Source organism: Bemisia tabaci, unplaced genomic scaffold (assembly GCF_918797505.1).
Source record: "Bemisia tabaci unplaced genomic scaffold, PGI_BMITA_v3".
Classification (NCBI taxonomy): Eukaryota; Metazoa; Arthropoda; class Insecta; order Hemiptera; family Aleyrodidae; genus Bemisia; species Bemisia tabaci.
This window is the reverse complement of record NW_027311758.1, coordinates 34233-106321: the sequence shown is the minus strand read 5'-3', so window position 1 is coordinate 106321 and position 72089 is coordinate 34233. Positions and strand designations below refer to the sequence as shown.

Sequence of the window (72089 nt, the reverse complement as noted above, 5' to 3'; positions counted from 1 at the left end):
CTCCAAAACTGAAAACACAGCAACCCTGCTAATGTATTTGCTCCCTATCTTTGCATAGAGAGTTTGTTTTGATGTAGAGGTGGACTCTTAGGGTAGGGCGGGATATCCCCTCCATTTTGGCCTCATTTTGAGAGCTTTTTTTGCGCTTGGGAGTTGATTTCAGAGAAAACCAGTGGCACCATTGTGTTTCTCGCGAACTTTTACATAAGAAACAGCAGTCAAATCGCAAATCCCTCACACATGCAACATCTCCATTGCAGGGAGGGGGGGGGGGGGGGGGGTGGGATTTTTGAAACATGCTCTTGCACATTCTCAATTTTACACTATCATGGAAATACGAGATATGAGACTAAATGACTGAAAAATATTGCGCTGTTCAAGGAGTATAATTGATTTAATGAGAAAGGGAAGTTAATTAATGAATACTATTAAGTGTTGCGAGTAAGACAGGAAGAAATAGAGTGCTTAAATGAAACAATTGAAACCTTCCATTTAAGACAAACATTTTTGACTAGATTTCTCCTTTGAGCTTGCAGATGTCTTAGGATTGATTTGGCTTTCGTTAAATAGTAATGAAAGTATGTCAATTAGACGTACATAGGTTTCTCTCCGGACAGGGGCTGTGAATTTATTCACTAAACATAAAGTTGCCGCTGCAGCAAATACAATATTGTAAAGAAAAACAATTTTAAAGTTACCTAACCATTCAATTTGACCAAAATCACCTAACAGGTCAAAATTTGTGATACCGAGGATTCTTGATAAGAGAGGTAAGGCAGAGCTGAGAATTACTAATAATGCACAGTTAGAAATGATGTGAGTTAGTGGAGTCTCTTTATTTTTTGGACGTACCTTCGTTAGTATGGGTAAAGAATATAGTCCAACGAAGGATGTTAAAATTAAAAAAAATATAAGAATGATTTCTACAGTTGCACCAATAGGGCCGAGTTTTGAAAGGGAACTAATGCCTAGTGTGAACTGCCTTGTACTAAGTGGTAAAGCTTTAATACCTATGAGTAATTCAAGGGTATTTTGAATAACTAATAAAACAGTCATAACAGTTAAAGCCAGCAATGATACCATTGCTATTGGATAAAGCAAATTTCTTTGCCAAAAAGCAGTTTGCTTTTTCATTTCTAGGACGGTTCGAGTTTTTTGGGCTACCTCTAATTTTTCTAATAGACCAGCTTGCAAAGCACCATTTTGAAGGTGTAAGACATTATCGCTGTTTGTGGCAGAAAACATTGGAGGGACTGATAAGTACGTCTTCCCTGTTTTTGTTGCTTGAATCAACTGCCTTTGAACTGTTTCCTCGTTCATTTTTGCAACTTCATACTTTTCATCTAAATCACTAAGAAACTGTGGTTTAATCAATACTCTTCCAACCAAAGAAAAAAGCCTTACAAACCCTAATGGTGTGCTAAGTAATAGCATTAAGACTCCAACAAATGAAATGCACGAGTACAGAAAAGGCAAATAGTAACTCCATAAATTTAGGAGTGTTTGAAAGCTTGAATTACTCCCATCAATCCAAGCGGATATTACATACATAAAGCCAAGAACAACAACACCCAACAGAAGTAATACTGTAAATGTCTCATAAACTCGTGACCAAACTCCCTGAAAAAATAAAGAGGAAAAAACAAGAATTAGCATAAATGGTTCAGTGAAATACATGGATTGTTCCAAATGTAGTGCAACAATTGCAATTACCAGTGTGAATGGACAATCTTTTGACATCTCATTCGGACAAGTAACAAGAAATAGTTCTGAAAATTTAAAAATGCCTCTTCAAGCTCATTTCTTTGAAAAAATTTTGAGATGAAGTCTTTCCAGGCAATGCCCCCGCCCCCTTTTTTTTGCAATTCTTCCTGACATTTTCGGGATATTTTACAAGGGGAAAAAGGTGGTTCCTTCATTGACAAGGATAATGCACATATGACTCGAGCCTAACGACCAACCATTAACTGTGCTTAGCATTGTCAAATATTCCAGACCCTCCAAAGGCAATTTGCCTGAGAGAGTCTGACCCCCCAAAATAATAAATTCAAGCGCACAGTTCATAACTTGTTAATTTTTGAGGAAATGGGATTAATTTAATGTCAATTGATCAGAGATAATGTAAGCTTTAAAATGGGACCAAGATCAGCTCAGTGCTCAGTGGCTATTGAAGTTGTGGAACCACAGCATTAGTCTGAGAACTTCTTGTTGAAATCGTAGATGTTGATGTAATTTTCACATCAACAGATTCTTATCTATGTTAACAAAAAATTTGTTTAGTGCTTTCCTTGCTGAAGATGCGCACCTCTCAATGATTCTTGGTGATTCGGTGGTGGTTGATCAGTCATAAATGTAACAGCTCAAGTGGTGATTGGAATATATATGTTGAATGCAAACCAGGTGTTTCTTATTCAACCCCAGTATTTTCATGCAATTTTAAAGCTTTAAGGACACTCAACTTACAGTAAAATAAAACTAGATTCCTTATAATGTATGATCTTCGAAAAAACTAGTACTAGATTACTGACAGTGCTTATCTCATCACTGCTGGCAATATAACAATTCCGCTGCCTGATTGACATTGACAGAGATAGTGCTGGCCAACAGATTTTTTAAAGTTAGGAGCCCAGTAATCTAGGACACTCTTTTTTATACAGGGTTATCCAAAAGTCACCTACCACCCCTGTAACTTTTTTCCTAATTGAGATAGAAGTTTGAAACTTTGGGAACGAATCTTTCATTGGATTTTTGAAAATTTTAAAAACTTTTATCCCGTATTGGGGACTGATGTCACAGGTTTAGCAATCCTGCGGACCCCAGCTGGTAGCCCCTGCCTCAAAGGGGGCTTGGAGTTGGTCACCGGCTTTTAGGCGTAGGAATCACCCAAGGGAAGGGCAGACAGGGCTCTTAGCTGCAGTGAAGGCAACCGGTCTAGGAGAGGCAACTCCGAAATCAAACCCTGGTCCTCCAGGTTGGGGGTTGAGTCATCGGGCTAACTCCCCGATACTCGGAAAAAGAAAAACTGTTAAAAGACCCAACAATTGCCTCGGTACAAACGGAAATAAACGGATTTATCGGAAAAAATTACGAAAAAGGATGATGGTTTTTGGAACTTGGAATATACAAGGAATTTCTACAAAAATGACGGAAGTGGTATCGGAGATAAGGAGTCACGGATTTGATGTCGCAGTATTAACGGAAACAAAGAAAAAAGGACAAGGCTCTGTAAGTGTGAATGACTACGATTTGTTTTATAGTGGCGTCGAAAAAGATCAGCGAGCGCAGCAGGGTGTTGCAATTCTTACTCGCAAGAGCCTGCGGAAGTGCATTACTACATGGGAAGCTGTTAACCCCCGAATGATAAAGATGAATATGACAGTGTTTGGTCATAAAATCACCATTTTGGGAGTTTATGGAGTCAACGATGATTCTACTGTCGCAGTGAAGGACCAATTTTTTGAAGAATTGAACGAGGAGATTGGCAAGATTGGATCCAGGAGGGAAATCATTGTGTTGGGAGACCTGAATGGGAGAGTAGGACGACAAGTTAAAAGTAAGATCGTCGGCCCTTTCGGAGAGGCGACAATAAATGATAACAGAGCTCGTATCATCGACGTATGTGAGCAAAGGGAGATGAAGGTGCTCAATGGGTTCTACCAACACAAAGATATTCATAAATATACTTGGGTCCAGTCCACTCGCAGGTTAAAGTCAATCATTGATTATGTGGTGGTCAGGCAAGACACGGAGATGAAGATTCAGCAAGTTAGAGTGTGGAGAGGTCTTTCCTGCGGCAGTGATCATTACTTCCTCGGGGCGAAAATAGCTTTTCCAGTTAAAGGGAGCCAGGAGAGCAGGCAAGCACAAAAGCAGGTTCACCAACAGAAAGATCATGTCAAGCTTGTAAGTTATAATATTGACAGCTTGCAGCATCCAAGTGTAAGGGCATTGTACGGAAAGCGCTCGGATGAGAAGTTGGGCGAATCAAGGCACGGTGATACCAAACAGCAGTATCAGTTCCTTAAGGATTGCATTCATTCGGCAGCAATGGAGGCTCTTGGTATTGCTGATGATAGAAAAGTTAGTGAAAAACCTTACTGGTGGGATGAAGAAATTGAGAAGGAGATTCAAGAGAAGCGGAAAAAGTACCATCAGTTCCTTTCTTCTAAAAAAGCAGAAGACAAACAGGCGTATAGAGAAGCTCAGACGCAGGTGCGAAGGCTCATCACCAAGAAAAAGAACGAATCTTGGGAGAGGAGCTGTAATCGAATAGACTCGTGCATAGGAGGGAGGAAAAGTACTGAGAGCTGGAAGTTGCTGAAAGGACTGCGAAGAGACATGAAGTGGGACTTAATATCTCCGATATCCATTGATAAACTGGAGGGTTATTTTAAAAATTTACTGACAGAAAGGCGACCTGAATTTCAAGATGGAGGTGTAAGCTTGGGGTAAACTAATGATAATAATAACTTGGAGATTCACATGAAGGACGTGGTAAAGGCCGTACGAGAGCTGAAGAACAATAAAGCTCCGGGTCCAGGAAATATTCCTGCAGAGTTGATCAAGTGTGGAACCTGCAAGCTGTTTCAGCGTTTGAGAGATCTGATGCAAGATTGCTTGGCAGGTGGCAAGGTACCGATCGAATGGAAAGAGTCTTGGGTGTCACCTATATACAAGAAGAAGGGTCGAAAGGATGAGTGCGATAATTATAGAGGACTGTCAGTCACATGTACCCTAAGCAAGGTATACGGAAAAATTCTGAAAGCTAAAATCGAAGATGAGTGGCAAGAACATGAAGCGGAAGAGCAAGCAGGTTTCAGAGCCGGTCGGTCAACAATTGATCACTTATTTACCATCATCCACGTGATCGAGAAAAAGAAAGGATTAGGCCAAGAATTACATCTAGTGTTTGTGGATCTCCAGAAAGCTTACGATAGTGTGCCATTGATGAAACTTTGGGAAGCCTTGAACAAGAGGGGTTTTAGAGGGGGACTAATTAGTGCAATAAAAGAATTTTATGATGGGGCGTTTTCTGGGGTTAAATCTCATGGGGAGTTATCGTTGGGGTTTTTAATTACGAAGGGACTCAAACAAGGATGTTGTTTGTCACCAACCTTATTTAAAGTGTACCTGGAAGAAGTTTTAAAAGAATGGAAAAGATGCTGTTCAGGAATGGGCGTCCCGCTACGAGAAAATGGCACCCTTTATACTCTGTGCTTTGCTGATGATCAGGTGGTAATAGCTCAGGACGAAGAAGATGCGAATTACATGACGCACAAGTTAGTGGAAGTATACCGTAAGTGGGGGATGGAAGTTAATGTGGTAAAGACGGAGAAGTTGGTTATCGGTGGTGATCAGCAAAGCATTGAACTGGAGGATGGTCGGAAAATTCAGGACTGTGAAGAGTATAAATATCTGGGAGTATGGTTAACGAAGGATGGAAATTTAGATCGAGCCATTAAAGATCGGAATGTGCAAGGCAGGGAAGCTATCGCGATGCTAAATGGGGTTCTCTGGGACCAGAGCATCTCCAAGGAGACCAAAAGAAAAATTTACAACGTCATCGTGAAGAGTATCGTAACTTACGGGAGTGAGGTCTGGCAACTCAAGAAAAGAACTGAAGATATGCTTAGGGCAACCGAGATGGACTTTTGGCGAAGGTCTGCTGGGATATCGAGAAGAGAGCGTATCCGCGATGAGAAGGTACGCGAGATAATGGGTGTGGAGAAGGACATTGTGCACGATATCAGGTCCAAGCGGTTGGTCTGGTATGGACATGTGCGAAGGATGGCAGATGATCGGTTGCCTAAGCAGGTCTTCGATTGGGTTCCTCCCGGAAGGCGACGGCGTGGACGTCCTGTGAAAGGTTGGCGACAAGGGGTGAAGGAGGAGATCAGAAGGTGCCAATTGCCTGATGATCTCTCGGAGGATAGGGGGCAATGGCGATTGGGCGTCGCAGAGCGCGAGGCGGCGCTATAAAAGCGGCTTTATGTATGTATGTATGTATGTATGTAAAAACTTTAAAATGGCGGCGAAAAAATGACGGAAAATCCATATCACGGCTGTTTACCGATGGATTTGCACAAAAGTCAATACTCTGGTGGTTTTTGGCTCGAAAAAAATTAATCTTTCATTAGATTTTTGAAACATTGAATATCGTCAAAATGGTGGCGGAAAAATAACGGAAAATCCGCATCCACCATCGCCATTCGCATTTTTGCCGCCGTTTTAAAGTATTTAAAAATTTCAAAAATCCAATGAAAGATTCGTTCTTCTCGTGCTGAAATACCCCCGGATACCAAGTTTCATACAAATCCGACGATAGGCAGCCTAAATATCCACTTTCCGCTCTAAGCCGCCATTTTAACCGCCGCCATTTTGACAAGGACTGACATTTCCGGAAAACCAATCCCAGAATCGTTTGTCTCGTCCCGAAAAACCTTGGGATTCTGAGTTTCAGACCAATCCGTCGATAAAAAACGGAGATGCCAAATTTCCGCCATTTTGAACTTCGACCAGCCGCCATTTTGTCAAAAATCAACACTTTGACATGCGGTTTGCGCCAAAAATTTTCTTTTTTTATTATCTTTCGAATGAAGTATCACAAAAGGGGGGTTGCCATTTGAAAAAAAAGTTAGCCCCCGCCCCCCTTAAGGGGGGCCGCCTCCCAAAATTTTGGGGGGACCAAAAAGTTGCTACCTTAAACCGAGGAGCATTCCCAAAGTTTCAAACTTCTATCTCAATTAGAAAAAAAGTTACAGAGGTGGTAGGTGACTTTTGGATAACCCTGTATGTAGATAATATAAAGTAAGCTTGAAGAGTCATATTGTCATGTTATGGAGCCTAAATTGTGACAAACTTGATTCCTTCCCTCCCTCCCTCCCTGTTCACAACAGGACCAGTAAATTGAGGTGACGTCCATTTGGCGACTTGTCATTGAGTGAAATGGGAGGGCGATAGTGAGCATATTATTTGCACCCACCGACATCACTAGGTACACTTAAAAATTATTTAAGATGATCTTTCGCTTTCCACTATATTTCAAGAAGTACAAAAGATTTTAAGTAAAAGGGGAGCTCTGCCCCCACACCGCCTCGCGGTCCACCCCCTTGAAGTGTTTTGCACCTCAAGTCTTATGTGTAACACGATAATCTTATGATTTGGTATTGTAGGCTACCTATGATATGTGTATAGTATAGTGTGAATTTTTTTTGCGATATTCACTATTTTTGAGTTATTTGGAGACAAAATTGTACCCAGTGACGTTATATGGCTGTTAAGATTGTACATAGCACTTTCTGTTTTTTTCTAAAGCTGGTTGTGGTGACTGCCACATTGAAGGATAGAGATTTTTTTAAGAATCTCAGTCCTAAAGTGCTCAGAAATTGGGGCATGGGCAAATGTTTATGTCATACAATATAATATATTATACAATATAATATATTATACTATTAGTGTAATACAGTTAATAAAAAAATGGTCCCTGGATCGAATCATGAGCTTGGGTGATTTGGCTTGTAATTTGGAAAGAAAAATTAGGGTCTCCCAAAATTTTAGGAGATCTCAAAAGTAGTTCCTTTTGGCCCAGGAGCACTCCCTAATTTTTAAGTTTCTAAATACAACAATGGAAGAGTAAACAGGGGGAAATGGTCTTTTATGAAACACTGTATGGTGCAAATATTCAACCACATGTAGAGCACTGTAAGAACTACAGAAGTCAAAGGAGGAACTCCGGCCAATTTTGGCAATACAAAGGTCGAAGGAATGTTCCCAATCAATTTAAAAGATAAAAGGGGTAAGTGCAGATTGGGTCCAATCTTGCTCGTAGCAAATGCCTTTGAAACTAGCCTCATTTGATCACTAAACAATGACCTATGAGCATCCATCCCACAGTATCAAGCAGCCCCCTCCCCCCAAAAAATTTTTTTGGAAGACACCGGGGGGGGGGGGGGGATGTTATACGAATTGTCCTTTTAAAAAAAATATCATTATGCTGTCATTGTCTTATGTTGTCTACAGCAACTTAGATTTTAAAAAGAAGTATAAATCCTTGCAACAAAAGTTTTCGTTGAGAGTCATTGAATTCAGTGTTTCTATATTCCGACTTGAGGAGCATTCTTACTAACCACCCCCCTACCAACCTATTATGAGAAACATTAGAGCTACTCTGAGGTACACTTACTTTCCGCTGGCCAGCAAATCCCTCCGATTCAGTGAAGAGGTAAGCAAAGGGTAAAAATATAAAGAGAGAGAGGTTTGATGAGAGGAAAACGACATTCCATAGACCTGAAATTTAAATCACAAAGAATTATAAATGTATCACAATCATTTTCATTGTCAAGGAGATAAATAATCGATAGACTAAATTAGCTAAAAAAGAGAAACAAATCTTTGCTTTTTTTTTGGGGGGGGGGGGGGGCATTTACCTACGTTTCTTAGGATAAAATAAAGTTAAAAAGTTAAATTTGCAATGAAAAAAAATCGTCTCAGGCTTTAATCAGATGGTGCAAAAAATGCTGATGTCCATTTTTCCTAACTTTGAAGGAACTGGAAAAACTACTAGCTTTTCCATCACAAGATTGAATGCTAAATGAGAGATAATTACTCTGATAGTAAACTGTAGAAAAGGGTTTGTACTGGTCCTCTCCTTGCCAAAACTGAGTAAGGAAAATCATATCTTGGAGGAGACTTATTAGTAAAACATAGAAAAAAACAAGCCCCCCTAGATTTTCTGAAAAAATAATTCATACAGAGATGAAACTAAATCTACTCAGGTATGAACACATAGTTAGAAATATGAATTATGATGAGGAAGGAAACTTTAGTTCTGATACTTGAAACAAATAATTTCGAAATATTGAATAATATAAAAGAATAAATATGACATTATTTAAAATTGAGAACCGACAATGAAATAAACAAGTCATGAAACTATTGAATAAAATAGAACAGAAAAAATTTACCTTGAATAAGGGAGTGATTCAACCATTTCACATAGTAACTGTTGGGGTACAAAAGGAGTACTTCATTGCTGGCAATGGAAAATGGGAGCAGCAATGCAGCACAAATTGCAACAGAGAGGCTGAAAGTACAAAGTGCAAGACTGCAACAGAAATACAACGCTAAAAAATACATTACCGACTCATTCACAAAAATATATTATGAACCGGGGACAAAAAGAGAAATAACACTCAATATATTTAACGTAAACAACTAGATAAGTAGGTACCATCACTTTCAACCCAGCATCTAGTCCTTAAGTATTTTACCTTTGATCCTTAAATTCTATTTTGTTCAGATATTTTTTCTTATTCTCGTTTAATTTTGTTATTTCATTTGCATTTTCTTTTCTCCTGACATCCTACTCTATTTTTTGAACCCTATTTCACCTTCTACTACATATAAGGATCCGATGATGATAGTAGGGTGAAAATGGCAACTTGACCAGGTAAAAAATCCAACAGCGTTGCAGGATGGTGCAGAAAAATACGAATTAAATGACAGTGTTGTATGATGATTATTGTTCAATATGGCAACGCTGTAAAGAAGTAAGTATTGCATGTTGCCCCTTCAATATGCGGGTTATTCAATGGTGTAATGTAGCCCCTTCAATATGCTGGATAAGCAATGGCGTATTCTTCAAGATAGCGGTTACAGCGTTGCCGGACGGTGCACTTAAAGAAATGATTTAATTATTGGTGAAATTTTGCAACATCGAATTTTACAGTGTTGCCAGATGCTGCAAGAAATTAGTCAATTTTTCGATACAATGTTGTCAGATTGTGCAAAAAAATTCGGATTTTCGGACTTGTAAACATTTTCGGTTTCGAAAGACCGTATGTCTCCTACAGTATGGGCCTGGTATCGGAGACTGGAGAGTGGGGTCTGATTCGGGAAATTGAAAAATTTTCGGAAAATTACCCTCCTCCGATCCGCCGCGGACGGATGCGATTCTTTTCCATTATCGAAGATCGGAAAAACTGTACGGACCGAATTTCGATACGACTTTTTGTTTTCGAGATTTCGGACTTGTAAAATTTTCGGCTTCGAAAGACCGTATCTTACAGTATGGGTCTGGTATCGGAGACTGGAGAGTAGGGTCTGATTCGGGAATTTCCATTTTCAGTAGTGTGCGCTTGGAGATGCGTATGGGAACCTTGTGTTTTGCGATGTGCGACTGGGATTGGATATTGCAATATTCAGTTTGATGAATTAAACATTTTTATTATTCTACAATTTGGTACAATAAACAGAAAAATCATATAAAGAAAAGAAAGCTATACAAGTTAAAATAATCCATGCTGATACATCCCAGTATCACCCGTTGGACATACATCGGGCACAGAGACAGCGTTCTGAATAATTTTGCGCGCTCTAAGTTGTAAGGGAATAAGATGAGTGACTTATATCTTCATTGTGAGAAAATGGAACACCTCGACCGCTCGACTGTAACTCATAAAAATGGGTACGAGCCCAACTTAAAAACGTGCAATCATCTTCAAACTTGCACGAGGTGACCCCTCAGGTGTTGTCTGATAAGTAAACCAAGAATTCTCCGACATTTTTACTTGTGGAGCGAATGGCAGCGGTCGGCTTCATGTTGACCATTCTGCGAGTTTAAATGAAAGAACTCCGTACTCCATCTCATAAAATTGGGTACGAGCCCAACTTAAAAACGTGCAATCATCAGTTTGATTCATCAAACTGAATATTGCAATATCCAATCCCAGTCGCACATCGCAAAACACAAGGTTCCCATACGCATCTCCAAGCGCACACTACTGAAAATGGAAATTCCCGAATCAGACCCTACTCTCCAGTCTCCGATACCAGATCCATACTGTAAGATACGGTCTTTTGAAGCCGAAAATTTTACAAGTCCGAAATCTCGAAAACAAAAAGTCGTATCGAAATTCGGTCCGTACAGTTTTCCGATCTTCGATAATGGAAAAGAATCGCATCCGTCCGCGGCGGATCGGAGGACGGTAATTTTCCGAAAAATTTTTAATTTCCGTCTCAGACCCTACTCTTCAGTCTCCGATACCAGACCCTTGCTGTAAGATACGGTCTTTCAACTTTGAAAATTTTTACAAGTCTGAAAATTGGAATTTTATTTGCACAATCTGACAACATTGTATCGAAAAATTAACTAACTTCTTGAACCATCTGGCAACACTGTAAAATGCGATGTTGCAAAATTTCACCCCTTAATAAATAATTTATTTACGTGCACCGTCCGGCAACGCTGTAACCGCCATCTTGAAGAATACACAATTGCATATCCAGCATATTGAAGGGGCTACATTACACCATTGAATAACCCGCATATTGAAGGGGCAACATGCAATACTTTCTTCTTTACAGCGTTGCCATATTGAACAATAATCATCATACAACACTGTAATTTAATTCGTACTTTTCTGCACCATCCTGCAACGCTGTTGTATTTTTTACCTGGTCAAGTCGCCATTTTCACCCTACTGATGATGGCGTGAAGTCATCAAAGTGGCCATCAATAATTTGAAAGTTTGATTAAAAATTGAATATTATAAATTTAAAAAAGTAAATAAAAATTTGGCTCAAGTCAGGGCCTGCTAAACTAAATTAGCTATTATTCAGAGTTAAACCGTTTCATTAATATGGTGTTTTCTTCATATTCACATATTCCGCCACTAGAGCGCAGCATGCGATTGCCCAGCCGTTAGGGCAACTTATCGTAGCAGCAACCCTGAATATACTGTAACGTCGTCCTAGAACCTGTCACGCAGTCAGCATTGTCATCTCACACAAACATCATAACTAACAATATTCGCGAATTTTTAAGATGTGTGAATTAAAAGCGAAGGAAAAAGTTGTGGACCAATTGACTGTGGCGATTGACTGACTTCAATGAGGGTTATTCAAAATCGGTGATTTCGCCCCCCACGTGGATTTTGTCCAGAGTTGGATATGTTGTTCTCCATCACAAGACACGCCTTCTTCCGGCAATGGTAGGTTCAAAAACAATTTTCCCCGCGCGCTACAGCGCTGCAAAGTTGAAAACGTGACAATTCCGTAGGTGGCATTAAATTTCAGCTATGAAGCCGCGGTTTAGACGAAAATTTTCTGAAGGATGAGCACTTTAAAGATATGTTTAAGTATGCTTTTAATATTTTAGTAATATTATCATGCATTGTTGCAAATTTTTTATTTTAAATTGATCAATATTCATAAATCCGCAAATATCTGGAAAGAGCTCCATTTTTATTTGAATAAAAAGTTGTCTAATCAATAGTTCGTTTGATTTCTCATCCATCGATATATTATACCTTGCATGGAAATTTTTTGCTCGCTAGGTATGACCATTTATGTAAACGGCTTTTTGAGGCGACGATGCTTGTTGACTCCAGGCAGATAGGAACTTTAGCCTAAAAAACACCGAGGACCAATAGTTCAAAGGTTTCCTGTGTAATTTCAGACTCTGGATTTGAATTTTAACTTTTTTTTAACCTCAGCGGCTGGGTCGGTTAGGGGTTGCCCTGACGACCCTTCACCGGCTTATGGCCGTTACCGTACCGGTATTCAAGAGAACGCCTTTCATGGGGTGCTACTTCGGCACTCCTCCTGTTGGAAACATATGTAGGAATGTGTTGGGTATAGTTCTATTGTTCATTTTGGACGCCTCTCTCGCCCTATATCACATTTTTTGCAGAACGGTTACAAACCATTGGGGTACAAACCATTAGGATTCATGGAGTTTAAACACTTCCATGCAATGCTGAATCAGAAAGTTGACATCTTGCACATTTTTTTAGCACCTGGAAAATGCTGATTGAAAACGGCCGTTCCTACTTTCCCATTTCTTTTTTTTCCAAGTGGGTGATTTCACGTGGAAAATACAATCCAAACATGGGTGCCTGATTCGCAAACCCTTAAAATTTAACCATTAGTACTCTTAGTATATTTGCATAGAGTAGTCTACAGGGTTATCCAGAAGTCTGGGACCCTCCTTATAACTTTTGAACAAAAAATGCTAGAGATTTGAAATTTGGGGAATATTCCTAGGTCAAAGGGAACTACTTTTTGGCGTACCCAAAATTTTGGGGGGCGCCCCCTCCTGAGGGGGGGCGGACCCTAACTTTTTTTTTTCAAATGGGAACCCCTATCTTGTGATACATCATTCGAAAGGGCTTAAAAAAAGAAAACTTTTGACGCAAACAGATTGTCGATACCTCCATTTTTAACAAAATGGCGGCCAAAAAATGGCGGCTCATTCAAAAGTCTGGGCCTCCGCTCATAACTCATGAACAAAAAATGCTAGGGATTCGAAATTTGGGGAATATTCCTAGGTGAAAGGGAACTACTTTTTGGCGTACCCAAAATTTCGGGGGGCGGCCCCCCTGAGGGGGGGGGCGGACCCTAACCCTTTTTTTTCAAATAGGAACCCCTATCTTGTGATACATCATTCGAAAGGGCTTGAAAAAAGAAAACTTTTGGCGCAAACCAATTGTCGATACCTCAATTTTTAACAAAATGGCGGCCAAAAAATGGCGGAAATGCGGATTTTGGTTATTTACCGTCGTTGGGAACTTATTTTCCCGCCATTTTTCGGCCGCCATCTTGGAAAAGCTCGGGTATTTTGCAAATCCAATATCGTATTTGTTTTTTTCGTGCCCGAAAACCTGTGGAAACCAAGTTTCAAGCGAATCCGACGGTAAATAACCAAAAAACGCATTTCCGCCATTTTTTGGCCGCCATTTTGTTAAAAATTGAGGTATCGACAATTGGTTTGCGCCAAAAGTTTTCTTTTTTCAAGCCCTTTCGAATGATGTATCACAAGATAGGGGTTCTATTTGAAAAAAAAGGGTTAGGGTCCGCCCCCCCCCCCTCAGGGGGGCCGCCCCCCGAAATTTTGGGTACGCCAAAAAGTAGTTCCCTTTCACCTAGGAATATTCCCCAAATTTCGAATCCCTAGCATTTTTTGTTCATGAGTTATGAGCGGAGGCCCAGACTTTTGAATGAGCCGCCATTTTTTGGCCGCCGTTTTGTTAAAAATGGAGGTATCGACAATCGGTTTGCGCCAAAAGTTTTCTTTTTTTAAGCCCTTTCGAATGATGTATCACAAGATAGGGGTTCCCATTTGAAAAAAAAAAGTTAGGGTCCGCCCCCCCTCAGGGCGGGCGCCCCCCAAAATTTTGGGTACGCCAAAAAGTAGTTCCCTTTGACCTAGGAATATTCCCAAATTTCAAATCTCTATCATTTTTTAGTCAAAAGTTATAAGGGGGGTCCCAGACTTCTGGATAACCCTGTATACAACCAACTTCATCCAAATTACCTAGAAAAATTTTCTATCGTTTTGAGGTCAAATAAAGCATGTCTGATGTCTGATGAAAGAGTCTGAGTTAAAGAGAAAAACTTCGATTATGAGAAGTTCAACGCAATTCGAGTTTTCTAAAGTCAAGATGCTATTGCAGGCCTTCACAAACAGCTTGAGTTGGTTTAACCACATAAAAAAGATACAACATTGGATGATCTTTGAAAGAGGTTCAGTAAATTTTCATTGTCCGACCGACTCCTCCATCTGCTCTGATGAAAAATAGTCAAGAAGTTTGATTTTCCGGCTTTTTCAAGCAATTTTGAGTGAAAATTGACATTTGAACCCACAAGACGCCAGATAGCCATCAATTTTCTTTCATATCCTTTTTAGGTTATGCTTCAGGATCATTTTTTTTAAAAAAAAAAAAAAAATTGGATATCCCCTGCGACTTTTTCTCTACTCTTATTTTACTGAACCTAGTTTTTACCACAAAAATGAAGCTTAAAAAATATATTTATTTGACCGGTGCTCTACTCACTTACAGTCTGAGTCTATGAAACATTTTTTCTTATATTATGCATACTCTCAGTGACCTGTGTACGAATTTTCATCCAGATATCTTTAGAACTCATTGTACAGAGATTTTTCGAAGGACAGGCACAGCCGTTACAATGATTCCAGAAATGCATTTTTTAAAAAATCATCAAAACTTTGATAATTTTTTTCTCGATACCTATAGGGTATTTTGGGCTAAAACTTAGGACTTTCTCTTACTTTGACCTAAAGAACTAGTGAAAAAAAAAATCATGCAAATCTGAGACGGGTGGTGAACTTTTGTCCTCTTTTTTGTTGATTTGACATGGAATGACCCTGCATAACTCTGCTAAAAGGGGATAAATGCTGGTAGCAGTAAGTGCTAGCAGTATTTTCTGGTGAGTGCCTGTATTCAATCTATTTCCCCCTGTCTTGTAAATTTTGATAGACATATTTTCCACTTTTAGGGGAAGAGATACATTAAGAGGTAACTTTATTTATAATAAATCCTTAGTCACCAATATTCAATGCAAAAAAAATTTTCCAGCTTTTTATAGGAATCTCATGGTGCTAAGCAAAGCATGTGCAGAAAAACAAAATTAAAAACTGATGTAACCACCAAAAAATCCCTTAAAAAGGGTTTAAAAACCGTCAACCCTATGAGATCTTGTCACAAAATAAGTATGTACCTAAAAAGATTTAAAAAGAGAGGAGGGGGAAGACATAGTAATCTCTCGAAAAGTACAAAAGGAGAAAAGAAGAGTAGCTCTCACTCTGTTTACCGTTTCAAACCTCACAATGTCTGATATCATTTGAGGTCGAGATTTTTTTAAGTGCTTGTACGCCCCTGAACTACAACGAGCGAAATGGTAATTATTTCTTCTGGGAGTCCCCTTCAGTTACTCTCTGACGCAACCAGCTTACCTTTGAAGCAAATTTTGTTGCCTGAGTCACTAACGTACGGGAACATTATTCGATTTGTTTCTTACGAGAAGGTGCTGCGCGATAAAACAAGCAGTTCTCCTAACAATGGCTTTTCAGTCTCAAACCTCAAATTATTCAATATCTTTTGAAGTCAAGATTTTTTACCATCTCCTGATCTCATTTTCATTTACCTTTCGAATTTTAGTAAAAAAAAAAATCCACATACATCAATGCACTTCACTCAATTTTTTTCTTATTGCTTCCCTTCATTTCAGGTATCCGCAACTCGTCTGTCCTGTGCTCATTGAGCGCAGTACGCAAAGTATATGCGCACAGAAGATTTCACAAATGGCTGTCTTCCTTATCATGATATAAATAAGTCCCTCTATTTATCGTCGAACATAATGTCCTTGGGTTCTTCACAACTAAAGCGATCAATAGTAGTTCTATAAATTATGGCTGGAAATTTTACTAGAAATGAAGGACTTATTCAATGATATTTTCCGATCCCTCAAGACTTTGTACTTGACTTCACGGTTCTCTTTGGTGGTACACCCCAGTCGTTCCAGATCCGCAAAACTACTTATTAAACTGACATATCAAAATCTCTGGACACATTTTGTCAACTAAAGATGTTGAATTCATTACAGCATGCATATTTTAGAGAAGACACTGAAGTCAAAATTACTTAAAATATTCGGCAAACGCATCTTAGTGACAAATTTGCTTAAATTCGATCTAATGATGAGAGAAATTTTTGAAATTCCTGGCATGCAGTAAAGTGATACAAAAAAGGAGATAAGCGACTGAGAATGGAGATGTTGAATGTGTGAGGGATTTGCGATTTGACAATTGAATATTATGTAAAAGTTCGCGAGAAACACGGTGGTGCTACTGGTTTTCTCTGAAGTCAACTCCCAGGCTCAAAAAAAGCTCTCATGTTGAGGTCAAAATGGAGGGGATATCCCACGCTATCCTGAGAGTCCACCTCTGCATCAAGACAAACTCTCAATGCAAAGATAGGGAGCAAATACATTGGCTGCCACTTTATTTGGGGACTCTTGAACTGAAATCACAGCGACCATGTCAATGTATTTGCTCCCTATCTTTGTATGGATAGTTTGTCTTGATGTAGAGGTGGACTCTCAGGATAGCGTGGGATATCCCCTCCGTTTTGGCCTCAACTTGAGAGCTTTTTTTGAGCTTGGGAGTTGATTTCAGAGAAAACCAGTGGCACCATCGTGTTTCTCGCGAACTTCTAGATAAGAATCAACAGTCAAATCGCAAATTCCTCACACATGCAACATCTCCATTGCACGCATGGCGGCGTCAATAATCAAAGAGGAAATCATTTACAAAACAAACACTTCCAATTATTACTACCCTGATTCCTGTTGTATAACGTAAGGAATTGAAGAAAAACTTCTAGACTTACTATATTTTTAACTCTTCTGCAAGCTTTTTTTTTTTTTTTTGCTCCATTACAAAATTCTGCCTGCATCTACCTGATTTTTTTAATTTTGAAAGAGAATGCCAGAATCTGGGGAATGAAGGGAAATAATCAGAGAAAAATTGAGTGAAGTGCATAAATGTATGCGAGTGGAATTTCTTTTTTACTATAATGCGAAAGTTAAGTGAAAATGAGATTAGGAGATGGTAAAAAATCTTGACTCCAAAAGATATCGAATATTTTGAGGTTTGAGACTGAAAAGCCAGTGTTAGGAGAACTGCTTGTTTTATCGCACAGCACCTCCTCGTAGGAAACAAATCCAATATTGTTCCCTTACATTAGTGACTCGGGCAACTAGACTTACTTCAGTATGGGCACTTGAAAAATCTTGACCTCAAACAATATCAGACATTTTGAGGTTTGAAACGGTAAACTGAGTGAGAGCTACTTTTCTTTTCTCCTTTTGTAATTTTCGAGAGATTACTATTTCTTCTTCATCCTCTTTTTTCAAATCTTTATGGATAAACACTAATTTCGTGGCAAGATCTCATAGGGTTAACGGGTTTTTTACCCTTTTTGAGAGTTTTTTGGTGGTTAAATAATACAGGTGGACAGAACTAAAGTAATGAGACATTTATACGGGTGAAAATTAAACACTTACAATTCATCAGCAACCTTTGTCTTATGCTAAGAATTAGCAATTTAGGTTCAGATTAATTTTTTTAAAACTCTTAAATATTAAGATCTATTTAAGCAAGGAGTTTACCTTATTTTATAAACGACGGCTTCATCCTCATCACAAGAGAAATAATCGTCTCTGTCTCGTCTACGGAAACGGCCAATCACAGCAAAACTACATACATATAGAAGGAGATACAGGAGCAAGAATATCTGAAACACAATTGATACAAAACCTAAGCAGGTATGGACGATAAAAAATTAAAATAAACAGTGAGGCATGATGATGAAAATAATCGAACTAGCACAAGGTCGACTACAAGTCTACTTTATAACAATAAAGTATTTTACAAAAATTATCTGTAAAGCAAGGTGCATGTTTTTCTATCAAGGTTTTATATTTCTTTCCATTGGAAAGATATACATCAAGTTGATTGAATAAAAAAGGTACATGCTAGGTGTTGGACATATTCTTTAATTTAGAATACGCGCAAATTCCTCAACATTGGTAAAGGTGTCAGCAGGAAAACCCTATTAAGGTGAAACAACCTTCCATTCCTAAATGTCCACCTTCCAGAGAATAGGCAAATCACATTGAAGCTGAAGTTAGCTGTGGTGTGTCAGGATACGGCTCTTACATTTGAAATTTGAAGATCCCTGATCATGGGAGCGTCAGCTGATGATGGTGGCCCGGGTAGGGTAGCCACCGAAAACTCAACTAATATTCTTTCATTTTATTGGTTTGTTTTAGCAATGATTTGCACTGCTTTCTGAGAGCGGCAAAATTCAGCAAACGACAAAACCACTAAAAGTTAGGTTGGAGCTGAATCAGAATGGCGTAAGCAATGTTGTTCAATGGCACATAATAATAACAAAATTTACATGTTCTCATTACTTTTTATCATACATTTGACAATCATTTGACAGATATCTACACTGAACGTGTATCGGCTCGTAAGTTGTCTTCTGTCCTCTCGTCTCAACGGTTAAGGCATATCGGTCATCAAACTGGCGCCAGACCAAACTGTACCAAGCGTTTCGACATTGCACATATGTTTCATCAGTGGATAATGAACAAAACAATCAAAACAAGTACAATGACCACTACAATAAAAAGGGCCGAGGCAAGACGAACAAGTAATTACATGGTTGCAAAGATGAGAAATACAACTATTGGTGAAATTACAAAATATTACAGGAAAACAGTCTAGCATGCCAGAGTACAAGTGAACAAAAAGAAAAATTTTCATAACCTCAAACAAAGGTCAACAAATAAAACTGAACCGTACATGCACCGCATTCTGTAGTTAAATTCTGTTGTGAAATTAAGCTGAACCTATCAGGATAGGATCATAGATGGCGCTCAGGCACTACGTGTCAGTTCCAGAGTTCACCGCCGTGCAATTTTTTTAATTTTAATAGCCTCATGAAACAGTCTGGCCTGCGTGTTTTTCTCCTTGACCAAAATTCTGGGATCTTTAAAATTCAAACTATGTCCAAATTTCTGACAGTGTTTTTTTAAGCGCTGTTTGTCCTTTTTTATCATACATATGTGATTTTATCCGTTCTTTGAGATACCTTTCACTCTGACCCACTTAAGAGCCTCACAATCATTGCACTGCAGTTGATAAACTGTTTGATACTTTTTCATCAGGGTCTTTACTCTTCAGTCTAGTGAACAATGATTTGTTGTTAAACCGGTTTTCATAAACAGCTTGAAAACCTGCAGCTCTGAAATCTCGATTTAACTTTTCAGAGAGACCAGGCACATACGGCATTTTTACAATCTTGCTGACATCAAACTTATTTTTAACTGACATAACCTTTTGACAGAACTTCGACCTTTGACTCAACTTTCTGACCAAATTAATCGGATACGCGTTTTCGACTAATAGTCGTTCAGCTTTTTGAATGCTTTTATTTATGTAGATCTTATCAGTTAATTTAATTACCCGATGGAACAAATTTTTGGCCACTTTTAATTTTTGGTGATACGGTACATCTATGATCCTATCCTGATAGGTTCAGCTTAGTTTCACAACTTAGTAGTGCTTCCCCTACTTCGCTACAGAATGCGGTGCATGTACAGTTCAGTTTTATTTGTTGACCTTTGTTTAAGGTTATGAAAATTTTCCTTTTTGCTCACTTGTACTCTGGCACGCTGGACTGTTTTCCTGTAATATTTTGTAATATCACCAATAGTTGTATTTCTCATCTTTGCAACCATGTAATTGCTTGTTCCTCTTGCCTCGGCCCTTTTTATTGTAGTGGTCATTGTACATGTTTTGATTGTTTTGTTCATTATCCACTGATGAAACATATGTGCAATGTTGAAACGTTTGGTACGTAATTTTCCATTTTTTTAACAATAAAGTCTTGAGATTTTTTTAAAAAATGCCCTGGTTTTATTGCCGTAGTACAATTCCATTTGGCTTATTTGCTCTTAATGATTGTTATGCGCGTATATATATATATATTACTTTATATATATAAAAATACTATATATATATATATATAACTTTATACATATATAATACTTTTTATGACCTACATTTTTCGAGTCGGGGCTTCAGGATCGATACTCTTGGAGCGAAAATTCCCGAAAATTACGAGGTCGTACCGTTTGCAATAGGTAGATATTTCTTCGAAATCTACCTAAAAATGGATCAACTTAAAAATGGGTGACCATGGGCAGCTAAAAAAAAATGTGTTAACCCTAACTCTCTTGTTTAGAATGAGGACAAAATCAGAGGAGCTAACTTCATGGACCCCTCTTGTTAGATCAGGAATTTGAGGGGGAAACATCTTACAATATGCTTACTTTTAATACTTTTAATGCATCTTACTTTTAATGCTGTCAATATACCACCTGCGATTTTTTTGCGGAAATGTCAACTAGAAGGCTTACTGATTGAGGAACAACAACAGACCGCGGCGCAATCTGCAGTTGGCTCGTTTTTCAGAAAATACGATTTTCAATTTATTGTCGGGTGTTTCGGGTTAGGGCGCTGAAACAGTCAAGTTGGGCTGTAATTGTGGCCTGTAAATGTATCTCCAATATATTTATAATCAATCAAGTGTCAGTAGATAGCTATTTGTGCATACTGCCCCTTATTCAAATCCTTAAATCAACGATTTTCGGGTTTTCTGGCGTTTTTCACTGCATTCTTTGCTACATTGATGAAAAAATTGAAATGAACTGTAGGTGGAGCCTGAAAATGTTACTTAACGCACCTTTAAATACTTGAAATGTCAAAAAGCACCTACTCCTCCACCCTCCCGCCCCCCCACACCACTCTCCTTCCCATCCACAACCACCCTATGATATGCATTAAATATCGTTAGTCCCGGCACTTTCTCGGTACTGCTGAAACTACTAAGACAGACTATTTCCAAACATACTTTTAAATCGGTACTTGTCATATACTTGTGAAGAATTCAAATTTTTAAAATGATCAAAGTCATGGTATGAAAATTTCTAAAGCATGATAATTAATAACCAGTTTTGATTGGTATTACAGGAAAAAAGAAACATTTCATTTGAAACAAATAGATTAAACAAAAAGTATGTAGCCATCATTCTCCATTACTAATGTCATCTCCTTCATAAGGCTTGTTAAGGCTTAGTGAGGATTTCCAAAGCTCTTTCTCAATACGTAAATAATCTGCAGAGCCGGATTTAGGTTTTTGCCGCCTGGTGCTAAAAAAATTTTGCCGTGTCCCCCCCCCCCCCCTCGATATACGGTGACATAATATTCTTTAATTTTATTGGTCTGTTCAACGCTTTCATAGGGCGGCAAAATTCAAACAAGTCAATTAGATTTAAAAATTGCAAATCGGCACATCAAATGAGTCATAATTATACGTTGAAAATGGCGGTTTTTTGCAATATCTAGGGATATTTTAGCAAATCCGGGGATTTAGGGACTTTTAGCGAAATTTAGGGTTTTTTTTCCCCCGGCTGGGGATTTTATATCGGATCAATAATATGATATATTAATCTTGATCGATTTAATATATTATAGATTCACGCTCTGCCGATGCGCACGAAATATAAGTTTCGGAAACACGGCAAGAGCGCAATCCGATTCTGCGATGGTGAGAAGGATGCGTATTTGTGCAGGAAAGTGTTGCAAACAAATATTTAGGGAGGGCAAATAATGATTCTTCAAGGAACGAGGATTTGTGACACGTAAAAGGCCAACATAAAACATAAACTCCTCTTTTTCTATATATAAAAAAAAATTCCGAAATTTGCCGCCCCGAAAAATTTGCCGCCCGGTGCCATGGTGCCATGGTACCATGGCCCCCCCCCCCCCCCCATAAATACGGCTCTGATAATCTGTCTCAGTACTTACAGCACCACCAGGAATCTACCTATGAAAAACAAGATTCATAGGTGCTGGTTGTGGCTGCAGGGTAAGTGTATAACAAATAGAAGTACCTACTTTTGGAAATAGTCTATCTCAGTAGTTTCAACACTACAGAGAAAGCACCCAGAAGAACGATAATTCATGCGGTAGGTTTGGATGGGAAGGAGGGTAGTGGTGGGGGAGGGTGGTGGTGGGGGAGGGGTGTGAAAAAGTAGGTGCCTGTTGACATTTCAAATGCATAAAGATAAGTCGAGTAAACTTTCCAAGCTCTACCCACAGTTCATTTCAATTTATTCAAAAATTTAGCCAAGAATGTTATAACAAATGCCAAAAAAGCCAGAAAACCCAAAGATCATTGATTCATTTGAATTGGGGCAGTTAGCACAAATAGCTATCTACTGACATTTGATTGACTAAAAATGAATTAGATATACATTTGCAGGCCACAAATACAGCGTGACTTGACTTTTACATCTCCTTAGCCCGAAATACCCGCCAAAAAGGTGAAAAATCTCATTTTCTGCAGAACAGCCAAACTGTGTTATTCTTCAATCAGTAGGAGTTCTAGCTGCCATTTCCACAAAAACTTGCGGGTGGTATGCTGACCGTATTAGAAGTGTTTAACCCACCCTGTGCCCCATACTATTTTAAATAAATGGAACTTTAGTTTTAGATGCCATGAGTGCCCGATAGGGATTCTCTGTTATATCGAAAGCTAAATTGTCAAAGTATTTGATTTCGTTGGGTTCTATTGATTCCAAACACAACCAAACAATTGCCAGCAACCTCCCAAGATTGTTGAGCGTTTGATGGAAACAATGGGCATACATGTTGCATTCCCGTGATAATTCCAGAGATGAGTCAGTTAAGCTCGGGAGGGATTTGCCTGCAAAAATGCGGATCTTACAGTTTTCGGTATGAGAAGAACGATGCGCACGTTAAAATTTCACGAAAAATTGTCTCCGCGGAGATGTAATGCTTCCTTTATACCGGGTGTTTCAGACCACCCGTACCAGGCCTTTTTCTCGGTTGTTTTGGGTCGTACGAAGTCGGGGACCGCGCGAGTGAATAGGGAATTGAACCCAAGGAATCCGAATTTCGTGGTCCCGAACCCCCCCATCACCCCTAGGGAGGTAAAGGGGGGGTCACGATGCTAAAAGTCACGGTTCCCGACCGAATTTTGGATTAATCGCATCAGAATTGAAAAGCACGGAAAATTTCACGTGAAATTGACCCCTAAAAATCCATAATCGGCCCATCCCAGGCCCAAAAATGATCCCCTAAAGAGGGGGACAGTACCCCCTCCATAATTTTTCTTTGGTCTCAAAATTGACGTAGATTCTCCAGAAAAATATGGTTTCCCAGGTAATCGACCCCAAGAAATCCAAATTTCATGGTCCCGAAGCTCCTCTAGCCCCTTGGGAGGTAAACGGAGGGCCCAATTTTAAGAATCGGGGCTCCTTTCCGAATTGCAAATTGATTGCATCCAAATTGAGGAGCAGAACACTTTTACATCTTACGTGACCCCCAAGAGTTTTAATTGACCCCCCTGAACGGCAGAAAGTAACCTCTGAGGAGGGTGGTTTCGCCCCCTCCAAAAATTTCTCGAGATTCCTCTTTGGTCGCAAAATTGACGTCGATTCTCTAGAAAAAGACGGTTTTCCAGGTAATCGACCCTGAGGACTCTGAATTTTATGGTCCCTAAGCTCCGCTACCCGCCCTTTTGGGCAGAAACCGTCTTTTTCTGGAGAATCGACGTCAATTTTGCGACCAAAGAGGAATCTCGAGAAATTTTTGGAGGGGGCGAAGCCCCCCTGCTCAGAGGTTACTTTCTGCCGTTCAGGGGGGTCAATTAAAACTCTTGGGGGTCACGTAAAATGTAAAAGTGTTCTGCTCCTCAATTAGGATGCAATCAATTTGCGATTCGGAAAGGAGCCCCGATTCTTAAAATTGGGCCCCCCGTTTACCCCCCAAGGGGAGCTAGAGGAGCTTCGGGACCATGAAATTTGGATTTCTCGGGATCGATTACCTGGGAGACCATCTTTCTCTGGAGAATCTGCGTCAATTTTGAGACCAAAGAGAAATTATGGAGGGGGGTGTGACGGTAATATTTTCCGTCACTTAAGTTCCGAATACGTAATCACCTAGGAAATTTTGTTTTATTTTAAACCGTGCCCAGATTTAATCACATGTAAAAAATTTCGATGGCTACAACGGTAGCAGGCGATTGCGACAGTAGCGCACTCAGTAGGGACGGTGAAGTAGCGGAATACCGTAGTACACCGGTCGGCCGCCGCGCGCCACTCGAGCGCTCTCGCGGAGCGATCCGGACCCGACTACCCAGCTGTTTAGCGTGTGCACGGCGTCTCAGTCGTTCAGACTCCTGAAAAAAAGTCGGCTTTTTTATTATTTTTGCTTTATTAATTAATTGGTTTCAGCAAATTTACTCAAGAAAGTCGCAAAGCTAATTTAGGCAAATCATTTGATGTAAGAATGAATTTATTTGATTGTATATTTAACTTTTTGAAGTCGAATGAAGTTGGTCGATGTGTACGGAAGGTAGATGAAATGAATTTGATGGGGTCCCGACCGGTACCTCGCTCCACTTGTCCGATTTTTCGGATCCTTTCATTTGCGAAGCTGTGCACGTAATGAATTGCACGCTCGCAAATGAGAGCCTAGCTTCTCATCGCATTTATTCACTTGTGTGACGCACCTATTTATGGGTAGCTCCTATGGTGAATAAATGCATGAGCATGAGTCTTTTACTTAGTAATCTCTTTTTGAAATGTATTAAAACCAATTTTATTCTTACTCGGAAGCAGATTTAATTTAATTTAATCATGGAAAATAAATCTCTCATAATTGATCAATTTCCAAGTGTGCACGTGTTGAGTAGCACCTGGGACTTTGGTTATTATTGGAATTTATTTTGAAAATATTTATTTTTGAATCCTAAATTGACCATTCAAGATTGAGTGCACGTGGTGAGTCGCACCGATTGTCTGGGAAATTTGAGATCAAATAAATAAAATAAATTTTAAATTTGAAAGTCTGAGAATTTCGTCCATTTAGTTGAATTTAATTTTTTGTACATTCAAAAATAAATCTCTCGTAATGGATCAATTTCCAAGTGTGCACGTGTTGAGTAGCACCTGGGATTTTGGTTGTTATTGGAATTTATTTTGAAAATATTTATTTCGTATCCTAAATCTACCATTCAAGATTGAGTGCACGTGGTGAGTAGCACCGGTTGTTTGGGAGATTTAAGGTAAAATAAATAATCGAAGAGTAATTCATTCGAAAGTTCGAAAACCTTTTTTGTCCCTTTTCCGTTCCTTTCAAAGTACCTATTTTAAAAAGTCAATCCGATCAACAACATTCACCTTCAATCGTCCTAATTTTGATCTCGTCTTTAATTTTATATTTTTTTCTTTGTCTTGAAAATTTTTTAAGTTTGTAATTGTGTTCAAAAAGTAGTTTCTTTTCTTGTCAATAAAAATTGACTCTAGTACGTTCAAATTTGCTCTCATTATTCCTTCCTGCCAATCCTGTCCTCACCTCAGGAAAATCAATTTTTGATTACGCACTTTGAGTGTGTTGGCGCCCGAACCCAGGCGTCCCGACGAGCATCTGGCACCCAAAATTTGCGGCTTGATCTGCTGAAGCTCGATCCTTTCCGGAAGGCTTGCTTTCTGCTTACGATCAGGATCGTACGAGTTATCGCTTTTCCTCGCCACAGGGGTACTGTCCCCCTCTTTAGGGGATCATTTTTGGGCCTGGGATGGGCCGATTATGGATTTAAAGGGGTCAATTTCACGTGAAATTTTCCGTGCTTTTTAATTCTGATGTGATTAATCCAAAATTCGGTCGGGAACCGTGACTTTTAGCATCGTGAACCCCCCTTTACCCCCCAAGGGGTCATGGGGGGGGGGGGGGTTTCGGGACCACGAAATTCGGATTCCTTGGGGTCAATTCCCTATTCAACTCCGCGGTCCCCCACTTCGTGCGACCCAAAACAACCGAGAAAAAGGCCTGGTACGGGTGGTCTGAAACACCCTGTAGGGGTCCCTGAAAACATGTTTGAACCGACCGCTGTGTATCGTTGAATCTACGCGTCATAGATGCGAAGATGGCGGCCACGAAGCCAACCTGCATACTACTGCCACGCTGCCGTTGTTGACATCACAATTTCTCGTTTGAGATTAAGTAAGTTCTGTGTGAATGTTTCATATCCTACATAAATCTGTATCGCATTCTGATTGGAAAGCTCAGAGAATTAAGAACAATGGGTATGAATCTCAAACAAAGTACATAACCTACATAACCTCCAATTGACCAACAAAAACACACCACCAACGCGATGCTGCCGTGTATTCTTCCACTACGTATTCCGCCACCATATTGATCGTGACGTGTACATTCGAAACCTACGAGCGCGGTTCAAACGCTGTTTTAGGCCACCCTAATTTTGGGCACTTTCAAATAAACTTTTCTCCAGTTTGCAGTCATCAAAACGAATTAGGAAAAAAACTGGAAGCTTCAGTCACTCGCTACTTGCGAATGACACATTTAAAAAAAATGATTTAACTGACTTATTCTAATGTATTATTTTAGAGGAAGAGCATTGTTTTAAATACCTACGTGTCATTTCTGACAATAAACTTTCACAGTCTAGTCATATAGATTATGTTCAAGGTACACTCTACTACAGGTATAGACAAATGGAATTTTATAAAGTCATCGAAACGCGTCGATTTGGCAGCGTCCAATGGTACGACTGCGACGCCATATTGAAACTTATTTATTTTCTGTTCTGAGAGTGGGTCTCGTCAATTTCGTGTTATTTTTTTGTGTTCTTACTTAAGTTTTTAGTTATTTTGAGTTTTATCATTTTTTTAAATTCATTTGATAGCTTATTGAAGCTGCCAGATCTGCCAGAATCTCATTTTAAACTGCGCGGCATAGACGGTATGACTTGCGACGTCACTCGATGGCCTATATTCTCAGCGCTGCCACTTCGGCACCCCGTTTGTCCATACCTGTAGTAGAGTGTACCTGGATTATGTTTAAAAAAGCTCAAACCAACCAAGTTTGAATTTTTCATCTCAAACACTTTGGATCCGTCTGGATCGCTCAGGATTTCGTTGCAGATCCACCCTGTTCGGGAATAATGAAAAGCTCTCAATAGCATCTAGAGGATCAGAATGTTTCATGAAAACAAAAACTAAAGAACAAACTTACAATGTACTCGCGGACAGTGTTGTGGAAGATCTGTTCTCTCAGGTCAGCTTCACTTTCCATGTTCAACCCAGATTTTGAATAGAGCGAGTGCTGCCTCCAAGTCCGACAATAAGAAACTGAGTTTTTGATGAGAAAATATGCATTTTATAGGTTGAAATGTGCAGTTGATCAGGCTTATAGCCGAAGATCCAAATTAAGCTGCACCCTGAAAGTAAACTAGGATAACATCCAACAAAGATTCGAATGCAAATCTTCCTGTAGAATTACTTATCGTACTTTTCTAGGCAGGATATGATCTCTGAGGTTCACTCAAGCAAAATTAGCGATGAAATGAAAAGAAGGGATGCCCTTTTTTATAGATCACTCAAATTCAACTAAAGGACTGTGATACATTGGTGTGCACAAAAAAAACAAACAAAAACAAATGGCCAGAGAATAATAATGATGCTTCGCAATTAGAGTAGGGAGAGTATCGACAGATCGGATGGCGGAACGGCAAGGGAACGGAGGAATCCATCGTTGGAATTCGGCGATTGACCCCGAAACCGCACCAATTCGGTGCTCATTCACGTTGACCCTCGTAGAGTCCCTTTATACCCAGAGTTACGACAACTCACTTTTGGTTGGGCTGAAAGTGGCCTAAAAACAATCCCATACTATGGCGGCCGTTAGGTCCAAAATTCCCGAATATATTAATTTTTGTGAGAATATATTTTTTTTCCGAATATATATTTTTTTCCCGATATATATGTATTTTTTTGAGAATATATATTTTTTTCCTTGAGAATAAATAATTGGTTTGAGAATTTATTTTTTCTCAGAATATATAATTTCTCGAAAAAAAAAAAAAAAAATATTCTCAAAAAAATACATATATATCGGAAATAAAATATATTCTCAAAACTGAACTCAACGGTGGCATCGATGAGCCACAGTGTTGCCAAACCATACCGAAGAGGAATGCGGATCGTGTCAAAACTATTTTTCCGGATCACCCAGTGAGGTGACCACCATCCAGCGATGAGGAAAAATATTGGAGGTTAGGACGAGTTAGTCAAAAACATCGGCCTTTCGGCATAGAATAATAAGGCTACGCCTATAGAAAGGACACTCTCGCAGATTTCGTGACGAAGAAGAAGAACAGGGACCTGGAGCTCTTGAGCTGGAGCTAGAGTCCCTTTATACCCAGAGTTAAGACAACTCACTTTTGGTTCGGCTGAAAGTGGCCTAAAAAAAAATCCAATTCTGATTGGTTCTCGCTTATGGAGGCCGAAACGAGTGCACCAAGATGGCGGTACCTCGAATGCACAGATTAGTCCAGATCGCTAACATCGGCGGAAGAGCGTGAGTAGCTTTGTGAGCGCCATTGGCGGGAAAATCCATGGGCATTTAAAACTAGGAACCAAAACTGAAATTTTGGCTATTTTCAGCAGATTTTCGGCGGGAGAATACTTCTTTTTCAGATTTTTGTGGGATGAAACGTTCCGAAGAATTCAAGAATTAGTTTCTCAGTAGAATTTATGTGGTTCAATATTTCCAGATTAAATAATTAAGGTGGAAATAAATAAAGAAGGAGAATTAATTAAAATACGAGTAAACAAGGCTAAAAATTATTGAAACACTTAAAGGCAGGACGTTTCGAGCTGCTACCAGCTCATTTTCAGCTGCAAAAACACATAAAAACAAGTAAAAAATTGAGTGGCGACCTGACCTCAGCCGTTAGGTATCACGTAACCACTCATAATAGACCGTATTCGATAACGGTTCGATGTATCGTTTGGTTCAAAACAATAGAACATAACCTCAAACCTAACTGTAAGGATTTTAATTGGAAAAGCTGAAAATGAGAAATTTCCTGACAATTTCACTTTGCATTGGCATTTGGTACTCAAAAGAATAAAAAATCTGTTTCAAAAGATCCGTTCTCTCAGATTTCTGAATTTACTTTTGAGGCTATGTTTATGTTTTGAACCAATCGATATCGATACAATCTCACCCGTTTGATGTATCGAATACGATCTATAACGGCTGGGGTCAGGTCGCCACTCAATTTTTTACTTGTTTTTATGTGTTTTTGCAGCTGAAAATGAGCTGGTAGCAGCTCGAAACGTCCTGCCTTTAAGTGTTTCAATAATTTTTAGCCTTGTTTACCCGTATTTTAATTAATTCTCCTTCTTTATTCGTATAATCGGGCTATGTTTTTGTGCTTTATCGGTGGAAATAAACAAATCAGAGTTCATCAGTATACTGAGTAGATAACATTATTGAAAAAATTTGCAGATTATAATATATCATATTTTTGAAGTTTAAAGCCTTAGAAAGCGAAAATTAAAGCAAAATCCTGCCAAAATGAGACTTTTGGTTCCTAGTTTTGAATTCCCGCCAGGCCCCCATGAGAGCAGTTAATTGCTACCAACTGTTGTAAGAATATTGAAACAGAATACTTAGCATAACAGTACTTGATAAAATCTTATTTGATCAAAAACCATTATTACACATTACTATTTATACTTTTTTCAAGCTTTATAATCAGATTCAATAGGAAATTTCTCTCGATCCGGTCAAGTTCTTTCACTACTGGTAGTGCCATCAATTTTCTAAAGTTGCCTAACCTGTAGCAAAATTACTCACGCTTCTGAAGCATTGGCTAGATTGGATGTTAGCGATCTGGACTAATCTTAGAGTCCCTTTATACCCAGAGTTAAGACAACTCACTTTTGGTTGAGCTGAAAGTGGCCTAAAAAAAAAATCCAATTCTGATTGGTTCTCGCTCATGGAGGCCGAAACGAGTGCACCAAGATGGCGGTACCTCGAATGTGAACAAGAATAATGAAAATATTACCTAATTGTGGTTTATCAAGAGTGAATTGTTATTTCCATAGGTCTAAAATGAAAATAGATTAAGAAATTATTCACAAACCAATCTAATTTTCGTTTTAATTGATCAATTTGTTGATGTTGTTGTTTTTGTGTGACAGACATCGCAGGATTCCTGATCCTTATCCCTCAATATCGTTCGTTTAGGTGCACTCGTTTCGGCCTCCATGGCCAGCCAAGGCCAAGATCCATCCATATAGGTCAGTCATTGCGCAGATTTCCCCGCTCGGGGTAAGCCCCTTTCCATTGGCTCGTGACGTCAGCATTACTGCCGCGAAAACCAGAAAAGTCGGAAACAATGCTTTTCTTATGGGAGAGAGCAAATTTTTCTTAATGAATCATTTAAATTTCTTACTTTTAAATCCTTTGAAACTTTCTGTGTGTCGAAAAGAACGTTTAGACATTAGCATTCAGGGTTTCGATTTTGCCGAATTTGTGTTCTTTCATTTTTACAGTTTACTCTGCATCAGCCATTTTTACACGCGAATCTATACCACTAGATGGCTTGTTACATCGCTGACTTCAAAAATCATTTAAAAATATAAAAACGCAAATTCAGCTGAATTGAAACCCTTGACGCTAATTTCTAAACGTTCCTTTCGACACTCAGAAAGCTTCAAAGAATTTAAAAGTAAGAAATTTAAATGATTCATTAAGAAAAATTTGTTCTCTCCCATAAGAAAAGCATTGTTTCCGACATTTCTGGTTTTCGCGGCAGTAATGCTGACGTCATGCGCAGAAGATTCTCATTTGGGTTTCGGGAATGACTGACCTATATGGATGGATCTTGGCCAAGGCCGGCTGCCAGTCAGCTGATAATCGAGTTGTCTTAACTCTGGGTGTGCTCTGGGTATAAAGGGACTCTAGACTAATAGACTAATCTGTGCTCGAATGTGAACAAGAATAATGAAAATATCACCTAATTGTGGTTTATCAAGAGTAAATTGTTATTTCCATCGGTCCAAAATGAAAATAGAATAAGAAATTATTCACAAACCAATCTCATTTTCTTTTTAATTGATCAATTTGTTGATGTTCAGATGTTGTTGTTTTTGTGTGACAGACATCGCAGGATTCCTGATCCTTATCCCTCAATATCGTTCGTTTGGGTGCACTCGTTTCGGCCTCCATGGCCAGCCAAGGCCGGCTGTCAGTCAGCTGATAATCGAGTTGTCGTAACTCTGGGTATAAAGGGACTCTACCTGAACCGAACTACGTCACAGGGTACACAATCCTCCAGTTGCTATTTGCAAACACCTCCTTTCTCCCTCTATCAGGGACGAGTTCTATAGGACGCCGTTCTGTTGTGAGCGGGTGATTGCAGCGCATTCTCGCGTAGGATCCTAGTCAACTCAGAGGATCCTTCCCCCCGAACCTCGACTCATCCATCGCCCGCTCCAAAAGTGAGGTTAAGCCGGAGATTGAAAAATAACACATAAGGCGGCTGAATTCTTGAAAAATAAGTATATTTTTGGCGTTTTTCGACCCCTTTCGACAAGGAGGGGCCCGCCTGATGTCTGAGTAGGACGAAAAATTCGATTTTTCGCAGTTATACGCGATCCTACGGATTTTAATGAAGTCCAACAACTGATTACAACAGTGAGTTGCGAGGATCCTACGCGCGATAGCAGCACTAGTACCTGCTCTCGAATTTTTACATTGACTCTTACGGGAGTCCAGGGTCCTATAGAACTGGTCCCTGCCTCTATGCATGCAAAATGCAAACACCCTACTGTTTGTTTCCGTACGAATTTCCAAACTCGTTCTCAACATCTGAATGCGAAATCCTAAATCTGTCTAAGTTTAAACAAACCCTAATTTCGGAAACCTAGATTTCGTTAGTTCCACATCGTTAATGCCGTGATTTTAACCTTGGTTTCAAACTCAGGTTTCGATTGAAGGAAGTTAGGTTTAGAGCCTCGCATAAACATAGCTAATGACTTTCTGTTCCTCCATATTTGCATTTCCTCTTTGCAAAGCAGCCATTCACGGTACGTACTGTATTCTGGATTAATTTCATTTTTTTGAAGCGAAGTTTATCTTAGTGATCGTACCTCTCAACACTCCAATTCTCCAAGGACTCACTCTACACCCATGGTCGGGAAAAATGAAGAGTGGAATTTCAAACCCCAGCAGGCGCTATCAAGATTTTGCAACTGCACCCTCATTTAATGGAAATCTAGTGCCCAAGGATTATTGGCTCTTGTTGTAAAGTTCAGACAAAACCTTTCAATCTCAAGTCCATGAAGCTAGGGCACTCAGGTTATTTTACTCTCAAGGGAGAGCATCATGCTTAACTTGGTAACACCAGATGGGTGACTTCACTACACCAGGAATAACTAAAATGTGCAACACCTTGAAAATAAAAAGGCACCAATTTTAACAAGATTTCATTACCTCATTTTGCAGGTATTAAACTTCCTCTTTCCAGCTTTGATAACTAACTATTTTGATTCAGGACAAAGTTATAGGTATTGATAGACAAGCCATTGAATCAGGTATCACTGCTTCCTGCGGGACTGCTGGAGGTCCATGCAAATATGACAGCCCTGCCAAATTGCATCGGTTACGTGACCGACGCAGCGTAACTGACATTTGAAAGTGTGAAATAAAAGATTATACAAAAGATGAAACTTGGCAATTCTTGAGTTATGAGCAGGGCCAGATTTACCTATGGTGCATCGGTGCAGCTGCACAGGGCGCCAGATTTTGAGGGGCGCCAAATTTTGGGTTTTTTTTTCCAAACTCTGCAAAAATACATCAGGGAAGCATTAATTTATTGCGTTCCATCTTTTAAATGACCTGACCGTAGACTTTAAGGGTCAAACTTTCTCTTAGTTTCGTAGTTAACAGTAACAGGAACGGGTACTTAACTGGTTTTGGTTTCTGCCCTAGAATCATTCACTCACTCGAAAAAATTCGTATTTTGTTAGAGTTAGCACGTAGTAACCAAAGAAGACCGTCGGGTTGGGAAATGCGCGGGCGGGGGGGCGCATGGTGGATCGAGTCAATGGTAGAGGTCGGTCATGGGCGACGAAAAAAAAAAGTCGGATTTTAAATACTTTTTCTTGGTTTTCTAGTACTTAGTTAAGCTTCCAGAATGAATGTATCCATGGTTCTAGGGTCTTTGAACCCTTCCGCTTTGACATGCGGGTTGCCTAAAGCTGACATTGCAGGTGGTATCAAATTTGCCGTCTGATTCTCATGGTTTTATTTCGCTTTTGCATGAGTTCTGTGGCCGATAAATCAAAATTTCAATTGAACATGGTTATTCTCCTCCCTTTAAGGAACATTTTGGTATATCATTAATGTGCATTGGCATATTTTTAGGAGGACCAAAACCACCTCCAAAACTTGCTTTTAAAAAATGCCCAAAAAAATGTTAAGATAGCTCGATAAAAAAATGTCCACAAGTGTCCACAAAATCCTTTGTTGGGTTGCTTCTTGTACACTATCAGGAATGATATTATGTAATAATTAGCCGCTAATCTGCGAAAACGGTCCATTTGAATGATAGGAAGTCGCGCCTGCTGGGAATCCAATCTTGCTCTAATGTCATCAATAAAATGGTGCATCACACGATATCCTTCAATCTCGGTAATTTTTCTACTGATTACTGATTTTGGCTGATTTGTTGATATTTTTGGACGAGACATTAACCTCCTGTTAGTCTATGAAGCTAATTTGATCAGTGTTATACTGTGCGATAAAGTTAAAGGTGTATGTTTTGCGCATTGTATATTTCACAAGTCCTGTTTTTGCAAAATTTCTTCAACATACCTAGAACTCTTCCATGAGCTCCATACAAGTAAAAATCGGTTGTGGGTTGAAAAAGAAGAAATACAAGACATTTCTTCAAGAGACATTGGTCCTTCTCAGAGGCTCTTCAAGGGATCAGAACTTGCATGCAAAAATAAATTTCCTCCTTTATTAATATTTTCTCAATAAAAATGTCTCAAACTTCACTCCAAACTTCGAGGAACAAAACGAAATAATGGAAGATGATATAATTTTTTTTTTTTTTTTTTTTTATTTTTTTTTTTTTTCTGTAACTGCACATTTAATTTTTTATATCTTGTGGTAAGTACCCATAATAATCTTCTAGGATGACTCGATAAAAAGAAGCTTCAGTATATACATATCTTTTTTTATTTCTAGATCTATTTTTTGAAATATACAGGGTGATCCAGACCACCCGTCCACTATCTTTCGGGAGGGGACGGTCATTGCGCATCATGCGTCTTATTTTCTCTGATTACAGAGATTTCCCGCTCTTAGAATAGAGCAAAGTGCCTACATCTGATGTATTTTCCGTCGTAGATTCCATTTTTTATCTTATTTTAGCCGAATAACGGGTTTTAATACGATTTTGACACACTTTTTCATAACTATTGAAAATGGGATCCCTGATAGTTTATTTTTCACGTTACTTTCGGCGAATGGGACCGTAAGCATCTTACATAAAGAAGAATTTTGCAGAACTTAACTCAAAGACATTACTTGAGGAGTGAGGGAGGGTGGCTTCACAGACCCCTCACCACGAAGGTTGCCATATTTCTTTCAATTTCTGCTAACATCGTTTTTTGTTCATGTTAATTGGTTTCTCGCAATTGCATACTGACACATATACGGAACATTCTAATAATGTTCATTTTTCTTCTCTCTTCTTGCAGCCAGTCAATAGACGTGTTCATTTTCGTGAACCCTCTACTCTTTCAGTTACTCACAAATATGTATGTACATGTACATACATATGCAAGACATGTCTATTGACTGGCTGCAAGAAGAGAGAAGAAAAATGAACATTATTAGAATGTTCCGTATATGTGTCAGTATGCAATTGCGAGAAACTAATTAACATGAACAAAAAACGATGTTAGCAGAAATTGAAAGAAATATGGCAACCTTCGTGGTGAGGGGTCTGTGAAGCCACCCTCCCTCACTCCTCAAGTAATGTCTTTGAGTCAAGTTCTGCAAAATTCTTCTTTATGTAAGATGCTTACGGTCCCATTCGCCGAAAGTAACGTGAAAAATAAACTATCAGGGATCCCATTTTCAATAGTTATGAAAAAGTGTGTCAAAATCGTATTAAAACCCGTTATTCGGCTAAAATAAGATAAAAAATGGAATCTACGACGGAAAATACATCAGATGTAGGCACTTTGCTCTATTCTAAGAGCGGGAAATCTCTGTAATCAGAGAAAATAAGACGCATGATGCGCAATGACCGTCCCCTCCCATTGACTCGATCCACCGTGGGGTGCCTCGAAAATATCTGCACAGGGCGCCAAAAACGTAAATCCGGCCCTGGTTATGAGGTGGAATTAATACTGCCTTGAAAGTTTTCTAAACTTTGGAGACTTTCTTTTAGTTTAATGATATTAAATTGAGGATTTTGTGTAGTGAGGAGTTTGCGCTGCACACCTAAAAATCACTGGTTTTCTTAAAAATTAAAGTTTTCATTCCAAAAAAAACTGACATTAGTAATGGTTTTGTTGAGAAGACGTCAGCGAACAATTTGATGACAGTTTAGAAATTCCCGACTCCATCTGGCGAGACAAGGGCTGCACTTAATACAACTGCAAAAATACGTTGCCAATTGTGGTGACACTTCTTTCTAATGACTTTTCTCGCTTAATAATGAACGTTTCAGTTCAAACTGGCAATTTTCTTGAGCAAAGATTGCCGAAGATTCCATGATAAGTACTGATTTATCACCGCAAATTGCTCTTTTGCTTCAAAATCAGGGTTGGCGATGGGTAACCGACCGGACATTTTCGGCCTTTAAAGTCTCATATTTTTAAATATAATAATAATTTATCATATTTTTTAGCATGGATAAGTTCAGGGACGTCATACCTATTGATTTATCAACTTGGTTTTCAATTGTTTTGCCCATGTCGTTTATCACCCACAGCGACATGACAATTCCTCTTATCGTGAAATCACTCAGATGTGTGTCTCACCAGGTTTTGTATATCCGCTCTTTGAATGGGACTGAGATTGAAGTGTATCAGCAGCCGTGCTATGTCTGAATAAGTTGAAGACACAAAGATGGAGCCCTAGAAGATTAAAATGATGCAAATTCTCTGATTGGCCAGAGGAGTGGCGGCAAAATTGGGACAAGTTAGAAATTCAAATATAGGGCGGGAACTGAATAAAACTGGGTAAACAGGGTATTCTAGGCTGAATTTTGCTCAAATGTACTTACCCTGATATACTTTTTTAAACTTTAGGTTATTTTTGGTCCCTCATCGACCGTTTAATCTCAATTGAGAGTAACAGTCATCTAGGAATGTAACGGCCTGTTCGAACCGGCAGGACCGCCATGAGCAAAAGTAAAACTAACTTTGTCTGAGATCTTCGCTTGTTACCGAGCCAAAGTAGGTTCATCATTAAAAGTCACCCTCCCAGCTTTATTTATTTGTTTGGTTTAAGCATTTATTACGAGTTTAGAGCAAGGAATGTGCAAAAATCAAGAGGACAAGTTCAAATCAAATTTCCATTTCCCGCCACAGATTCTCGTGCTTATTTATATTTACACACTCACACAAACGCAGAGTGCCGGGGCTTTATCATTTCTCCCCCGTATTAGCAGATACGAGTGCTCCGTTTTTATGTCTTCGGAATAAGTGCTGAGTTAGCCCTCCCTGCACATTGACTTTTGAAACTTTCTTGCTTTGTTGGTAAGACAAAACAAGATAACTGTAGAACCCGCTTCAGATAGCTTGTCATTTCTCACTGTATATGGATGTATGTATTGTTTTTGTTGCGTGAAACAAGGAATTCTCTATTCCATGCATACAGCACATTTACGCTCTGGAGCATGTCGATTCTTGACTTGTTGGCATTAATTTTAACAGCGAGGCTACAGGAGACAAAAATTTGTCCTAGACGCATGACGAAAACGTCTGTTAGAGGGCGCAGCCCTCTAATGTAGCATAATTCGAGCTTAGTGAGAGCTGCGTTGTGGAAGTAAACTTTTGGGACTGTCTGGAAACGGAATTACCCGATTCCAAATGGTCGGCGTTGTTGGACTGGAGTTCATCAATGCCAACATAAGAATTACCTGATGGATTGTTTGTTTACATATGAAAGCCTAACATTTCTACCAAACAGCGTTCTCAGGAAGTCGATGGGATGGTTGGATTGGGTTTGGAAATGGAAGAACCAAACGTAATCGGACAAGTTTACTTTGACAACGCACCTGAGGATGATTTTAGTTGTAAACTGCTTTAGGCTTGAATGTTACCATCAGATAGCCTTAAGGTGAATTGTCAATGTTTCTGACGCAGGCGATTTGGCATGCGACACATCGCATCAATTATGTTAAAAATTTCGGCAGCTTATGCATTTTTCTAGACCAATGCTAGGTTTTTCCTAAATAGGAGTGTGCTCTCATTTTTCCGAATGCCAGATTTTTGGTTCAGAATGATTCTGTAGGCTCATGCGCAGAGGCTTTTGTCCTACATTTGGCTAAAAATCCAAAATCTTATGAGACTTTTGATGTAATCAATGCGATACATTGCATGCCAGTTTGACTTCGCCAGAGACGATGATGAATCACCTTAACATTTCCATTGCCTGCAGGCAACCTCTGATATTATGGCGATGGGACTTTTAGTAGCTGCAAGGGAAATGTCTGCATGATGATGCAAAGCAGAGAAGGATTTTAACCTAATTTTTCTCTTTTATGTTCATAGATGTCAAGTGAAACTAATGCAGAATCGGACATGGAATACTCAGAAGATGATTGCAGTTACGAAGACTATTACAACTCTGTCGATGATTGTGATAGTGAGCAGGTTGATTTCAAGAAAGTAGATCCAGAACATCACATGCTTGATTGTCTCTCAGTTGAAGAGGTTGAAAGACTTCTCAATGAATCTGTTGAAGCTTTATGCAATGAATTGGAGGTAATGCACTCTCTTCTTTATTAAATCAGTTTTGAAAGGTCAATTTCATGGGAGCTTTTGATAGAGTTTGAAATTTTAAGGAGTGGCAGTAACCACATCTGGGCAAGTCATAACATCACCAGAGCAAATTGAAGTCCTAAGTCCTTAATTAAGAAGTCCTCCCGTGTAGTTAATTAAACTGAAATCACTTTAATGCTCGATTGGAGTCTTATAGATTCCGATTTTCCTTTGAGTGGGAAGTGTGCATTCTTACAAAAGACTTCCATCGTTTCCTCAGTAGGTAATAAGTCAGTTTTGGAAAGTTTTATTGCGTTCATGCTATTCTGTGTAAATTTTTGATTATAAAACATCAAACATGTTTTGTGATTCTTGATTTTGTACCCTGTGTAGTGGTCCATTACTCGGAAAATTTTTTAGATGTTATTCTGAGGGCTCTTTTTGGATTTGAAGGAAACTGAATATTTGTTTTCCTTACAGGTAGTACCATCACTTGCCAAGGTACTACTTCACACTCACGAGTGGGCTGTTGGCAGAGTCATCTCGCAGTTTAGAAGTAATTCCTCTCAACTGCTCATTTCATCATGTGTCAAACCAGCTATACCACCTGTACAGCATCAAGAAAATCTGACTTATATGACTTGTCCTGTATGCATTGCAACCCATCCAAGAGAGAAATTTTGTAGTTTGGCTTGTGGTCACATGTTTTGTAAAGATTGTTGGGCAATGCATTTTGAAGTTCAAATTTCTTTGGGTGTGTCCACCGGTAAGTCAAAATCGTCTTGCACCCACTCTTATTTACTTATTCCTTTTACTTTGTCCATCCACCTGAATAATCCCCCTTAAAATTTCATTGCCAAGTAGGTCATTGTAAAGCTCTCCTCGGTAGACACACTCAAGTATATTGTTGCCAAATTCCATGTTGATAGGAAGGTTAGAACGCCTGAAAAATGAGATAATAATGGAAATCAGCTTATGGCGGCCAACTTGGAAAATGGCGGCCAAATACGGGGAAACATGGGAGATCCATCTTGTGTCCCGACAGCTTTCTGTTCTAGATAGGTACCTTAAATTACATTTTCACCTAGTTTCATGGTGGTAGCCCAATTTGAACTATATGACCCTAAGCGACCCTTTATTAAGGAAATCCTTCGATTAAAAAACGGAGGTGCTAATTTGCGGCTAGTTTGAACTTTAACCGGCCACCATTTTGAGACTGTTTGAGCTGTTGACTACGAGTTTGGGCGAAATGTTTTCTTTTTTATGTTCCTTTGAACGAGGTATGACAAGGGGTGTCTTTGCATTTGAAAAAAAAAGTTGGGCTGTTGCGTTCAAAAGGGTTCCTCCTGAAAAATTAACAAGGGCCAAAAAGTAGCTCCCTTTGACCTAAAAACATCCCCCAAGTTTTGAATCTTTTCCCCAATTATGCAAACAGTTAGAGAGGGTAGAAGGGACTTTTAGATCACCCTATATAAACACTTTCGGAATTTTTGAATGTGCGCCCAACAATTGGCTGAAACATGAAAGAAATTTCATATTCATACCTGGAACTCAAGGAATTTACATGGTGCTTCCCGGGAAAATCCTGGAGAAATGAGCGAAAACTTCGGTTTCTCATCAGGTAATGAGCTTTTCAAACTTAGAAAATAAAGACGTTCACGGATTCTTGACACCATGAATAACAGGGAAAATTCAGGGAACAAGGGTTATTTCATAAACTGGGAAACTAGATTTTCTTAGGGAGGGAGTTCAGTAACACTTTTGGATATTTTGCTTTTGTTTGTGCATTAAATGCTCACATCCGAGCATCACAAATCATCACAGCCCATGAAAATCAGCCATTTCGAACTTCTACATTTGGTGTTCAATAGGAACAATTCAATTTCAATACTGCACTTATATCCATAGGGTAACCTTAGCAACTATTCCGTGCATTTATTCTTTTTGTTCGTGGTTTTTGTTATTTTGGGTGTATTTTAGTACTTTTGTGGCTTTTTATTCCCATACTTTCAGTTTTTTTCATTGTCCATTCTTACGTTGTCCTGCAGGTATAGCATGTATGGCACAAGACTGTGGTGTTCTGACTCCAGAAGATTTTGTTCTTTCTCTTGCCCCAAGACCCCAGCTGAGGGAAAAATATCAGATGTTCTGCTTTCGTGACTATGTCAAATCTCACCCGCACTTGAGGTTTTGCCCCGGTCTCAACTGTAATGTTGTAATGCTGTCAAAAGAGCTGAAAGCCAAGAAAGCATTTTGCACCCAGTGTAAAACAATGTTTTGGTACGAATTTCTCTGTTCAGTGATTTACTGTTCACGTTAATTTTGTTCTCTTCTGAAAGTGTTCATGAGTCTGAACACAGTATATTTTCAATGTGTATGTTCTATCATGGTAAATAAAAAAAAAACTGAACGTAGGAAATAAGAAAAAGACCAGAGAAAAATGCAAAGAAACCTGAGTCAAATGTGGTCAGAGGGACCAAACTTAAGAGCGATTTGAAGGGTTAAACTTAAGGGAGAAAGGGCATCTGTGGAAAAAGGAGTGAAAAAAAGGGAGGATAAAATTGATTTAAACCAAGGAACCAGCGTATTTCAAGGAAAAACTGTCAGACCCAATCAAGGGAAAAAAAAAGAGATGAGATTTTTGTGGTTATGGTGACAATAATTGATGAAATTCATTCAATTGAAAATTTATTGCTCAAGCTGAGTTGCTTGCAATCTCTTTTTCTTTTCTCAATCTCCCTCGTATTTCCCAAATAGCTTCATTTGACGGTATCCTGTAGGCCATTTTAGCCAGTAGGGCTCGCTTTTCGAAATCGCTTGGATGTACCATAGTACTGCACACCGATCAACCAATGCTATTCAACAGGTGGTCCAGATATTTTTTCCTCAGACCCACTTTTTTGTCTTTGGACCATTATACTGTCAAGTCCTGATGGTGTTTTACCAAAAAACCAAAAGAACTGCTAATTGGAAACCCTTAAGATCATTTTCCTGTCAAAACCGTATTATTTCATTTGACAGAAACCTCATATAAGCTTTTCTGTGCTCGGAGGACTCAACTTTAAAAGCTTCTTTCCCCTTAAAAACTTTTTAGTCAATGAGAGTCTTGCGCTGTAAGTGCAGTCTCTGATGAGCCTCGTGACTCATTATACCATGTGCTAACCGTGGTCCCTGCAGAAATCCACTTAAATCACTACAGTTATATCCCGATGTAGCTTTGGGTATCCAGTTTCGAGCCAGGCAATTTAAGACGACGGCGAGGCGCTGTCGAATCTTATCTTTCACGACTGATTAACCATTCACCGTGACGCCAGGATTCACCAAATTTTCACAAAAACGGTTTCCTGTCTATCTAATGACTGTTTTCGTACTCTCCGTTAAAATACATATAAAAAGAGACCTCATTTGAAAAATCGGCCGAATAGGAGAGAAGTTACAGTTCGAAATCCAAAGAGATTAACTTAACGCGATTTCGATGCATGGCAGTTCGCCCAAATCGCGGTCGCGCGTAAATGCCGCATATCAGCTAAAAATGAAGATAATTGAACGGAATCTTTCAAATTAATTTACATTCAACGTTCATGAATCAATATTTTCTCCCAAATTTAGGAAAAAGTACCAATTGACACAAATAGCAAAGACGTGAAAATAGAAGGTATGTGTCCAACATTTCAGTTATTCGGCTTGCTTTTCCAACATATTCGTGTTGGATTTTTCTTCTTGTTTTTTTTATTATATTCCTTTCTTTATAAATGGTCTAAACACTGTGCATTTTTTGTATTTACTTGGTTAATTTTTTTATTTATTTCAGTTTTAACTGTAGCCTAGACTATCATGCACCCTCTGATTGTAATACAATTAAACGGTGGTTAACAAAATGTGCTGATGACAGTGAAACAGCTAACTATATCAGTGCTCACACTAAAGACGTAAGTGTATTGTCTAATGAAATAATTATAACTGTCTTATTTTTAGCCTAAGGGCCTTACAATGTAAGTGATACTTAAGTATGAGCAACTTCAGTTATTCCCTACAATAAATATGTCATTTTCTAAGAGTCATCTCTATCCTTTCAATTCGTTATTTTACCCGACAAAATCTTATCTTGCATTAAGAACTCCCTCATATACCATATTTTAACTATCTTTTGAAGTAACATAATGATAGAACAGTGCTAAGTCCACAGTATTATATTGTTACTTACTTACTTACTTACTTACTTACTTACAGCATTCAGAACATTAGACATTTTTAATGTTTATTTGACCATCCACTTCATAAGAAAAACATGCTCAGTAATACTCCACCCCAATGCACTTGCACTATCTTTTGGATCTTACTTCTCCATCAGAATATAGTCAGTTACATGTATCATGTCCTAATCTCAGAACATGCTCATGTTTCAAATGAATGTCTCAGGGGAATTGGAAATCAAACAGATAACATGATTCATGGGTTGTACTCCAATGGGTGTTGACGGTGAAACTTTCAAACTTGCAGCTGGTTCACGGTGTTTTAAAATCTCTGTTCCCACTTAATTAGTCAAAAGCAGAAATCATCAACATCATACCTACCTGAAAGTTTTCATAGAATTTTTTTTGCACAGGGTAGAAGTATCTGAGAAGTTTTTAAGAGTTGATGCTAAGTAGTTCTCCATTTAATAGAAAAGTATGACTGGAATTCTGCAACAATGCAACGGAGTGAACTGAGATACGTGGTTTGAGAGTTCCTCTATCATTATGATTTTTGCACCTATGAATTATTGATTCTGAATCTATTCAAACTGATTGCAAGCTGACAATTAAGTCAATGTCTTTCATCGAGCCTGCCTTGTTCAATTTTTCTTTTCCTGTTCTCAGTGCCCCAAATGTCATGTCTGTATCGAAAAAAACGGTGGTTGTAATCACATGCAATGCCGCAACTGTAAGCATAATTTCTGTTGGATGTGCCTGGGAGACTGGAAAGCTCATGGTGCCGAATATTATGAATGCTCTCGCTACAAGGAGAATCCTAATATTGCCAATGAATCTGCTCATGCTCAGGCCCGGGAAGCACTCAAAAAGTACTTGCACTATTATGAAAGAGTAAGTGTGTACCATGCCTAGTTCTTTTTCCAACTGCGTTAAAATGAACCCCTTCCTCTGAGTCATCCACTGAAAGAAATGTATGGTACAACTATTCATCTATTGGTCAGCAGAAAGGCATAATGTACAATGGTTGTCTTAGCCTTTGACACTCTCATTTGACTTTTAATACTTCAGCTATAATTACTGGTAATACCAACCAACTGGCAATCACCAGCCCTCGGTTCGTTTGAAAAAAGTTATATGAAAAAACCCATTACCTCCGGTCTTCCTTCGGAACCTTAAAGTAGGAGGTGAACACGTTAATTCAAGCCCTAAACGAAAAAATTCGGTCGAGCTCCTGGAAAATAAAATCGATTTGAAAAATGTTTGCCCGGAATTGGCTGAAAATTGCTGATTTTGGAACAGATATCCCATTAGAAAAACGAGGCAACGTGGTTTTTGATGTTTCAGAGTCAGGGGAGGGTGCGAAGAAGTTTGTAAGCCCCCCTCCCCGAAAGAAACACTCCGGACCCCCCTCCCCCCCAACAAAAAAGCCTTGCAAATGCGCTAGAATGGATGAGCATGCCTCTGGGTCCTCTTTAGTATGGAAAGGAGGGTAGGGGTCTAGGGGGAGAAAGAGTTTGAGGGAAGGGGTCAGGAGACCCCCTAAAATATAAGCCCTTACATCTGTCCACAATATTGCATACCCTCCCCGGCGGACTCGTGGTTGCGAGCACAGGCTTATCTAATTTCTTTGAGTGGTGTAGGTGCGCACATAGTATCTCTTTCAGAATTCAAAAATTCTACGAGTAAGAGACTTTCCCAACTCTCTGACCTTTCCTCTGTCTATGAAGCAGTAAATAATATGAAGCTTTATATTTACTGCCTTGGCTTCAATACTTTCTTCATTTTATCCTGTGTATTTCTGCATATTTTTTCTTCAGTAAATGCTTCCTGTGTGCTATCTTACTTTTGGTCCATACTTGTTTTGAAGAATTCTTTGCTCTGCAGCATTTAATGCTTCATCATGTATATTTAAACGTAGTAAACTCAATATTTCTTAAAAAAAAGCTACATCTTCTTCATTATTTTAAATGCTCGTTCAATGGTTCACTGTAAATTATTAGAACGTACTTAGAGAGGCCACATTTTAACCTTTTAGTACAGAAAATTTGGAAATGGATGCAAAGCTGAGGGAGAATGTACCAGAAAGAGGAAAGGTCAGAATGTTGGGAAAGACTCTTACACATAGTATTTTTAAATTCTGAGATACTATGCACGCAAATACGGCCAAATCAGATAAGCCATCGCGCACAACCGCAGGTTTGACGGGAAGGGTATGCAATATTGGCAACAGATAGGCAACGGATGGGACAGATTAGGGCTTATATTTTGGGGGCCATCCATTAATGACGTAAGGCACTTTTCCCCATTTTTAGACTCCCATCTCGTAAGGAACCATAAGGCATCCCTTCCCCCCACTCTTAAATTACAAAAGGCTCAACTGACCCCCCCCCCCCCCTTTTTTTTTCAATTATCGCAGAACTAAGCAGTACGTTTTCTTTCAGAAAAACAATACAATTTCCAGGCCAAAATTTGTATTAATGAAACTAAATTTTTGAAGTAAGTTCATAGGAAATATTTATGATACAATCAGTTTAAGAAAATAAAATACACGGAGGGAAATTGAAGATTTTTTTTGTCTTTGGAATAGTTTAGAGTGTTAAGCTGACATGAGAGTGAAATCACTACTCACCATCTCACGGAGTGGAGAAGTTTGACTCAAGAGAAGTGACAGGAGCATGGTTCGATCGGTCAGCAGTCGGTGATGTGCTAATTTCCTCTATTTCATCCTGGATTTCATTAACATCCTGGTGAAAAATGTATTTTTGCACTTTCTTTAAATATAGGCTGGGAAGCTTACATAAGGCTCAGCCATACCCCCTCCTCCCCCCTCATAAGGCACCGTAAGGTTGTTAGAGACCCCCTTCCCCCCTAAGAGCCTTACGTAATTTATGGACGGTTCCTTAGGGGGGGCTCCTGCCTCCTTCCCTCAAACCATCTCTCCGCCTACCCTCCTTTCCATAACAAAGCGGACCCGGAAGCATGCTCAATGCTCATCGATTCGAGCGCATTTGCATCTTTGATCCATTAGTTTTGAAGCAGATATGCCATTAGCCAAATGAGGCAATGTGGTTTTGATATTTCCAAGTAGCAGGAGGGTGCGAAGACTTTTGTAAGGCCCCCCCCCCCCCCAGGAAGAAAGCCTTGCAAATGCGCTTGAATCGATGAGCATGCCTCTGGGTAGGGTATGCAATATGGGGACGGATATGAGGTCTTATATTTTAGGGGGTCTCCTGACCCCTTCCCCCTGACTCTCTCTCCCTCTAGGTCCCTATCCTCCTTTCCATACTTAAGAGGACCCAGAGGCATGCTCATCGATTCGAGCGCCTTTGCAGGGCTTTTTTGTTGGGGGGAAGGGGGTCCAAAGTGTTTCTCTCGGGGAGGGGGCATGAAAACTCATTCGCACCCTTCCTCGACTCTGAAACATCAAAAACCCCATTGCCTCATTTTGCTAATGGGATATCTGCTTCAAAATCAGCAATTTTCAGCCAATTCAGGGCAAACATTCTTCAAATCGATTTTATTTTTCAGGAGCTCGACTGAATTTTTTCGTTTAAGGCTTAAATTAATTATTGTGTTCACATCTTTCAAGTTCCGAAGAAAAACCAGTGGTAATGGGTTTTTTCATTCAACTTTGGTTCAAACGAACTGTGAGCGGGTATTACATGAAATGAAACAAAAGCTAGTTTCAGGTTGATTTTTTCCATTTGCTGCATGCGCATTATAGAGAATAGCATACTACAAAAAAAGGAAAGTAATCTGAAGCGGGCTATAGTTTATTTTGCACTGAGCATTCCAGTGAATTTGGTAACAGCAACAGTGTAAAGGATTAAAGGTAACTCTTAAGGGCTACTGTAGCCAATAGCCTGTTGGTGATAAGGGACGAAACTGGTGGCCACTGAAATGACAGGCTACAGGAAGCATGCCTAGTGGTATGAGATTATAAATTTCTGGCTTTACTTGTGTTCACTGTAATCAGACTCGCTGTTCACAAAACTTGTTCCTCAAGTCAGTACTTGAAGTAGTAAATGTGTGTAGAAGTTTTGCCTCTTTGTAAGTGCAAATATCAAGACATCTCAAGAGCTTCCTCCAAAATCAAACACCCTTGAAATTGGCCAATCAGAATGCTAAAACTGAGTAAAGAACCTCAATTTGTGTTGATTTTTTTATTGATTTAATTTATTTAATACTTATCATTTTTTTCTTTAATTCAGTGGGAGAATCACTCTAAAAGTTTAAAATTAGAGGAGCAAACTGTTCAGCAAATTAAATACCGAATCAATGAAAAAGTTATGACCTGCTCAGGAACCTGGATTGACTGGCAGTATTTAATGGATGCTGCAGCCCTTCTGGCTAAATGTCGTTATACCTTGCAGTATACTTATCCTTATGCTTACTACTTAGAACCTGGTCCACGCAAAGAACTGGTAAGTTTATTAGAGCACTTTTTTCTGTTTTTTACTTTATGTTTTTCATGAGGGCTTTATTTCTGTCCAAAACCATATGCCATTCTATGTTGCATAGCAACACGTCGAATCCGTCGCACCACTATTTCTGACAAACTATCGAACTGGTAAGGTTGATCCCTAAATTTTTTATTATATTAGCTTTAGATTGGCAAATAATTAGAAGATCCCAACTTTCAATAATTTAGAACTTTAAAAGGAAAAGGTGCAAATGTACAACGAGGTATTGGAGATATGTGGTTTCTGCATGATATTTATCATGCCTAATCACAGTTCATTTCATAACTCTAATCCTCAATTGGTTGGAAACCTTGCTTGGAGAACTGCCAACCCGTATGGGGGAGATGGGAGAGTAGAGGATAGGAGGTAGGGTCTATGCCCACTTGCTCGCTGCTGAACACAGAGCATGGCCCAATCCCTGTCTATGGCATGTACAAGCAGTTATGGGCTGTGCCTCTATTGGCTGCGAATGATTGTTGGAGACTAGGATCTTTTGCTTCTCGTCTCGTTTCCTGAATTTTCAAGTGGTCAGTTCGGAGTTTCTCGTAGAATCAAAGAACTTGGAGCTTTGTTGGCAAGACATTACAATCTTCCTTCAGTTCTTAAAACTCGCCCGGTATAGGGTACAGTGAGTACAATTTTTTCTCCTGTCTATGATTGATGCAGCTATGAGTTCCAAGTTTGGCAGTAATTGCTCAATGTCTCATAAAAAAGTCGTTTCGGCCAAATTGAATAATCAGCACAGGTCTTCTTTGACGCTAAAGACCTGACTATAAACACCCGTTACAAGATGAACAAACTCATCAAAATGCCATCCAAGTACGGGATAACCGTTGCCGCTGATATCGTCTACGAGAATCATCATCGTCTCCTCTTCCTACCTTCACACATTGCGGACTGTTTGACGGACGATGCAATTCAGGATATCAACGCTGGATCCTTCGATCTCATCTACGAAGGCCCGATCGGAAGAACACATAAATTCGCACTCGTTCCAAACGTTGCAGCTTGATTTATATTGTACGTCATGTTTGTATTCCTTTCTAAATGATGTAATGCTTGAAAAAAAAAAAAAATAACATGTTTGTAAAAAAAATGAAAAAAAAATCAACATGTTATTTCTTTTTAAATATTTGATTCAGATCAATCCAATTGCCTCGCGGTTCCGTGCAGTAGTTCGGACGAATACTTCACAGGTGTGATCAGAATCACCTGGGCTGTAGTGTTGGCCGGGAAATTTTCTTTTACCACAACGGTCAACGTGATATCCACCGGAGCTGTTTTTAGATCTTCACCTTGAACGCATTTGATGACAAAAATCGCGCGACCTATGAAATTTTCCATCAGCATAGCTGGCTCGCAGAGTTTCTCACCTTTCCAGTAGTCTCTCATAAAATCGATCTAGTTCAGATAGGCGTGTTTATAAACCACTAGGGGGCTACGCCCCCTGGCCGCTACGCGGCCCAACCCCCTGAAGGCGCTCCGCGCCATCAATGGGCCGCTTCGCGGCCCTATTTTTACCCTCCTATCAGTGTTAGTTTTATTTTTCCCCTAAAAAAATACGATATGAGGTATACTTTAATTTTAAATTTTACTTAAAATTACTTTAAAATTAAAAGGACGCGTTTTGGAATGACTGCTTGATGAAATATTGCAGTAAAACAATGAACAATGATAGTCAGGTAATAATTAAGAGTTCATAAGTCGTGGATCGAACCCACACTGTGGTCAAAGCGGACGCATTTGACGTCTTTAGACGACTCGGCCACCGCTCGCCTTGAAATCGCAGGTGCGAATCTTGTGTAGATAAGTGTAGAGCTGATGCGCAGGCTACCCAGCTACTGCGCAACCTCCTCGACCATTGCGCATCCTCCCGCGCATAGCGGTAGCAGTACCGGAGCATTCTGTAAACTCACTCACTTTTATAACGTGATTTTAAAAAAAACCTGGGTCCTATTTCCAAAATCTGATTGCAGCGGGCTCATCTAGGGCCTATTACCTGTCGATTTACGCAAATATCATGGAAATCGGCCCGGTAGAACGCTCAAACGAACTATGACAAAAAGTATAAATTTACATTGTTTAAATGGGAGAATTCGCCACTTTACCACGTAATATATAAAAACCTGGGCCATATTTTGAAAATCTGAAAAGAGTCGGCTTATCTACAAGCAATTGCCCGTCGATAGCCGCAAAAATCATGAAAATCGGCCCGGTAGAACGCTGGAACTAAGCGTTACCAGTTTCCCAAAATTAGGAGGTCTTGGAGCTTATAGTATAGATAGTCGAGAAATCGTAGATCGTATCAACTTGAGGAAACCGACGCTCACCGATTTGAACGCTGACCGAGCGCACATTTACATGGTCGAAAAGAGAGGAATCCTGCAGTTGATTGTCCCGTCGATCCGTTTGAAATACCAACACCACGAATTTGGGCTTGTGCCTGCTGGTTGTTCTTACGCTCCATTTGAACGTCTTGGTCGGAAAAATCCCCGGGATGTCGTGCGATTCCCAATTCATGTAACTGAAACTCATCTCATCTTGTTCATCTTGAGCAAGATTTGTTTCTCCAGTTCCAATGTGAATTTGACGATGGGAATCTCCCAATAGATTTCGATTATTTTAAATTTGATGGTGTAACCGTCCGCGGTCGCCGCGTCGGTGATATAATATGCGTTCTTATCCGTACCACTGCGCACTAGGATCAACTCTTGCGAGCATCTAACTAGAACGTCTTTGAAATGTACTGCGAATCCGCTGCGTGAAGACAACGGTACGATAGCGGAGAAAGTTTGAATCGCCGTTGTGTAATCCCATTCGGTCCATGAATGAGTGATGTCACAAAACCCGGCAGTTGCGAGTCCCGCGGTTTCCGCTCTAGTGTATGTGAGACAATTTTTCACGGTCGATGCAACTCCGACAGATTGCATGCTATCGACTTCCGTCCCGTTCACTTTATACTGCATACGGTCGAACATGTGGTGGATATAATTGTTAGCCAACTTGAATGGAGGTTTCGTAGCATCTGCGGCGGCTCCAGGATTTGTCTCGAGTTTCACTTCTACACGCATGAAGCTCCCTGAATCTTGATCCACCGTGATCAGGCCGTGGGTATCGGGGGTGAACCGGATCGAATCGTTGTTTCCACGCCGTTCGTCGACCGGACCGAAACGGATGTATTCGTATTCGATGATCTCTTGTCGCCAAGCTTCCATCTCGTTCTTATTTCGGATTTTTCACCACGAATCCGAGTTGTGTGAGAGCCCTCCTGGAATATTCGGTCAAAGTTTTCCTCTGTTGCTGCTGCTGCTGCTGCTGCTGTTGTTGTTGACAACTAGTCCGTGGATTATCAATACTATTATATGCGAAAGAATATAGGAACGTATCGTCGTTGTTCTGGATCCTTCATTTACTCATAAGTTAACGGTCTCACGTGCAGTCGCACTGTCACTTCTTCACCACCGAAATTGATCGCTCTTCCATGTTGGTCTACTATATTAACGAGCAAACGTTGGATCTTATCACCCAAGACGGGGTAGTAATGAATCGTCAATGGTTGCTCTACTATTTTGAATCCTGGTTCGATATCGGGAGCAAACGCATAAATGTGATGTCCGCGCACCCCGTTCACGTATCCACCGTCGGCGATGCTGCATTCGATGCATATCATGTTTACGGGCGAGATGTTGACGCGATAGTCAGCTTCGTGCCATTCGTCCGGTGCCAAGAGACGCTTTCCGAACCCGAGCACCTTACGTAAAGTGCCGGGTTTGCTGAAATCGATCCAGTACTTGGATTTGACGCTTACTTTAAACGTAGCGTTGTTCGCTTTGAGTTTGATAGCTTCCGCCGCGCCAAGTTCTTCCTGCAAGTATTCTTGTATACCCTCGATCTCGTAGGCTCCGATCGGGAACGAAATTCCCGAGTAATTCTCCTCGCGGTTCTCGGAGTAGAAAAGCAGTCTGTTCGTTATGTCAATGTTTGGGATGGAATAGTAAGTTACAAAACCCGTCAGACCGATCTCGCAAGGTCCGAACAACTCGAGAGGTCTAGGCAGTGTAAACTCGAGTACGTTGCTCCTCCCCGTCAACATGAACGTGTGACGTCTTTTCTGAGTTTCCATATTCGGTTTTGAATACTATATATTCCTGGTTTGTACGAGCCATTCTAAACATCGTTTCCCGCAGACGCTCGAGTTGGAATTTTGTTCGCTATCATAATTGTATCCTATTGTCGTCGTCGTCGTCTTCGTTGAGCTACCGCGTGAGCGTAAAATGTATCGCGTAATTTCAACGGGTGGTGGTAGATCGACGAAGCTGTCGTAGTACAATGCGTTACCGCTCCCTGAAATCCGGTATGCTGTCCAATGTGTACCGGGTCCATTGCTTCGGTCCAGATTGATGATACCGCACTCGGGACGTTTGGGTTTCTTGGTCGCCAATTCATCGATCATGAACACACCGCGGAAATGCGGGATTCGTAATTGTTCTGTCGCAGCGATCCTCAACTCAACGTCCGTCATCGCTCGGCGCGGTAGCTCACGGATCAGTTTAAATTCTTTCGTTAAGGTTTCAAGTAAAGTCCGTAACCTTTACGGTACGGTCGCAAGTACAATCCTTCACCGAGGTATACATTCTCCTTCAAAGATCCGTCGATGACCGTCTTGATCATTTTCGCTACCGGTGTGATTGTTCGCGAGGCCAGACCGATACTCGTCAAGAGATTTTTGACTCCGGCACCCGTCTTCGGGATAGCCAAGATTCGCTCCGCCGGTTTCTTCTTCTTCGTTTTCGACGCTCTGGCACCCGTCTTTGGGATAGCCAAAATTCGTTCGATCGACCGCTCCACCGGTTTCGTCTTCTTCGACGCTCTCCTCTTCTTCTTCTCCTTCTTGGGTTGCGATTTTTTTGCTGCCACCGTCTTGTTTAGTCCCATTCCGAGTGTGGCTTTGAGTTTCATAGCGTTCGTTACGGCGTATGCTGCCGCTCTTTCACCCAACGATGAGTCGGACGCTTTCACACGTTCCCAAGCTCTGTCCGCAAGTATGAGATCGGCTTTGTTCCTCTCGGTGGTGTCTTTGGTCTGATTATAAGCGATATCGTGGGACTTGCAAGCTTCGTCGAGCGGATTTATACCCGGATCTCCACGTTTCAATCGTTCTGCAAGGCGAGTTCCCGAACCGCAGTACCTGTAGTCGCTCGGCAAGTGTAGTTCGAACGGTAGTGAATTTATCAACGAGTTTAACAGTCCACGTCCTCGATTGGTTTTGCTACAAGTTGATAATCTTCTCGGTGACATATTCTGACGAAAATGTCCATACTATTTATACGGAGAAGTAAAAAATGACTGTCCGATAAAATAGGGAACGAATACGATGCAACTCGTCAAGCAAAGAAAGTCACTGCGAGTCCCAAACCTCGACAAACGGAAGAAGCAAAATGAAAACCGACGACCACGACGACGACACAGTGAACAGTTACCGGACAGTATCCGTTGCATTGTCGTCGGACCGTCCAACTGCGGTAAAACAAACGTGATGGTTGGCTTGCTACAACATCCGAATGGATTGAAGTTCCGCAACGTGTACTTGTACTCCAAGACACCGGTCCAACCCAAGTACGAAGAACTGCGTCAGATATTCGACGGAATCGACGGTCTCGGATACAACGTCTATTCGGACACGGCCGAGATTGTTCCACCAAACGATGCCGCATCGGACTCGGTCTTCATTTTCGATGATGTCGCTTGTGACAAACAAAATGCGATGCGGGATTATTTCAGTATGGGAAGGCACAGCTCGGTCGACAGTTTCTATTTGTGTCAAACTCATCCTCGCATACCGAAACAATTGATTCGCGATAACGCTAACCTGCTCGTAGTTTTCAAACAGGACAATACAAACTTCCGACACATGTACGACGATCACGTCAACACAGATTTCACGTTCGAAGATTTCAGACATATCTGCTCGGTGTGCTGGCAGGACAAGTACGGGTTTTTAGTCATCGATAAAGATAGTAATAAGAACGAGGGAAGGTTCTCCTTGGACGATCTGGAAAAACATCCGAAACAATCCGATACCGCGTATGGTGTGCGGAAAGCGATCAACGGAAACTTCCTTATCGGAAACCGAACCATTACTTTCGATTCGGACGGACGACTAATCTTGGACGGTGGCGATGATGTGTTCGAACCGACACCCGGGTTCTTGGAGCTCCTTTTTAAGACAAATCCGCGTAATTACACAGCAGATGATCGCGCTAAATTCCAACGAGTAGTTACGCTCACCAATGCGCATAGGAGGGATCATCATCCACACGGTAGACCCAACTCGAACCGCAGTCAAAAATACCGCGATCTCATCAAACCTTTGTTCGCTACATCGACTCCGAGATCAACGAGGAAGTCATCGCGTAAAAAATTGAAGAAAGGCTCCGGTATCAAAATTCATCGTGCGAAACGGGAACTCGTCTATTGGGACGATCCGAACGAGTTAGTCCAACGTCTCGTTTTACTTGTAGCTTCGAAACAAGCTGGTCACACCGATCACGATCGTGAAATTCTGAGTATCGTCGAAGAGCTTCGCGAAGCGGATTACATCCACTAAATATAGGTTCCGCACAAAAAAAATGAGTCACACCGACCGGTTTGGAAGATCGAAAGGGACTTACGTTCGCAACACGAAGCGAGGTCTCAAAGGTGACGGTTTCTTACTGGATCCCGACGGGAATTATCTTGTATCCAACAAACGGATCCGACAACTGCATGATCCCGAAGAGGATACCGACGCCGTGAACAAACAATGGACAGACTCGAAGTGGACGGAAGTTATGAATTCGACACAGCTTTGTTGGGAGAAAATGGAAGAATACAAAAGTATTATGCAACGACTCGAGACGAAATTATCACGATTGGAAAAAAGGATCAGTCAATTAGAGGTTGTGAATCGAACGAAAGGAAAATAGTGATGCGATGAGTCACACCGACGGTTTTGGCCGATCGAAATTTCACCGCGGTCCAAAAGGCGACGGATTCTCACTGGATTCCGACGGAAATTATATCGTATCGAACAAACGGATTCGTCAAGTGCAAGATCCTGAAAGCGATGAGGATGCGGTGAACAAACAATGGTCCGAACGGAAGTGGAAGGAAGCTATGAAATTAGGTCAACACTGTCTGGAGCATATCCACCAACTTCAGCAATCTTACAATCGTCTGGTTAAAATAGTAGCTCGAAACAGCATTTGAACCGAGAGAGCGGACGACGACGACGTTGACGGTAATTATCATGTCGGCAGAAAAACGTGGGATCGTCGAGGAGCTACATAAACCTGCATGACGGAACTATCCGCGTCGTAAAGTACGGATTCTCGGATCGTTCGATTTATGGCAAGCCGATCTCGTCGAGATGCAACCGTACGCCTCGGTCAACAAAGGATACAGATATCTCCTCACCGTCATCGACGCGTGCTCGAAAAAGGCGTGGGCCGAACCGCTCAAATCGAAAACGGCCACGGATGTCACTTATGCTCTGCAACGCGTTCTCAAAGCAGCCGGAAAGTCACCGAAACATTTACAAGTCGATATGGGCTCGGAATTCTACAACTCCAAATGTCAAGCATTGACGAAGCGTCACCAGATCAATATGTACAGCTCGCACTCGACAACCAAAGCCTCGTCGAGCGATTCAACCGAACGCTCAAAACGAAGATGTGGAAAGAGTTCAGCGCGCAAGGATCGTACAAGTGGGTAGATCTATTACCGAAACTCATCCGTGAATATAACGGGAGCGTTCATCGCACCATCGGGATGAAACCAATTAATGTCATCGAAAAGGATGTACCGATGATCCTGCAAAAGTTTCGTGGGCCGCCGCTGAGTAAAACCGAAAAGAGACGTCTGGCCAGACGAAAACTGAAAGTCGGTGATCACGTCCGGATCTCGAGACTCAAAGCCATGTTCGAGAAAGGATACACACCGAATTGGAGCACGGAAATTTTCAAGATTGTCAGCGTCAATCCCACCGTTCCGATCACGTATGATCTGAAAGACGCGCACGATACGATCATCAAAGGAAAATTCTATCGCGAAGAACTCCAACCCACCAACTGTAAGGATACGTTCCTGGTGGAGAAAATTCTGCGTCGCAAGAAAAACCAGGCCTTTGTCAAATGGTTGGGTTTGGACGTGAGTCACAACAGTTGGATCGATAGTAAAGATTTCGTATTAATAGTATGCAAAACCGTAACAGTAAATTTCCACTAAAGAAAAAAATTTTTTTTTTTGATTCATCAAACTGAACAATGCAATATCCAATCCCAGTTGCTCATCCACAAAACACAAGGTTCCGATACGCATCTCCAAGCGCACAACACCGCCACGCCACTAAAAATTGAAATTCCCGAATCAGACCCTACTCTCCAGTCTCCGTTACCAGACCCATTCTGTAAGATATGGTCTATCGTGGATGCCGCCAAAATTTTACAAGTTCGAAATCTCGAAAACAAAAAGTCGTATCAAAATTCGGTCCGTACAGTTTTCCGATCTTCGATAGTGTAAAAGAATCGCATCGGTCTGTGGCGGATCGGAGGAGGGTCTGATTACGAAATTTTTTTAATTTCCCGAATCAGACCCTACTCTCCAGTCTCAGATACCAGACCCATACTGTAAGATACGGTCTTTCGAAGCCGAAAATTTTTATAAGTCCAAAAATTCGAATGTTTTGCACAATCTGGCAACATTGTATCGAAAAATTAACTAATTTTTTGAATCATCTGGCAACACTGTAAAATGCGATGTTGCAAAATTTCACCCATTAATAAATAATTTATTTACGTGCACCGTCTGGCAACGTTGTAACCGCTATCTTTAAGAATACACCATTGCATCAATCACAGATTGAAGGGGCTATATTACACTATTGCATAACCCGCATGTTGAAGGGGCAACATACAATACTTTTACTTTTTACAGCGTTGCCATATTGAATTATAATCACCCTACAACACTGTAATTTAATTCGTATTTTCCTGCATCATCGTGCAACGCTGTTGGATATTTACCGTATATTGTACTGTGGTCAAGTCGGTATTTTCATACCACTTCACTGGATTTCGTTTGTAACTCTAACTCTTGGTTTTTCTGGGTTTTAATTCTTTACGGATTAGTGAGAGCCCAGCACCATTCTACCATCCTGTCCTTTACTGTATTCGTGTCACTATTTAGTGTTTTTCTTCTCCATATTATCTACCACTTAGCTATGACTACGTCTTAACCAGGGTGGGCCGAAAAATGTTTTTTTTTTTGGAAATCTGAAAACGTCTAAGGCTCAAAAGTTGTCATTAAGCACTGATATAACGAGAAAAACATCCCAAGCCAAAACTCCTCCATCTTCCTCGTCAACATGGGGATTGAAGTTTTGAGGGCTGAACTGTCCAATATTTCGAGCTCCTTCAAAATAATATTGCTCTCCGTGTCAACAATAGGGTACAAACTTTTGTGAACTAAGTTATTCTCATGTATTTTGAGTCGAAAAATCGATGTTGGCAAGAAAATCATCGATAAATAGAAATCCAACATCGATTTTCGCTATAATTACGAAACGTCAATCTAAAAACGTCAATTTTTCTCTAGCCTGAAGTAACTTTTCATGTGAAATCGACCCAAAAAATCGATTCTTTGAGAAAAATTACCCATGCAAGTATGACTTATTCACTCAAAGTGACAAAATTTACGGTAGTAAAGGTATGGTTGAGTAGTTATATGAAGGTTTTGCTGCAGCAGAATTCAACCAATATGTCATTTTAAGGATATTTACGACTAATACGGGGTCTATTTAGACTTATTTTACTATGTCCAAGTCTAATATATCTATAAGTCTACTAAAACAAGTCTAAATAGACCCTGTATTGGTCGTAAATATCCTTAAAATGACATATTGGTTGAATTCTGCTGCAGCAAAACCTTCATATAACTACTCAACTATACCTTTACTACCGTAAATTTTGTCACTTTGAGTGAATAAGTCATACTTGCATGGGTAATTTTTCTCAAAGAATCGATTTTTTGGGTCGATTTCACATGAAAAGTTACCTCAGGCTAGAGAAAAATGGACGTTTTTAGATTGACGTTTCGTAATTATAGCGAAAATCTATGTTGGATTTCTATTTATCGATGATTTTCTTGCCAACATCGATTTTTTTACTCAAAATACATGGAAATACCTTAGTTCATAAAAGTTTGTTCCCTATTGTTGACGCGGAGTGCAATATTATTTTGAAGGAGCTCGAAATATTGGACAATTCAGCCCTCAAAACTTCAATCCCTATGTTGACGAGGAAGATGGAGGAGTTTTGGCTTGGGTTGTTTTTCTCGTTCTATCAGTGCCTAATGACAACTTTTGAGCACTAGACGTTTTCGGATTTCCAAAAAAAAAATTTACGGCCCACCCCTAATCTTCATTGATTTAAGAAATCAGGGAGGAGCTACTCCTGCAGCGTATCTTGCAAATTTAAACATCCTGTATTTGGAGCCCATTTTCAGATATCATAACCAGTATACGTACACATAGAGATCCCTTTTTAGATGTGCCGAGCATGTAAGTAATTCGATTTTTCCTAAATTGTTGGTTACGTTTCTGTGACTCTCAGATGTGTGTTCATCTGTGTGTTCATCTGTGGCTACAGATGTATAACCACCCCATTTGCAAGCTGCCAGTCTGCATTTTGTTTTTTCTCGCATACGTTTTGGGCCTCCTTAAAGATGCTAAACATAAAAAGAATGTCCGTGCGATGTGTTTTATCTAGAATTGTTGTGTACAGTTTTATTAATGTTGTTGTTGTTCCCATAGCACCAAAAGAGGCCTCCATGGAGGTGTGAAACATAGGCGAGAAAAAACAAAACGGTGACTTAAAGTTTGGAAATAAAGTATGATGATCACATTACCACAGCTGTCATTACACAACGAATTCTTTTCATATTTTTACGAACAGTGCATAAATAGGTTTTATCGCTGAGGATTTCTTTTTCCACTTGATGGCGACAAATCGCACTTAATCATACATTATGCTCATTTCAAAGATAATCATGTCGGGGGTGGAAGTGCCAAGTATGACTAACCGCGATTACCAACGTTTTTAAAGATATTATGGCCTGATGATGGCCACTGTACTGGTCAAAAACCTGTGATAAATTGAAAAAAAAAAATCCTCAGCATCGGCCGACAGCCCCCTTAGGTAGTTAAATCTGTTTATGCACTGTCAGATCAGTTTTTGTATGATAGAGGTAGATTTAACTGCACTTTAGATTCCAATTGTATCTGCAAAATATGTACCAGGTGTTCCGGAGCACCCATCCATTATCTCTTTCTCGAAAACAGCCGAAAATTGAGCTTCCAGGTGAAAACTTTTCGAGGCCTCCCTACCCCAAAGAATTCAACGAAAATATTTAAGCCCCCCAAAATCCCATGGGGGGGGGGACTGTAGGGAGTACCCCCGTTTCTCCCATATTTCTAATAGAAAGGGCGTGTTTTGACTTCGAATTCGAATTTTATGGCCAGAAATTAGAACTTTTTGTTTCATTAACTTTTTCCCCAGACAGGGTTGCCAGCGACCGGGAAAAGTCAGGGAATTTCGGTGTTGGTCAGGGATTTTTCTGCTTTTTCGTGGAATTAGGCGCGGACGGTCTCGGGCTCGCGTTGCGGGATCAACTGACTACTACGTTCGATTGCGGAGGATGGTGGCGCTCTCGCTCGGCTTCGCGAGGAACTACCGGCATACCTACATTCCGACCATCGCGTCGCGTCGGACCTGCGCGCGCGTGTGAGGGAGGGTGTGTGCGCGTGTGTTTACGTTTGTTCACATAACCTCTCCATTGCAGTTTTTCAGGATCTCTATCAACAATTTATTTTTTTGTAAGAAAGTCACTCAGTCATTTTACTTAACATTTTTGTTAACAATATTATTAAATTATGAAGCACATTCAGTAAAATTGTCTTCATGCCACTAGCATTTCTTTGCCTTGAAAGGGATGGAATGCCAAAGGAAATTCTGAATCACTGATTCTGAAAAGTGTCCCTCTTGCACCTTAATCCTTCATTGCTGCTCGTGGTAATTGGAAAACATCTTCTGAAACCTCAAGGTCCAATCTTAATCGCCAAAAATATTTTTTGAAATACACCCTAACCAAGCAGTGTTCTGTACCTAGCCCTTGCATTGCAAATGTGCATGTTAACTAACTGCTAAAAATTTAAATAGTCGAAAATAGCTCTCATTTTCACTTTAACAGACTGCGTCAGATCCATACTCAGAAGTCAGGGAAAAATATTGGAAAGTCAGGGAAAAGTCAGGGAATGGAAGAAAATAATTTGGCTGGCATCCCTGCCCAGAGCCCCATTTTTTGGAGGTACAGAACATTTTCGGGGTATTTTTTGGGGAACTTTCAATTGGGCACTGTAGGCGTTAAAATCCTCCCGAGAGAAGAGATCAAAACCTCTTTGATGATGTGACACATGACCCCCATTGACCCAAATTTATGAAAGCCACGACTCCCCGAATATTTTGGGGCCTTGAATGGCCATATTCCCATATTTTCGAGCAGTAAGGGCATTTTTTGACTTCAGATTTGGATTTTACATGATGAGTTGCGTAGTATCACTACGACACACTACCTTTTTACCCCAAATTACCTCAGGGCCTCTTTCCAGTTTTTTCCTCCAAAAATATACTATAAATGTACTTTGCCCAGGAAAATGGGGTCGTAAGGTAATGGAGGGCAAATAGGCCGTATGCCTTGAAAACTTTACGTAACTTTTTGAGTAGCATCCAAATCTGAAGTCAAAACACTCCCTTGTTATTTGAAATTTTCGACTTATGGCCTTCCAAAGTCCTAAAATTTTCGGGGGTTTGTGGCCTCCATAAATTTAGGTTAACAGGAGTCATGTGGCACATCAACAAAAAAGTTTTGAACTCTGCTCCTCGGAGATTTTTAGTGTTTTTCCGAAGAAAAACACTATTGCATGATGATCTACCCATGATGTCGGGCCCATACCCAAGACCTTTTGTAGAGCACTGATCACAGGTCGTTGATCACAAAAGTATATGCCATTCAAATTCATAAATAATGTTGTTTTGTTCATGAAATTATAGGTCCTTAAAAATGTATATACAGGGTGTTCCAAAAGTCCAGCCCCCCCCCCCCCCCTCTAACTTTTGAACGGTTCGAGATAGGAAAATGAAACTTTGGGAATGTTCCTATCTCAAAAGGGACCATCTTTTTTTTTTTGGGAAGGTGTCAAAATTTTGTTCCTCCCTAAAGGGGGGGGGCGGGGCCCCCCAACGTTTTCTTTTCAAATGATATCTCATATCTTGTGATACCTCATTCGAAAAAGTAATAAAAAACTATGAAGTTTGGCGCAAATTGCAGATCAATATCTTAATTTTTGACCGAGTTATGATAGGTCAAAGGTCAAATTTGACCTATTTTCAAAAAATCATAACTCCAGTTCAAATAAATTTATGACCGAGTTATGTCAGGTCAAAGGTCAAATTTGACCTATTTTCAAAAAATCATAACTCCGGTTCAAATTATCGTATAGAATAAATAAACGGGAAAATTTACCAAATTGTGTTCGCTTTTAAGTAAAAATTGCAGAAATCATTTCGAACTAATTTTATGGGGGGGGGGGGGGGGGGTTCGGACCCCCAAATACGTCAATTGAAAGGTCATTCACTTTTCCCGCGAAATAAGCCAATTTCCCCTAGATATGTCTCCACATCATCTCAGCAAGATCAAAATCAGTTCAACATAACGTTGGCAAGTCCCCAAATTTCGGGAAAAGTTCAAAATAACGAAAAAGGTGCTTAAATTTGATCGTTTAAATCTCGTTTTTTTGAACTTTTCCAGAAATTTGAGGACTTGCCAACGTAATGTCGAACTGATTTTGACCCTACTGAGATAATGAGGAGGCACATCTAGGGGAAATTGGCTTATTTGGCGGGAAAATTGAATGACCTTTCAATTGACGTATTTTGGGGTCCGAACCCCCCTTCCCCTTAAAATTAGTCCGAAGTGATTTCGGCAATTTTTACTGAAAAGCGAACACAGTTTGGTAAATTTTACCGTTCATTTAAATCTTTACAATAATTTGAACCGGGGTTATGATTTTTTGAAAATAGGTCAAATTTAACCTTTGACCTATCATAACTCGGGCAAAAATTAAGATATTGATCTGCAATTTGCGCCAAACTTCATAGTTTTTTATTACTTTTTCGAATGAGGTATCACAAGATATGAGTTATCATTTGAAAAGAAAACGTTGGGGGGCCCCGCCCCCTCTTAGAGAGGAACAAAATTTTGACACCTTCCCAAAAAAAAGATGGTCCCCTTTGAGTTAGGAACATTCCCAAAGTTTCATTTTCCTATCTCGAACCGTTCAAAAGTTAGAGGGGGGGGGGGGGGGGGCTGGACTTTTGGAACACCCTGTATATACATGTTCAAGGACCTATAATTTCATGTACAAAACAACATTATGTATGAATTTGAATGGCATATACTTTTGTGATCAACGACCCGTGATCAGTGCTCTTCAAAAGGTCTTGGGTATGGGTCAGACATCATGGGTAGATCATCATGCAACAGTCGAATTTAAGCACCCCTTTATTTTTTTGAACTTTTCCCGAAATTTGGGGACTTGCCAACGTTATGTTGAACTGATTTTGACCTTACTGAGATGATGAGGAGGCAAATCTAGGGGAAATTTGCTTATTTCGATGGAAAATTGAATGACCTTTGAATCGACGTATTTGGGGGTCCGAACCCCCCCCCCCCCCCCCTAAAATTAGTTCGAAGTGATTTCTGCAATTTTTACTTATAAGCGAACATAATTTGGTAAATTTTCCCGTCTATTTATTCTTTACGATAATTTGAACCAGAGTTATAATTCTTTGAAAATATGTCAAATTTGACCTATCATAACTCGTCAAAAATTAAGATATTGATCTGCGGTTTGCGCCAAGCTCCTTAGTTTTTTATGGTCTTTCGAATGAGGTATCACAAGACAGGGGTTGCCATTTGAAAAAAATAAGTTGGGGGTCCCCCGCTCCCCGCCTCCCTCTGAAGGGGGAACAAAATTTTGACCCCCCCCCCCCCCCCAAAGATGGTCCCCTTTGAGACAGAAACATTCCCAAAGTTTCATTTTTCTATCTCAAACTGTTCAAAAGTTGGGGGCTGAATTTTTGGAAGACCCCGTACATATGTATGTGTGTGTGTGAGGGTGTGTATGGTTGGTTGGTTGGTAGATACGATGTATGAGTGTATGCATGTATGTATGTATGTTTGTATGGAGAATTTAGTACCTGGAATGTTGAACGTGTTCAATTTTGGTCGTATGGGGATCAACCAAGTGGATCAACTAACCACGTATACAGGTCGCAGAAACTCCGCAATCGCCAGCAATCTGCAATCGTTTTGCGAATTGCATAGGCCATATGCAAACTGCCAAGGCAATTTGCAAATTGTCTAGGCATTTCGCTAGCCGCTAGTGATAACTAAAAAATGTAAAATATCATGGTAAAGAAACAACGGAAACAGTCTTAAGTTTACCTTGTTGTGGAGATGTTTCAGTAGAGTTTTGAAATGAGGCAGCAGCTACACCTTGGTTGGTAGTGGTTGCGCGGATGAACTTCCAACATTCGAATTTAAATATTATTACCATTTTTCGAGTTTTTACAGCGTTATATCTCGCTAAATTTTAGCTCGGCAAGTATTTAAAAATATTTTAAAAAAATTATAAAAACTATTTGTTTTGACAAGTCAAAGAAGCGTGACAACGACTGTTACATTTCACGTTGTGCAACAAAGTGCCGTGGGCATGTGTCGAGAGCGTTGTGGACAGGGTTCATGAGTTAACGAGAGAGCGCGAGGAGCGCGGCGGCGGCGGCGGCTCCGTCACTTTTATATTTCCCATTCATTCTCATGGCCCGAGCACTAACGAGCACACCACATCTTTTCCACCTCCACATAGTTCTGTTTGATAGAAATACGTCCAAATATTCCGCTGCCACAGGACAAAATGAACTCTTGGGAACCATTTTCTTGAGTTTTGACTGGGCATCCACGCACGCAACATATTTTCGATTTCTCGGTTACACCTTTCGATGGATCCCTGGGATTGTGAATGCCGTGACCTCCCATGAACAATTTTACACCAGGACCAGAGAGAGGCTAGCTCCGTTTTAACTTCTGCGACAAATTCCTTGCCACAGCCGGTGCTGCAATCTCCTACTTTTTGTTCTTTTTCCCATTTACACTAATTATTTTTTGATTCATCACTTGCGGCTTGCGAATTGCAGATTACCGTCTACTGCGGATTGCCTGCGACATTCATACGAAATCGCATAAACCGCCAAAAAGGGTTAAAATACCAATTTTTAAGTTAGTTTAGGTCAGGTTTTCTCCATGATCACCAACTGCCGTGGGATCAACATTTCGTGTATGTATGTATGTATGTATGTATGTTTAAAGGTGCTCCAACAAACTTGGGTCATTAACACCTCAGAGTGGAGATAAAAAAAAAAAAAAAGTAGTACTACAGATTAAAAGAGAGGACAAGGAAAGAATGAATTAAATTAGGTGATTAAGTCGTCTGAAAAAGGGAGGGATTTGATGAGAAAATTTTTGAAAGGATGGTATCGAAATCAGAAGGAGGGGGGGGGGGAATTTGGATCTTAATTGTTGGTAGGTAGGACAAGATACTAAAACATGTCTGACTAAGAGGGGGATATTACAGAAGAGGCAAGTTGGAGGGGGACTTTCTCAATTAAGTACTGGTAGGTGTAGGCAGTGTGCCCCATGCACCAAGTTTTACTTGACTCACACAAGTTAGACCACAAAAGTGAGGATATTGGATGTTGGAGGATTCTTATATCGGCAGTAAGCAGTTCACTTATGTTGCCAATAAACCACTAGACAAGGTACAAATTTTAGCATTCTGATACATGTACCTTAACCAAAATTTTGTGTAGAACATAATTCGCGCAATGAAAATTACTGAAATAAACTCCTAATCAAGATATTTAATGTTTTTTGGCGGGCGAATTCAAACCTCCCGCTCATGAAAACGCAATGGTCTACGTGAGTCTAAGCGTGCTTTAAATGTTACCATGACAGTCTATGCGATACAAAAATATTGCAACCTCAATCATAATGGCCTGGCTCAGCTGTAGCAGGTTGTTTATAGTTTGAACAACAAAGGGTGGGCAATAAACATTGCTTAATTGAGAGGCCTGCCGAAACCGTTGTAGTACGCGATTGGACTCACGTAGAGTGTTGAGTTTCTTGTAACCTGGCAATTCAAATTTCCCGTGACCAATGTAAATTAAAAACGTTAATATCTTAGTTAGAAGTTGTTTCAGTAATTTTCGATGCAAGAATCGTTTTCCACGTAAAATTCTGATAAAGAAACATACATAAAAAAGCTTAACTTCATGCTTTGTCTAGTGGTTCATTCGTGAAGATTTCTATTTTAAGTATGTATTTCTCCGAGGAAAATTTAAATTTGACGCAATAGATTATGAGAGGGGGCTCGAAAGTGGGGGAGGTCAAATCTTGTTCACTCGATAGCTTGAGTTAAAATCAATATTTTGAGCTGAAATTTTTATGGGTGATAGTTCTCCCCTGGAACTGGTTCGGTATAGAATTTGAACGAAATCGGCCCTGCCGTTTCAGAATGGCGAGCTTGGAACATTCATGCCGGGCGGAGGAGTGGGCGGTCGCACAGTGGGTCATGGTAAGTGATCTATCTATGGACAAAATGTCATCAATTTAACTGTAATAAGTATTTTCTAAATGAAACTTATTGGTAAATTCCAAGACTCCAGCTCCTAATTCGGGAAATACACTTTGCTTCCCGCGATGGATGCGTGGGTCACAAAAAAGAGAAACGACTGAAAAGACGCGCACGTCTCCAAGGGGCCTTGGAGGCGGAGCCTCCCCCCCCCCCCCCCCAAAAAAGGAAGCGGAGTGGAGTGGCGGTTTTGTTTTATTTTGAAAATCGGATCATTTTAAAGCCTACAGTGTCCAAAAAAATATTGTCCAAAAAATACACCGCTACTCAAAAAAATTGAAGGTTTCGGGAATAAGCCCGTGAATAAAAAACTGCTTATTTTTAGAAGAAAAATTCGAATCCGTAGCCCTAAATTACCTTTCCTATCTGAAATATGAGAGAAGCGGGGGCTATCACTCCTCCCTTATGGGGTTTTGAAAGGCTGAAGATATTTTTATTGAATTGGTTAATTTACTCCGAAAAGTTTCCACCCCGGAGTTCAATTTTCGGCTGTATCCAATTAACAGATAGTGGACGGGTGCGCTGGAACACGCGATTTATTTGATGTAGAGTTGATTCTGATCCATATTTTCTTTTCGCTCACAGTTTGAATATCAGCAAGCACAGTTGGAGGCAGAAATTGAAAACCTTTCATGGAAAATTGAGCATGCAGAAACCACTCATCGAGGTGACCTAGAAAATCAAATAGACATTGCCGAAAAGAGGAGAACTACTTTATTGAAAGATTTCTTTGAATCTTGATAGGACTCCTCGTCATTGACTGTTGAGTAATATTTATTTATCTATGTCTAGAGAAAACAAAATTTGATGTCGCTCAGTTTTATTCCAAAGCTGAATGAAGTATTTAATAAAAGTATTAAAAGATCTGGCTATTAAACATTCTGCAAGTAAGAATCACAGTCTTACTTAAATTGTAAGGTGTTTACAAAAATATTCAAAATTCCCTCCCTTTCTTTCAACAAAAGCGATCACTCTGAGCCAATCAGAGTGCGGTATCTCGTGTTTTCGCTTGTCATTCCTTCCTCTTTCTTACAAGTCAAGTTTTGTTTCTGAAAATGTAAGTTCGTTTTTCCCTTCTGAAAGGTGGCCCTTTTGGGTCACCAAGTCTTCAGTCAAGTCTCCAAGTCAGAGTTGGCACCCCACGTTGGGCGCCATCTTTGAGACTTGGAGCCCGGAAAAAAAAAGAAGTCCGTATCTCATGCTCATTGAACTTGCGTGAAGGAAGGGAGCTCAGCCTGGAAGAGAAAAAGAAAGAACACAGAGTTCTTGATTAATCAAAACCTCCAGCACCTGAAACGCTTACCGACCGGCAAATACATGAAAGAAAAACTAAATGGTTGCCAAACAAACTTACACTTACAGAATCAAAACTTGATTTGCAAAAGTGAAGATGGAATGACAAGCGAAAACACGAGATGACGCTCCTGCCACGGTCTTCCACCCTGATTGGGACAGATTGATTGCTACTGTTGAAAGAAAGGGAGGGAAATTTGAATATGCCCTTGACCATGTCACAAAATCTGTATCTTGCCATAACTTTTCAGTTCTTACTTGAGTGCCCAGGCTATGCAATTCAGCAAAAAGATTAGAATATCCATGGAATTTTTAACTGAAAGCGCTGATATTGTGCGTGCATGCTCTGTAACATGGTTGTAGTGCATTTTAAGAAGCAAATAGTATCTGTAATGAGCTAAAGAGCTTTATGCCAAAACGGCATTTTTCGCCCCCCCCCCCCCCCCCCCCGGAATTTCTTCAACCTTTGTCTATCCCTTACTCATACTTGAGCGCTTCTTTTTACCAATGGGCCTGTTGCAAACTTTTGCTAGAGCAAAAATAAGAGTTGTTTCTTATAGATAATGCCTCAAAAATCACGATGAGCGCATCGGCAAAGTCTGAAATGCACTCATAACTTCACAATCTGCGTAAGAAATTTGCGTTTTTTTAAGCTTCCCGCTTCAAAAACGATACTACGGCATAGGTGAACATTTTGCTAGAGGAGTCGCTCCATCGTCGGCGATATTCATCATGGCCGACGCTTGCACGCAGTTCCGCGCGTAATTCAAGGAGAGTTCAAGGTCAATCAATTTGGGCGTGGAAAATATGAACGTTAACACACCGATTGTTATCTGGTCTAATCCAGTTCAGGTGTTATCTCGTCCCATCAAACGTGTTTTGGCGGATTGGCGTCGGCTATGATGATTATTGCCGACGATGAAACGACTCCTCTTACAAAATGTTCACCTGTGCCGTAGTATCGTTTTTGAAGCGGGAAGCTCAAAAAACCGCAAATTTCTTACGCAGTTTGTGAAGTTATGAGTGCATTTCAGAGTTTGCCGATGTGCTCATCGTGATTTTTGAGGTATTATCTATAAGAAACAACGCTTAGTTTTGCTCTAGCAAAAGTTTGCAACAGGCCCATTTTCAGACCCCCAAAAAAATTTGGGGGAGCGCTAGCGGGGGTGGAAGTCAAAACCTGTGAACCTTGTTATCTCTGGAACGAAGAAAGATATCAAGGTCCGGTTTGGACGAAAAATCGTCTAAAATTGCATAATTTAAGACTCAAGGTCAAAATCCTGATATTACATTTTAAAGTTGACAAATGTACTATTTTCAGTTTTTGAGTCGAGAAAATTTCTCTTAAACAAAAAATTCACAAGGCACTCATTTTTTTATTTGAACCAAAACCAGTTTTTTCAGATAGTTCGTCTTTTTCCACATCCAACGAGTTGTCTACTAGACTGAGGAAATAAACTGTTCCGGAGTTTTGAGCAATTGAAGTTTCCGCTCAACGCCCGCCGACCGATTTGCGCGCGCCAAAACATGGTTCTAAAGCTTGATTTGGGTGTTAATAAATCAGATTAAATGTTCAAACCGTGAAAAATACATTTTTAGGGATTCTTAAGGGTCGCTCAAAAAGAAAGGCCCATCAAGTAGCACTACGTAGAAAAGTGAATATTTGAAAGTATCTGTAACTTTTGAACTCAGCGACCCTCAAGAATCCCTCAAAATGTATTTTGCACAGTTTGACCATTTAATTTGATTTACTTAGGGTGTCCCAAAAGTACTGCACGTTTTTTTTTTTTTTCGGGCGAACGGTAGTAGATATCAAAATGCGGTTTGTGTAGACTTAAAGTCCGAGTGATTACCGACAAAACAAGATAGATCCGAGCTCTGCAAGTCAAAAATTGACCAAGTTACAGTGTTTTGAAAATGACATGTCCAGGTGACCCCTCCAGGATTTTTAGCTTCTTTTCTAGAACAAAATCAAAGAATTAAAGATTCAAGTGGTTTAACAAATTAATTTCACAAAATCTTACCAAGAGTACTAGCATTTACTCTTCTTCACTGGACGACTGGACACTAGTTTCCTTTTAAAGTACCCTCTTTCACTTTCCACACAACGCTGCAACTGTTCTTCCCACTTCTGCAAACATGTTTTTTTCAAAATCTTCTTTCCTGAGGTTGTTCAAGAAAGTTTCAACAGCTCTTTTTATTTCGTTAACGGAGGTAAACCTCTTGCTTCGTAAGCCCTTCTTTAACGTACGGAACAACCAAAAGTCGCAGGGTGCGAGGTCCGGGCTGAAGGGGGGTGCGGAAGACGGACAATCCCGTGTTTATCCATACTCTTTAGTGCACTGGACCGTGTGGAGGCGGGCGTTGTTGTGGTGCAGGAGCCTTGTCTCCTTCATCTCTGGCCGCCTCTTGGCAATGTGCTCACGTAGTGTCATCAATACCGAGCTGTAGTACTCCTTAATGATTGTCTGCCCAAGAGGGACAAAATGTTGATACACCATCCCTCGAAAATCAAAGAGTGCAATAAACTAAAAATCCTGGAGGGGTCACCTCGACACTCCATTTTCAAAACACTGTAACTTAGTCATTTTTTGACTTAGAGAGCTCGAATTTGTCTTGTTTTATCGGCTATTACTCCGACTTTAAGTCTACATTAACCGCATTTTGATATCTGCTACCGTTCGCCTGAAAAAAAAAAACGTGCAGCACGTTTGGGACACCCTATGTATTAACACCAAAATCAGACTTTGGAACCATATTTTGGCGCGCGAAAATCGGTCGGCGCGCGTTGAGCGGAAACTTCAATCGCTCATAACTCCGGAACCGTTTATTTCCCCAGCCTAATGGACCACTCGTTGAATGCGGAAAAAGCCGTTTTTGCCTAAAGCTCTTAGGAAGAAAAAGCGCATTATTGATGAGGTGAAATCCATCAAATGAGCATAGTTCAGTGAATAAATTGCATAGTCCTTGTGAGAAAGGGATAAAACGAGTGAATTCGACTAAAAAAATGGTTAGAAATGCATCTGGTGTCATCCATCATATCCTCATCTATTACCCCAATACTTACCTCCTCTTTTTTTTCCAAAACACTAGATTTCTATTTTGTACACTCAATTTAGACTTATTTAGTTCCTTGAAATGACAATGAGTCTGTTGCAAGCAGCAGCCACAGTCCTATCGAAAGTTGCTTTTCCCAGAAAATTGCACAAAAATCGTAAATGAGCGCAAAAATCACTCTTTACTTTATAATCTGCGTAGGTAAAACAAGAATTTTTCAGCCTCCTGCTTAGGAATTTCTCAGTAAAGCTTTCCATACTCAAAAGGAATGAAGTTCATATGACATTGAAAAAAAATTGCAACTGTTGATGACAACAAAGGAGTAACAGTCGAGGTGTTCTTTTGAATGTGCAATGATAACTTGACAGAGTGTAAACTGTCACTTTGACAGATGATTAGTCATCCCTGGCTTTGGACTACATCCGCATGCTGTGCAAAAAAAAATATTGCAGCAAAGATCTAATTTAACACAGATGAGTCACCTCGACTTTGCAACTCTGCACAGTATCTAACATGGTTGCTGCCATGACATAGTTAGGAGAAATCAAGCTGAGTGCCTGCAGTAAGTGAGTTATGCTAGCAATCTAAATGTTATTCTTGTGGATCTTGAAGTAGTATTTTTTATTTTACCCTTTTTCAGATAATTTTAGTTTTTACTGCAATGAGGAAGGGTCTTTAGAATTTCCCTGCACATGACATAATTATTAGGCCTGATCATTGTCAAAGTCATGTAAAAATCTGGCCTTATGACTGAAGCAGCTGATTGATTTGGAATATGTTATGCCCAGTTAATATTTTGTTACCTAAAAATAGAGCTTCTCTTCATCTCTGAGTAATAATTGTTTATTTTCTCTTGTGTCTCTGTGGGGTGTTCATTTGCCATCGTTTACAAATAAAGCTTGAGGCTTAAGCAACTGAATCTTTTGCTGTGTGTGCGTTTCCATTTCTATAGTCAGTGTGGATCCAATTTATTCATGGACCAAGATTTACACTGAGCATAGGTTTCTTGTACTCACATTGATTCATGAATATTTAGGTTCCAATTTCAGCCACGTTTTCCCCAAAATAACCCAAGTGAATTCAATAAGTGAGGCCCCAGTATTGAATGGGGTTGTTGCATGCATTTCTTTTAATTCAGTTTCTAGAAGTTGGTGGTGTGCTGATTGTTAAGGTATTTTTTTAAAAATTTTCTGATGATTGGAACATGGAGAAAAAGCGTCGAAAGTTGAGAAACGGTTTGAAACAGGGTTCCTTCCCGCGCCTCGAAATCACGTGACTCGCACTGTGTTGTGACGTCACAACGCATGGCCACGGGTTTTTGCTATCTAAACTGCGTGCTAATATGAGTTTTTTAAAAAATCAGGAGAAATCAAGTTTTTCCGACTAAACTCATTTTTTTTATCTTGATGGATACCTAAAGATAAGATGAATCAATTACAGACTGGGTTTTTGGCTCTTCACGACGATTTCTGGGTCGGAAAGTGAGTTGAAAATCGCTCCTTTCCCGTTTTCTTCACGCAGCGGAGGAGCCGTTCGGCGGTGAGCGGAGGGCGGTACGCAGCAGCCGGCCCTGCTCGGGTTTCTCCGGCAGCGTCCGCTCATCATCGTAGCCAATTGGAGCTCGAGATGAACTTAACCTAACCTAACCTCTACTAGATAAACGTACTCTATGAGATAAACACGCGGTCAAGATGTGGGTTATGGCGGCGAGGAGAAACTTCCGCGTAGTTTGACCAACTGTACGGCAGCCAATGAAAATCGTTTATTTTTAACTTGAATTTGACGGGCTTTTGGGGCTGAAGGACTTGATTTTTGACTTTTTGAACGTTACCATCGTTTTTATCGCGAATAGTTCTATGACTGCATATTTTTTATCCTCAAATCCCTTACCCATGCAACAACCCTATTCTCAGTAGCCAAGCCAAAACTTTCTACTTAATTGTTGCTTGGTTTATTAAAGTTATATTGTCCTCTCCACTATTCCTCTCTGCCATTTTCATTGCCGAGGCTTGTCTCTTCAATCATTCGTTTGTGCCTTGCAATCATCTAGTATTCATTTAGCTGAAGACTACATCCTGCTCCACATTAGTGCGCTTCAGTTGCTCAGCGCCTCTTTGGTAGTGATTTTGATACTGAGGAAGGATAGTACAATTAATGTTACTCACCTTCACTTGCCCTCTCCCACCAATTAAGTGATGCTTTTAATAATGCCTTTATTGTTGAAAGATTCCTACTACAAAGAGGTTGTCCCATTTTCCATAGGAAATGGCCGCAAGAGCTTTTCCATCCATACTTTCAGGAATCATAACGTATCATCGGAGAGGCCTAAATCCGGTGTCATTTCCCGTCTAGCCCTCCAGGGGGAGGGGGGAGGGGTCAAAGGTCAAACGCTCCGACCACCATAACTTTTGAACGACTCATCGAATCAACTTGATCTTGGGCTCAAATGAAAGCTCTTGACGAGACCTTCCATTTGATGGATAGTATTGTCTGTTTTTGGTAATTTTTTAATGTAAAAAAATCATTGTTTGATTTTTCAAGCCCAAAAAATTCAGTTTTTTGGGGTGTTCTATAATAGGGAACGCCTGAATCATTACAAAAACCACTTTAAATGAAAGCCCTTGATTCAAGCTTTAAAACGAGCTATCATTGAACCTGGGGAAATGAATGTTTCAAAAGTTATGACCGTTCAAAGTTGGCGTGGCGCGCTATTTTCGAAGCGCGCGGAGTGTATACTCGCGTGCCACTCCTCCCTACCTTTTCCCCTGGTGCCCACTTCAGCTGATAACGGATATAGAGAAGACAAAAGCTCCCTGCACCTAAAGAATGACCAATCATTGGTGCAAAATTACTTGCATTTCTAACGAAAAAAGGAAATAAAAATAGATTTAATGCTAATAAACGACAAGACGCTGGCATACATTATTTTTTCGCCCCCCCCCCCTCCATGAT

The 72089-nt window shown here is 40.1% G+C and overlaps 2 protein-coding genes across 6 annotated transcripts; one reads left to right on the top strand and one right to left on the bottom strand.

Moving 5' to 3' along the window:
- Positions 1–367: 367 nt before the first annotated feature.
- LOC109041558 (protein Lilipod) lies at positions 368–27987 on the bottom strand. 2 transcript variants are annotated; one of them, XM_072305846.1, is made up of 5 exons: positions 27500–27987; positions 17971–18095; positions 8964–9082; positions 8183–8286; positions 368–1620 (listed from the first exon to the last, which is right to left on the bottom strand). In XM_072305846.1, exons 1-5 carry the CDS (start codon positions 27557–27559, stop codon positions 493–495), a joined length of 1536 nt encoding a protein of 511 aa, XP_072161947.1. In that variant the 5' UTR covers positions 27560–27987; the 3' UTR covers positions 368–492. The 2 variants fall into 2 exon arrangements, with proteins under 2 accessions (XP_072161947.1, XP_072161946.1); XM_072305845.1 differs by having other exon boundaries at positions 8964–9103; positions 27500–27982.
- Positions 27988–32085: 4098 nt separating this feature from the next.
- On the top strand, positions 32086–70056 carry LOC140225868 (potential E3 ubiquitin-protein ligase ariadne-2-like). Of its 4 annotated transcripts, XM_072305850.1 has the most exons (9): positions 32086–32367; positions 38080–38292; positions 38770–39055; positions 40338–40569; positions 42101–42218; positions 43149–43373; positions 46694–46906; positions 65373–65549; positions 69778–70056. In XM_072305850.1, exons 2-8 carry the CDS (start codon positions 38080–38082, stop codon positions 65526–65528), a joined length of 1443 nt encoding a protein of 480 aa, XP_072161951.1. In that variant the 5' UTR covers positions 32086–32367; the 3' UTR covers positions 65529–65549; positions 69778–70056. The 4 variants fall into 4 exon arrangements, with proteins under 4 accessions (XP_072161951.1, XP_072161950.1, XP_072161952.1 ...); XM_072305849.1 differs by having other exon boundaries at positions 65373–70056; XM_072305851.1 differs by lacking the exon at positions 32086–32367 and adding an exon at positions 32564–32584 and having other exon boundaries at positions 65373–70056.
- The last annotated feature ends 2033 nt before the right edge of the window (positions 70057–72089 follow it).

What these genes read in the sequence shown, in the direction of transcription:
- LOC109041558 (XM_072305845.1), bottom strand. Translation starts at nt 27,559, where the DNA reads ATGGAAAGTGAAGCTGACCTGAGAGAACAGATCTTCCACAACACTGTC. An exon ending in ACACTGTCCGCGAGTACATT is followed by an intron (nt 18,096 to 27,499) that starts GTAAGTTTGTTC and finishes ATTGTGTTTCAG; the next exon opens with ATATTCTTGCTCCTGTATCT. An exon ending in GAATCACTCCCTTATTCAAG is followed by an intron (nt 8,287 to 8,963) that starts GTAAATTTTTTC and finishes TTTAAATTTCAG; the next exon opens with GTCTATGGAATGTCGTTTTC.
- LOC140225868 (XM_072305850.1), top strand. Translation starts at nt 38,080, where the DNA reads ATGTCAAGTGAAACTAATGCAGAATCGGACATGGAATACTCAGAAGAT. An exon ending in CAGTGTAAAACAATGTTTTG is followed by an intron (nt 40,570 to 42,100) that starts GTACGAATTTCT and finishes TATTTATTTCAG; the next exon opens with TTTTAACTGTAGCCTAGACT. An exon ending in ACTTGCACTATTATGAAAGA is followed by an intron (nt 43,374 to 46,693) that starts GTAAGTGTGTAC and finishes TCTTTAATTCAG; the next exon opens with TGGGAGAATCACTCTAAAAG.